The sequence below is a fragment of the Phalacrocorax aristotelis genome, chromosome 23, assembly GCF_949628215.1.
Source record: "Phalacrocorax aristotelis chromosome 23, bGulAri2.1, whole genome shotgun sequence".
NCBI lineage: Eukaryota > Metazoa > Chordata > Aves > Suliformes > Phalacrocoracidae > Phalacrocorax > Phalacrocorax aristotelis.
Window position 1 is genome coordinate 1,513,109 of NC_134298.1, and position 54,946 is coordinate 1,568,054.

Sequence of the window (54,946 nt, forward strand, 5' to 3'; positions counted from 1 at the left end):
AAGCCAGATTGGAGGAAAGAGAGGTCTTTGGCAGTCTTGACAGAGAAGTAGTCAGTGGCACAGCATGCTTCATGATATGTGCCAGCTAGAAAAGACAGTGGGACTGCCTATTAATGTTAATAGGATGAGAGCGGCTGTACCTTCAAAATATTTGCTGAATTTTTGTTGGCAGGTCAGAAATTTTGACAGCAGTAAAGGAGATAACTCCCTCAGGGACATGGCTAAGAAACATTGGCCAAGTGGATCAGAAGAGAGAGGCAGAAAAAAAACTTAATGGAGGGAGAGAGGGAGCAAGGAAGTGAAGGATGGGGAAAGAAAAGCAGAAGTTAGTCTACAATGGTCAGAGCCCCATGGCCATATCCCAGGCAATGCTTGCTGCTTCCCTTATGTCTCCATCAGAAAGGCCCAGATACAGCTAGGCCCTGTGTGTATGCCACCGGGGCATTGACAGGAATCAGGATGCCAGTCCTGTGAAACAAAGCAATGGGAGCAGGTAGAAACCTCTCAGGAATTGGCAACCACATGCCCCAAGAGAGAAGCCCTACATCCATTGGGCCTCAGGGATAGTCTGTGATGAATCCCATGATGTGTCTTTTTGTTTTACCAGGGCCCAGGTGAGGGAATCCATCTGACTGAGCAACACTGCAGGTGAAGCAACAGCTGTCCTCACACATGGAAATATTGGATTTCTCATCAAGCATTGCATGGCTGGAAGGAGTTTGTCCACCCCTAAAATTGTGCTGAAAACAATCCCACAGGAGTGGCCCACGTATATGTCCCAAGCCTGAATGCAACCCTCCAGAATATTCGACACATCTTATGATAGAAATGATGTCATCCTGACACAGAATTTATTAGAATTCTCATTACAGCACTCAAAATAAATACCAAGCAAGAAAGAACGTGGCATGAACACAGGAATAAAAGAATAGCATAGAAGAAATCATAAAGAGAGTCTACATCATTAACTGAATGTTTTGGAAATGAGCCTCTCAGAAAATCATTCCTTCCAAAAAGAATTTGTCTCATACTAGAGCAGTTCAGGACCAGGCCAGTTCTGAATTTCTCATACTGAGATCACTTATTCTCTTTCTTATCCTTGGCTGACACAGAATAGACTGTAGCTGTAGGACTCTTCTGGCTGGAGTTTGAGTGAGTGAGGAAGCTCCCAGCACCGGAAAACCTGGTCCTGGCACCGGGGAGCCTGGGGCCCAGCACAGGTGGCACCTTGATTCCCTTCTTTGGCCAAGCAAGTGCTTCAGCCTCGAGGCGATGCGAGTAGGAAAGCTCCCTGGGGCAGAGGTGTGAGAGCCCAGGCAGCCCCCTGGAGCGTTTTGCTCCGCCCTTTGGGCGGAGGTTTGGAGGCGGCTTTGAGCTGGCAGAGGGAGGAGAACACAGGAGCTGGCCCCCTTCCTGGGAGCTCCCTGGGCAGCCAGAGGAGCGTGGAGCCTGACGCGGTGCAGGTTTACCCGGCAGCCTTGGTGGGACTGGCAGAGGCTGTTGAGACGCGGCTGTCAGGCTAGGGAGGAGCAGGGCAGTGGGTCAGCGGGACTGTCAACGCTGGAGGGGGAAGAGGGGAGTCCTGACCCTCTGGCGAGGACGGGAGCTGTCCTTCTGGGAGAGGGGAGGCTGCAGATGGCACGTGGCAAAGGATGGGAGACGTGATGTGAGCAAGGGGCGTGAAAGGGGGCGCAAGAGTCTACACGCCCCTTTTGCAGGTGACGCAGACCCTCCTACGTACTGTTTCTGCATGCCTGCCTAGAGAGACAGAGCGTGAGCTGTCTGGAAGCAGGACCACATCTGCACTTTGAAACGCCGCCTCTTCTAGCTGTGCTGGAGAAGATGCTGGCTGGGGCTGACTGGGGATGGACGAGATCCCTGCCAGACCTACAAGGAAGGCTAAGTCAATGCAAGGAGAGCTGAAATGCTGCAGAAGCACCGGCTTGTAGTTGGAAGCCACAAAGGGAGGTGGGCGAGGAATAGCCCACCTCGCTTCCTCAGCTGAGGGGGAGAGAGGCTGTAGGTGGAGGTGTCTTGTGGTCGGAGGTGCACTGGGGAGAGATGGCAGGGAGGAGCACGTGAGGAGCAACCTGTCACACAGCCGCCGCCACCGCTACCGCAACTGCCGCAGGGAGAGGGGCCCTCCTGAAGCAAGAGCCGCCAGCCAGGGAGGCCTCACAGGTGCTGCTGGATGCAGAACCAGCTCCCAGGGCCACCAGCAGCAGCAGGCAGTGCGGCTGGGGAGATGGACACCTCACTCGGGCAGTGGTTGGGCTCCCCGTCATCTGCAGGGCGTGCTCGAAGGCTGAGGAGGCCATCCGTGGGCAGGGATGCAGCAAGGCAGCCCTGACGGCTGCTGGCCCTACAGGAGCCAGGGACTTCTTGCCCAGCTGCAAGGGACAGTGTCCTGAAAGGAGCCCACTGCCTATGGCTCACCCTCCCCTTCCTCCAGGAATGCCGATGGCTCTCCTTCGTGCCCGCAAGATCTCCCCAGAGCGACACCTCTGTCTCTGGACGGCGGGGAGAAGGACCACGCAGAGTCCCACGCTGGGATGCAGCAGAACTTTAATGAGGTCAAAGAGGGAAAGGGGGTCCTCTGAGTGGGGGCCACAGTGCAGAGAGCAACAGGGGTAGCTAGGAGTCTTTGCCCCTTGCCCAGGGCGGCGTTTGCACCGGGCATCTGCCTGCCTGCTCCTGAGGGGGAGAGGGGCAGCGGGTCCATCCTCGCGTGGGGCTTAGCAGGTGCTCACAGCCCAGGGGCTTAGCAGAAGACAACAGAGAGAAGAGAGAGGGAAACGAGAGTGAGAAACAGGCAGGTTGGACAAGGGCCATGTTTTCAGAGAGCCCTGGCGCGCCTCTTCCTGCCTTCCTTTGCAGGCGGAGCCGCGGATGCTCAGCCCGCCCTGAAAGCGAAGGCCAGGATCTCCGTGCTCAGTCCATTACCGTCTTCTGGGTGCCTGGGGGTCCTTCTGCGGGGCCGCCTGCAGCAGCTTTAGCAGGGGAGGCATGTTCTGCCACAGTAGCGGCTGCAAATGCCAGAGAGGTCAAAGCCCCCGGAGGAGATGGGCACTCCCTGAGAGCTGAGGATGCTGCCAACGGCAGCGGAGGTGGAGGATCCCACAACGGTGCTCTGTGGGAAGGAGCTGAGGATGGGGCCGGGCAGGGTCACCACCACGGGGGAGGGCTCGATGACGACGGTGGAGTTCTGGCACTGCCTGACGCAGGGCTCGTTGCAGCTGTTGGCCAGCGGGGTCGGGCCGCAGGGCTGGCAGGGTACACAGGGGTTGTAGCAGGACATGTCTCGGGGCGGGAGGTGCACCTGGGAGAGAGAGCAAGAAGGAGCACGGGGGCGCGTGAGCAGCAGCCTGCCCGCCCACCTCGAGGGAGACAGGGCACGTGCTGGGCGGGGAGCCGGAGGCTTTGCAGGGATGTCCACGCGCCTCTTTGCCTGTCCTCCCGGGCACCATGCAAAGGGAGCCAGGCCCACAAAAGCTCTTCCCTCAACAAGAGCCCAGGTGGCCCCTCAGCCCAAACTCAGCCCCTCTCCACGCCAGACCTTCTCCCCGCTTCCCCTCCCAGGGGTGGCAGCCCCAAGCCCCGGTGTCGGACAGAGCTTCCAACTCACTTGCTTCCGAAGGAGAAGAAGGGGAGTGAAGCGGATGAGAGAGTGAACGGCTGCGATGGCTTTTATACTGGTCCTGCACTGGCCCAGGTCCAGAGGAAGCTTCTGCGGAAGTAGTAATTCTCCAGGAAGCTCATCTGAAATGCAAAACATCCCAGCTAATGATACGGGCTGTTTTGGTTTTCTGCATGGCTGCCCTTTCATTTCCTTGTTTGGCCGCACCCACTCCCCCTTGAAGGTGATGGCTCCTTTTCAAGCGCGGGACTGGGAGCCCCAGGGATTCCTGGGACAGGCGCACACCAGTGCCCGCAGAAGAGGAGTCCCAAGTGCCGGAGGGGTCGCGTGCAGGCTGGCGTCATTGGCCTGGGGCACTCGTGTGGGCTTCTTTGCAGCCCCATTGGCAGGAAGGGTCCTGCCACTCCCAGCCCTGCAATCCTCGCCCAGAAGGCCAAAGGGCTCCCGAGCCGGGCGATGTGCCACGTCCCCTTTCTCCCACCCTCCAAGCTCTCTCTGATGGCTGCTGGACGTTGTCTCGGCAGGCGGGTGGTCAGCACTGCTGCTTTTGACTCTCTTCCTCCTAATGCTGCTCTGGGGAGGCCTTTGTGCACCTGTTGGGCCTCCTCCTTCGCTCTCTGGGCTCCCTCTGGGCGCCCCCTGCCAACGCCAACGCCAACGCCATCAGTGTGCCTGGAGCCTTGTCCTGCCCCAGGGTGCTCCAGCCCAGCCCTGCCAAGGGGCTTCCCCGTGTGTCCTCGGCCGAGTCCACAGTTGCCCATGTGTAGGCAGGGCTGCTTGCCTGCCTTGCCCTCGTGTACGCACTGGAGCAGCGTGCGAGGCAATTCCACAAAAGCATGAGGAAAAACTCTTTTACTGTGAGGGTGGCCAAGCCCAGGAGATACTGCCCAGGCAGCTTGTGGAGTCTCCATTCTTGGAGATATTCAGGACCACACGGGGCAGTGTCCTCATCAAACGGCTCTCGTTGAGCCAGCTCCGAGCAGGAAGGTTGGACCTGACCACCTCCAGAGGCGCCTTGCAACCTCAACGGTTCTGGGACTGAGGGCCTCGGTGATCTGCCGCTCATGAGTCACGAGGCTCAAGATGCCGCTGCACTCCCTAACTGTGGAAAGCACAAGCTGCTTGCGCAGCTGCGTGGCCCAGCTCTTCCCACTCACAGTCACGGCCTACGACCGATCTGTTGCTATGTGGCAGCCCCAGGGGTCCCCGGTGACACGCGAGGGAAGGTCTGTGCCACTGCGGTGGCAGGCCTGAGGGCTGGGGCCACTCTCCCCTTGTTGGCAGCCGTGGCACTCACCCTCTGTTTGCCCAAGCGCAGCCCCAACGGCATCGGCTGCTGCTTCTGTGAGGTACCGCCCACGCTGGCCTGTGCTGAGAGCTGCTGGACTGGTGTGCTCCTTGTCTCCAAAGGCAGCACTAATTCCCTGGTGTGCAGCCTGGCCTCGCTGGGGCCCTGTGGGGTGACTCTTGCGTTAATAGTTGGAGTCTGAGGAGTGGCTAGGGGGAGACCCTGCTGTTGAGTCACGAGGTTCAGACAGGACCCCCTTGCTTTCTGGAGTCCTTCTCAGAGAGGATCCTAGCTGCAGCTAAGTCCAGTCTTCGTCTCAGGCTTGGTCAACGGTTTATTTTCCAAGGATGGTAGATGTAACACCCATCAGAGTATTTGTTGTTAGTAACTAACTTGGCAGCTGCCCAAGCCGGTCGCGTTCAGTGAGAACGATCACGGCTAGATGAATGAGTAGTGCAATTTCTTAAAGCAACAGATACACAGGTTCTTTGGAGTACCGGTGATAAGATTGCTGGTTACAAGACACGCATAAATACCAAAGATACGAGTACGCTGCTGGGCTACAAGTATGCTAAACGAATATGAGGCGACTCTGTGCAATGGCTATTTACAGGGCGACTCCGATGCCTTAGAGATTGACGCAGAACAAATACGAAGCGACTCTAATGCATTAGAGATTGAAAGTGACTGTGTGGAGGTTTCCAGTCTTACCCAAAGGCGTCCCAATGGCGGGGAAGAGAGGCTCAGCCCGTCGGCCGATCCCAGAAGTCAGAGTGGCACGCAATGGTATCTTCCCTGACAGCCTTTTTCTCTTAACCTATTCTATACTGTTTTTCAACCTTTCAGGTGGATCTTGACAAGCTCAGTCATACATACCTTTGTTATGATTGGTGTAGAATTTCCTCTCTTTGCTTTTAAAGGTGTAGGCTAGAAAAATTCAAAGCGCATGCCCAGTGAGGGGTGGTTGCACCTTAGAGGCGGGTAGCTTTTGGGGTGGAGGTGTGTTTTGGTATTGTAATGCTATTATATTGAGCAAAGTTCATGAAAAAGACAGCATTTTGTCAAAAGCAAGGCAGACTGTCGGCTCAGGGTAGCAGATGTGCGGTGTACTAGTTCCGTGGTACCTCGTGTTCCAATTTATCACAGAGCCTGGCCAAAGGTGCAGTGTACCAGCTCCATGGTCACAGAGCCCAGCCAGATTTGCAGTGTACCAGCTCCATGGCCACAGAGCCTGTCCACGGTGTCTCCGCACCACTTCACCCTCCGGACAAATCCTCTTAGATTCGGTACACCAAGTTCTCCTGGCATTGCCGACATCTAAGGTTACAAACCTAGGGAAATTCCATGGAATGGATTCCTGACCCGGCAACTGCACCCTACCCTGAAAGCGTCTTCCATGCTGCAACTTTTCTAAAAACATAAGTTTAATTTCTAAGTCACCTATAGCGACTATTCCACAGTGATTCAGCTCTCCACCAGGGCACCAGGTATGAGAAGGAGGATGCAAGGCAGCTGCCACTTGGCTGTGGCTGTGCCGCTCTTTAGCTGTGGTTGTGCCGCTCTTTGGGCCATGGCCCCTGATCCTCACCCGCCCTCCCTAGCAGCCTGTCCCGGGACAGAGGAGTGTCTGTCTTCAACAGTGCTGGTGCTGCCTCTCCTCCAGCCACTGGTCTAGAGACCAAAGAAACACAAGGTGAGGGAAGTGCTTAGAAAGTCGGGAACAGAGTGGTACTGGCCAGCATGTGCAAGGATGGTGGAAGGGCTGGGAGCATCCGATTGGGGAAAGTTTCTCTCTGGAGCAGGGGAGGTGGGGTGGAGAAGGAGGGCTTGCAACAACAGTGGAGAAGGATCCACATGCTGGATGGGAAACATGTGGAGGAGACAAAGCGAGGGAAGGCAAGGCAAGGCAAAGCGAGGGAATGTGAAGCAAGGCAAAGCGAGGGAAGGCGAGGCGAGGTGACGAAACGCAGGGCAATGCGAGGCGAGGCAATGCAGGGTGTAGATCTGTCTTGACTGGAGTCTTACACGCGTTGTCTCCATCCGCAGGGATCCCTTGGCTTTTCTTGACACAATGCCCCTGTGGAAGAGCCACACGCAGAATTACTCCGGCAAAACAAACCATTTGCAGGCAGTACGTGCGACTGCCTTGATCACAGTGTACATGGCTTCTGTGTGGAACGACTGGAGGTGCGCTCTGGGGGTGCGAGGCGGTGCAACCCAGCTCATGCTCGCTTGGGACTTGGTTGTCAGTGGTAGGGCTCTGTGCGCACCTCATGCTACAGTCAGTGGGACCAACTGGTGAGCAAAGTCCATCCCAGTGCAAACGACTGCTCAGAGGGGGAGAGCTCTGTGAAGAGGTTTGCCAGCTGCTCTAAGGAGACAGGGCTCTCTGGGTGAAATCGCTGGCGTTTGCTCTAAGTTCTGCCTGGCAGCCCCTCCACTTTGTGGGGACGGCACCTAGGTAGTTACGATGGAAAAAGACATGGAGAAGTCAAGAAGAGGAGGAGCTGTCCTGTTGGTGGATCGCCGCTACAGTCCACGGCTGATCGATTATGCAGTACGGACAGCTGTTCCCTTGGGATCCCGTTGACAATCTTTCCACCATTCCCAGTGTGCTGCCTTCCCCTCCTCCATACAAAATACAACCGGCATCATGGGTGGCAGCTTCAGCCCAGTGGCCTTCTCTCAGGTAAGAAAGACAGACTCGCCGTGTGTGCAGAAAGCCCTGGGAAGACGCACGCAGAGATGAATGTCCCGAGAAGTGCTGGATGGAGTGGGCGAGGTAGAGATTGGCATTGGTGTCATCAAGCAGGAGAAAAGCAGCACTGCTCGGCATGGTGCTCTGGCAGAGCCGCTGCCCTGCCTCTGGCTGTGCCCTGGGCAGCCAGAGAAGCCGACCAGGGAGCCTTTTGCCCTGCTGGAGATGGCTGTGAGGGTTGTGTCCGTGGCCGCCTCCTTTGTCTCCTTCTGCCTGAGCACTGCAGTTCCGGTTCTGGGAACTGTCAGCAGGCTCCTGCCTGCCTGTCTTAAAGCTGCGCAGCTCCCCTTGGGCAGCCTGGCCCGGAGTTTTACAAGAGGCAGCAGTTTTGCAAGCGGGTATGAGCGCCTGCGAGGATGTTCAGGGCCCTTGTGGCCGAGAGGATTTGGAAAGGTCGAGCTGTGGCCTGGCTGCACCAGGAGGAAGCTCCCAGCACCGGAAACCTGGTCCTGGCACCGGGGAGCCTGGGGCCCAGCACAGGTGGCACCTTGATTCCCTTCTTTGGCCAAGCAAGTGCTTCAGCCTCGAGGCGATGCGAGTAGGAAAGCTCCCTGGGGCAGAGGTGTGAGAGCCCAGGCAGCCCCCTGGAGCGTTCTGCTCCGCCCTTTGGGCGGAGGTTTGGAGGCGGCTTTGAGCTGGCAGAGGGAGGAGAACACAGGAGCTGGCCCCCTTCCTGGGAGCTCCCTGGGCAGCCAGAGGAGCGTGGAGCCTGACGCGGTGCAGGTTTACCCGGCAGCCTTGGTGGGACTGGCAGAGGCTGTTGAGACGCGGCTGTCAGGCTAGGGAGGAGCAGGGCAGTGGGTCAGCGGGACTGTCAACGCTGGAGGGGGAAGAGGGGAGTCCTGACCCTCTGGCGAGGACGGGAGCTGTCCTTCTGGGAGAGGGGAGGCTGCAGATGGCACGTGGCAAAGGATGGGAGACGTGATGTGAGCAAGGGGCGTGAAAGGGGGCGCAAGAGTCTACACGCCCCTTTTGCAGGTGACGCAGACCCTCCTACGTACTGTTTCTGCATGCCTGCCTAGAGAGACAGAGCGTGAGCTGTCTGGAAGCAGGACCACATCTGCACTTTGAAACGCCGCCTCTTCTAGCTGTGCTGGAGAAGATGCTGGCTGGGGCTGACTGGGGATGGACGAGATCCCTGCCAGACCTACAAGGAAGGCTAAGTCAATGCAAGGAGAGCTGAAATGCTGCAGAAGCACCGGCTTGTAGTTGGAAGCCACAAAGGGAGGTGGGCGAGGAATAGCCCACCTCGCTTCCTCAGCTGAGGGGGAGAGAGGCTGTAGGTGGAGGTGTCTTGTGGTCGGAGGTGCACTGGGGAGAGATGGCAGGGAGGAGCACGTGAGGAGCAACCTGTCACACAGCCGCCGCCACCGCTACCGCAACTGCCGCAGGGAGAGGGGCCCTCCTGAAGCAAGAGCCGCCAGCCAGGGAGGCCTCACAGGTGCTGCTGGATGCAGAACCAGCTCCCAGGGCCACCAGCAGCAGCAGGCAGTGCGGCTGGGGAGATGGACACCTCACTCGGGCAGTGGTTGGGCTCCCCGTCATCTGCAGGGCGTGCTCGAAGGCTGAGGAGGCCATCCGTGGGCAGGGATGCAGCAAGGCAGCCCTGACGGCTGCTGGCCCTACAGGAGCCAGGGACTTCTTGCCCAGCTGCAAGGGACAGTGTCCTGAAAGGAGCCCACTGCCTATGGCTCACCCTCCCCTTCCTCCAGGAATGCCGATGGCTCTCCTTCGTGCCCGCAAGATCTCCCCAGAGCGACACCTCTGTCTCTGGACGGCGGGGAGAAGGACCACGCAGAGTCCCACGCTGGGATGCAGCAGAACTTTAATGAGGTCAAAGAGGGAAAGGGGGTCCTCTGAGTGGGGGCCACAGTGCAGAGAGCAACAGGGGTAGCTAGGAGTCTTTGCCCCTTGCCCAGGGCGGCGTTTGCACCGGGCATCTGCCTGCCTGCTCCTGAGGGGGAGAGGGGCAGCGGGTCCATCCTCGCGTGGGGCTTAGCAGGTGCTCACAGCCCAGGGGCTTAGCAGAAGACAACAGAGAGAAGAGAGAGGGAAACGAGAGTGAGAAACAGGCAGGTTGGACAAGGGCCATGTTTTCAGAGAGCCCTGGCGCGCCTCTTCCTGCCTTCCTTTGCAGGCGGAGCCGCGGATGCTCAGCCCGCCCTGAAAGCGAAGGCCAGGATCTCTGTGCTCAGTCCATTACCGTCTTCTGGGTGCCTGGGGGTCCTTCTGCGGGGCCGCCTGCAGCAGCTTTAGCAGGGGAGGCATGTTCTGCCACAGTAGCGGCTGCAAATGCCAGAGAGGTCAAAGCCCCCGGAGGAGATGGGCACTCCCTGAGAGCTGAGGATGCTGCCAACAGCAGCGGAGGTGGAGGATCCCACAACGGTGCTCTGTGGGAAGGAGCTGAGGATGGGGCCGGGCAGGGTCACCACCACGGGGGAGGGCTCGATGACGACGGTGGAGTTCTGGCACTGCCTGACGCAGGGCTCGTTGCAGCTGTTGGCCAGCGGGGTCGGGCCGCAGGGCTGGCAGGGTACACAGGGGTTGTAGCAGGACATGTCTCGGGGCGGGAGGTGCACCTGGGAGAGAGAGCAAGAAGGAGCACGGGGGCGCGTGAGCAGCAGCCTGCCCGCCCACCTCGAGGGAGACAGGGCACGTGCTGGGCGGGGAGCCGGAGGCTTTGCAGGGATGTCCACGCGCCTCTTTGCCTGTCCTCCCGGGCACCATGCAAAGGGAGCCAGGCCCACAAAAGCTCTTCCCTCAACAAGAGCCCAGGTGGCCCCTCAGCCCAAACTCAGCCCCTCTCCACGCCAGACCTTCTCCCCGCTTCCCCTCCCAGGGGTGGCAGCCCCAAGCCCCGGTGTCGGACAGAGCTTCCAACTCACTTGCTTCCGAAGGAGAAGAAGGGGAGTGAAGCGGATGAGAGAGTGAACGGCTGCGATGGCTTTTATACTGGTCCTGCACTGGCCCAGGTCCAGAGGAAGCTTCTGCGGAAGTAGTAATTCTCCAGGAAGCTCATCTGAAATGCAAAACATCCCAGCTAATGATACGGGCTGTTTTGGTTTTCTGCATGGCTGCCCTTTCATTTCCTTGTTTGGCCGCACCCACTCCCCCTTGAAGGTGATGGCTCCTTTTCAAGCGCGGGACTGGGAGCCCCAGGGATTCCTGGGACAGGCGCACACCAGTGCCCGCAGAAGAGGAGTCCCAAGTGCCGGAGGGGTCGCGTGCAGGCTGGCGTCATTGGCCTGGGGCACTCGTGTGGGCTTCTTTGCAGCCCCATTGGCAGGAAGGGTCCTGCCACTCCCAGCCCTGCAATCCTCGCCCAGAAGGCCAAAGGGCTCCCGAGCCGGGCGATGTGCCACGTCCCCTTTCTCCCACCCTCCAAGCTCTCTCTGATGGCTGCTGGACGTTGTCTCGGCAGGCGGGTGGTCAGCACTGCTGCTTTTGACTCTCTTCCTCCTAATGCTGCTCTGGGGAGGCCTTTGTGCACCTGTTGGGCCTCCTCCTTCGCTCTCTGGGCTCCCTCTGGGCGCCCCCTGCCAACGCCAACGCCAACGCCATCAGTGTGCCTGGAGCCTTGTCCTGCCCCAGGGTGCTCCAGCCCAGCCCTGCCAAGGGGCTTCCCCGTGTGTCCTCGGCCGAGTCCACAGTTGCCCATGTGTAGGCAGGGCTGCTTGCCTGCCTTGCCCTCGTGTACGCACTGGAGCAGCGTGCGAGGCAATTCCACAAAAGCATGAGGAAAAACTCTTTTACTGTGAGGGTGGCCAAGCCCAGGAGATACTGCCCAGGCAGCTTGTGGAGTCTCCATTCTTGGAGATATTCAGGACCACACGGGGCAGTGTCCTCATCAAACGGCTCTCGTTGAGCCAGCTCCGAGCAGGAAGGTTGGACCTGACCACCTCCAGAGGCGCCTTGCAACCTCAACGGTTCTGGGACTGAGGGCCTCGGTGATCTGCCGCTCATGAGTCACGAGGCTCAAGATGCCGCTGCACTCCCTAACTGTGGAAAGCACAAGCTGCTTGCGCAGCTGCGTGGCCCAGCTCTTCCCACTCACAGTCACGGCCTACGACCGATCTGTTGCTATGTGGCAGCCCCAGGGGTCCCCGGTGACACGCGAGGGAAGGTCTGTGCCACTGTGGTGGCAGGCCTGAGGGCTGGGGCCACTCTCCCCTTGTTGGCAGCCGTGGCACTCACCCTCTGTTTGCCCAAGCGCAGCCCCAACGGCATCGGCTGCTGCTTCTGTGAGGTACCGCCCACGCTGGCCTGTGCTGAGAGCTGCTGGACTGGTGTGCTCCTTGTCTCCAAAGGCAGCACTAATTCCCTGGTGTGCAGCCTGGCCTCGCTGGGGCCCTGTGGGGTGACTCTTGCGTTAATAGTTGGAGTCTGAGGAGTGGCTAGGGGGAGACCCTGCTGTTGAGTCACGAGGTTCAGACAGGACCCCCTTGCTTTCTGGAGTCCTTCTCAGAGAGGATCCTAGCTGCGGCTAAGTCCAGTCTTCGTCTCAGGCTTGGTCAACGGTTTATTTTCCAAGGATGGTAGATGTAACCACCCATCAGAGTATTTGTTGTTAGTAACTAACTTGGCAGCTGCCCAAGCCGGTCGCGTTCAGTGAGAACGATCACGGCTAGATGAATGAGTAGTGCAATTTCTTAAAGCAACAGATACACAGGTTCTTTGGGGTACCGGTGATAAGATTGCTGGTTACAAGACACGCATAAATACCAAAGATACGAGTACGCTGCTGGGCTACAAGTATGCTAAACGAATATGAGGCGACTCTGTGCAATGGCTATTTACAGGGCGACTCCGATGCCTTAGAGATTGACGCAGAACAAATACGAAGCGACTCTAATGCGTTAGAGATTGAAAGTGACTGTGTGGAGGTTTCCAGTCTTACCCAAAGGCGTCCCAATGGCGGGGAAGAGAGGCTCAGCCCGTCGGCCGATCCCAGAAGTCAGAGTGGCACGCAATGGTATCTTCCCTAACAGCCTTTTTCTCTTAACCTATTCTATACTGTTTTTCAACCTTTCAGGTGGATCTTGACAAGCTCAGTCATACATACCTTTGTTATGATTGGTGTAGAATTTCCTCTCTTTGCTTTTAAAGGTGTAGGCTAGAAAAATTCAAAGCGCATGCCCAGTGAGGGGTGGTTGCACCTTAGAGGCGGGTAGCTTTTGGGGTGGAGGTGTGTTTTGGTATTGTAATGCTATTATATTGAGCAAAGTTCATGAAAAAGACAGCATTTTGTCAAAAGCAAGGCAGACTGTCGGCTCAGGGTAGCAGATGTGCGGTGTACTAGTTCCGTGGTACCTCGTGTTCCAATTTATCACAGAGCCTGGCCAAAGGTGCAGTGTACCAGCTCCATGGTCACAGAGCCCAGCCAGATTTGCAGTGTACCAGCTCCATGGCCACAGAGCCTGTCCACGGTGTCTCCGCACCACTTCACCCTCCGGACAAATCCTCTTAGATTCGGTACACCAAGTTCTCCTGGCATTGCCGACATCTAAGGTTACAAACCTAGGGAAATTCCATGGAATGGATTCCTGACCCGGCAACTGCACCCTACCCTGAAAGCGTCTTCCATGCTGCAACTTTTCTAAAAACATAAGTTTAATTTCTAAGTCACCTATAGCGACTATTCCACAGTGATTCAGCTCTCCACCAGGGCACCAGGTATGAGAAGGAGGATGCAAGGCAGCTGCCACTTGGCTGTGGCTGTGCCGCTCTTTAGCTGTGGTTGTGCCGCTCTTTGGGCCATGGCCCCTGATCCTCACCCGCCCTCCCTAGCAGCCTGTCCCGGGACAGAGGAGTGTCTGTCTTCAACAGTGCTCGTGCTGCCTCTCCTCCAGCCACTGGTCTAGAGACCAAAGAAACACAAGGTGAGGGAAGTGCTTAGAAAGTCGGGAACAGAGTGGTACTGGCCAGCATGTGCAAGGATGGTGGAAGGGCTGGGAGCATCCGATTGGGGAAAGTTTCTCTCTGGAGCAGGGGAGGTGGGGTGGAGAAGGAGGGCTTGCAACAACAGTGGAGAAGGATCCACATGCTGGATGGGAAACATGTGGAGGAGACAAAGCGAGGGAAGGCAAGGCAAGGCAAAGCGAGGGAATGTGAAGCAAGGCAAAGCGAGGGAAGGCGAGGCGAGGTGACGAAACGCAGGGCAATGCGAGGCGAGGCAATGCAGGGTGTAGATCTGTCTTGACTGGAGTCTTACACGCGTTGTCTCCATCCGCAGGGATCCCTTGGCTTTTCTTGACACAATGCCCCTGTGGAAGAGCCACACGCAGAATTACTCCGGCAAAACAAACCATTTGCAGGCAGTACGTGCGACTGCCTTGATCACAGTGTACATGGCTTCTGTGTGGAACGACTGGAGGTGCGCTCTGGGGGTGCGAGGCGGTGCAACCCAGCTCATGCTCGCTTGGGACTTGGTTGTCAGTGGTAGGGCTCTGTGCGCACCTCATGCTACAGTCAGTGGGACCAACTGGTGAGCAAAGTCCATCCCAGTGCAAACGACTGCTCAGAGGGGGAGAGCTCTGTGAAGAGGTTTGCCAGCTGCTCTAAGGAGACAGGGCTCTCTGGGTGAAATCGCTGGCGTTTGCTCTAAGTTCTGCCTGGCAGCCCCTCCACTTTGTGGGGACGGCACCTAGGTAGTTACGATGGAAAAAGACATGGAGAAGTCAAGAAGAGGAGAAGCTGTCCTGTTGGTGGATCGCCGCTACAGTCCACGGCTGATCGATTATGCAGTACGGACAGCTGTTCCCTTGGGATCCCGTTGACAATCTTTCCACCATTCCCAGTGTGCTGCCTTCCCCTCCTCCATACAAAATACAACCGGCGTCACGGGTGGCAGCTTCAGCCCAGTGGCCTTCTCTCAGGTAAGAAAGACAGACTCGCCGTGTGTGCAGAAAGCCCTGGGAAGACGCACGCAGAGATGAATGTCCCGAGAAGTGCTGGATGGAGTGGGCGAGGTAGAGATTGGCATTGGTGTCATCAAGCAGGAGAAAAGCAGCACTGCTCGGCATGGTGCTCTGGCAGAGCCGCTGCCCTGCCTCTGGCTGTGCCCTGGGCAGCCAGAGAAGCCGACCAGGGAGCCTTTTGCCCTGCTGGAGATGGCTGTGAGGGTTGTGTCCGTGGCCGCCTCCTTTGTCTCCTTCTGCCTGAGCACTGCAGTTCCGGTTCTGGGAACTGTCAGCAGGCTCCTGCCTGCCTGTCTTAAAGCTGCGCAGCTCCCCTTGGGCAGCCTGGCCCGGAGTTTTACAAGAGGCAGCAGTTTTGCAAGCGGGTATGAGCGCCTGCGAGGATGTTCAGGGCCCTTGTGGCCGAGAGGATTTGGAAAGGTCGAGCTGTGGCCTGGCTGCACCAGGAGGAAGCTCCCAGCACCGGAAACCTGGTCCTGGCACCGGGGAGCCTGGGGCCCAGCACAGGTGGCACCTTGATTCCCTTCTTTGGCCAAGCAAGTGCTTCAGCCTCGAGGCGATGCGAGTAGGAAAGCTCCCTGGGGCAGAGGTGTGAGAGCCCAGGCAGCCCCCTGGAGCGTTCTGCTCCGCCCTTTGGGCGGAGGTTTGGAGGCGGCTTTGAGCTGGCAGAGGGAGGAGAACACAGGAGCTGGCCCCCTTCCTGGGAGCTCCCTGGGCAGCCAGAGGAGCGTGGAGCCTGACGCGGTGCAGGTTTACCCGGCAGCCTTGGTGGGACTGGCAGAGGCTGTTGAGACGCGGCTGTCAGGCTAGGGAGGAGCAGGGCAGTGGGTCAGCGGGACTGTCAACGCTGGAGGGGGAAGAGGGGAGTCCTGACCCTCTGGCGAGGACGGGAGCTGTCCTTTTGGGAGAGGGGAGGCTGCAGATGGCACGTGGCAAAGGATGGGAGACGTGATGTGAGCAAGGGGCGTGAAAGGGGGCGCAAGAGTCTACACGCCCCTTTTGCAGGTGACGCAGACCCTCCTATGTACTGTTTCTGCATGCCTGCCTAGAGAGACAGAGCGTGAGCTGTCTGGAAGCAGGACCACATCTGCACTTTGAAACGCCGCCTCTTCTAGCTGTGCTGGAGAAGATGCTGGCTGGGGCTGACTGGGGATGGACGAGATCCCTGCCAGACCTACAAGGAAGGCTAAGTCAATGCAAGGAGAGCTGAAATGCTGCAGAAGCACCGGCTTGTAGTTGGAAGCCACAAAGGGAGGTGGGCGAGGAATAGCCCACCTCGCTTCCTCAGCTGAGGGGGAGAGAGGCTGTAGGTGGAGGTGTCTTGTGGTCGGAGGTGCACTGGGGAGAGATGGCAGGGAGGAGCACGTGAGGAGCAACCTGTCACACAGCCGCCGCCACCGCTACCGCAACTGCCGCAGGGAGAGGGGCCCTCCTGAAGCAAGAGCCGCCAGCCAGGGAGGCCTCACAGGTGCTGCTGGATGCAGAACCAGCTCCCAGGGCCACCAGCAGCAGCAGGCAGTGCGGCTGGGGAGATGGACACCTCACTCGGGCAGTGGTTGGGCTCCCCGTCATCTGCAGGGCGTGCTCGAAGGCTGAGGAGGCCATCCGTGGGCAGGGATGCAGCAAGGCAGCCCTGACGGCTGCTGGCCCTACAGGAGCCAGGGACTTCTTGCCCAGCTGCAAGGGACAGTGTCCTGAAAGGAGCCCACTGCCTATGGCTCACCCTCCCCTTCCTCCGGGAATGCCGATGGCTCTCCTTCGTGCCCGCAAGATCTCCCCAGAGCGACACCTCTGTCTCTGGACGGCGGGGAGAAGGACCACGCAGAGTCCCACGCTGGGATGCAGCAGAACTTTAATGAGGTCAAAGAGGGAAAGGGGGTCCTCTGAGTGGGGGCCACAGTGCAGAGAGCAACAGGGGTAGCTAGGAGTCTTTGCCCCTTGCCCAGGGCGGCGTTTGCACCGGGCATCTGCCTGCCTGCTCCTGAGGGGGAGAGGGGCAGCGGGTCCATCCTCGCGTGGGGCTTAGCAGGTGCTCACAGCCCAGGGGCTTAGCAGAAGACAACAGAGAGAAGAGAGAGGGAAACGAGAGTGAGAAACAGGCAGGTTGGACAAGGGCCATGTTTTCAGAGAGCCCTGGCGCGCCTCTTCCTGCCTTCCTTTGCAGGCGGAGCCACGGATGCTCGGCCCCCCCTGAAAGCGAAGGCCAGGATCTCCGTGCTCCGTCCATTACCGTCTTCTGGGTGCCTGGGGGTCCTTCTGCGGGGCCGCCTGCAGCAGCTTTAGCAGGGGAGGCATGTTCTGCCACAGTAGCGGCTGCAAATGCCAGAGAGGTCAAAGCCCCCGGAGGAGATGGGCACTCCCTGAGAGCTGAGGATGCTGCCAACGGCAGCGGAGGTGGAGGATCCCACAACGGTGCTCTGTGGGAAGGAGCTGAGGATGGGGCCGGGCAGGGTCACCACCACGGGGGAGGGCTCGATGACGACGGTGGAGTTCTGGCACTGCCTGACGCAGGGCTCGTTGCAGCTGTTGGCCAGCGGGGTCGGGCCGCAGGGCTGGCAGGGTACACAGGGGTTGTAGCAGGACATGTCTCGGGGCGGGAGGTGCACCTGGGAGAGAGAGCAAGAAGGAGCACGGGGGCGCGTGAGCAGCAGCCTGCCCGCCCACCTCGAGGGAGACAGGGCACGTGCTGGGCGGGGAGCCGGAGGCTTTGCAGGGATGTCCACGCGCCTCTTTGCCTGTCCTCCCGGGCACCATGCAAAGGGAGCCAGGCCCACAAAAGCTCTTCCCTCAACAAGAGCCCAGGTGGCCCCTCAGCCCAAACTCAGCCCCTCTCCACGCCAGACCTTCTCCCCGCTTCCCCTCCCAGGGGTGGCAGCCCCAAGCCCCGGTGTCGGACAGAGCTTCCAACTCACTTGCTTCCGAAGGAGAAGAAGGGGAGTGAAGCGGATGAGAGAGTGAACGGCTGCGATGGCTTTTATACTGGTCCTGCACTGGCCCAGGTCCAGAGGAAGCTTCTGCGGAAGTAGTAATTCTCCAGGAAGCTCATCTGAAATGCAAAACATCCCAGCTAATGATACGGGCTGTTTTGGTTTTCTGCATGGCTGCCCTTTCATTTCCTTGTTTGGCCGCACCCACTCCCCCTTGAAGGTGATGGCTCCTTTTCAAGCGCGGGACTGGGAGCCCCAGGGATTCCTGGGACAGGCGCACACCAGTGCCCGCAGAAGAGGAGTCCCAAGTGCCGGAGGGGTCGCGTGCAGGCTGGCGTCATTGGCCTGGGGCACTCGTGTGGGCTTCTTTGCAGCCCCATTGGCAGGAAGGGTCCTGCCACTCCCAGCCCTGCAATCCTCGCCCAGAAGGCCAAAGGGCTCCCGAGCCGGGCGATGTGCCACGTCCCCTTTCTCCCACCCTCCAAGCTCTCTCTGATGGCTGCTGGACGTTGTCTCGGCAGGCGGGTGGTCAGCACTGCTGCTTTTGACTCTCTTCCTCCTAATGCTGCTCTGGGGAGGCCTTTGTGCACCTGTTGGGCCTCCTCCTTCGCTCTCTGGGCTCCCTCTGGGCGCCCCCTGCCAACGCCAACGCCAACGCCATCAGTGTGCCTGGAGCCTTGTCCTGCCCCAGGGTGCTCCAGCCCAGCCCTGCCAAGGGGCTTCCCCGTGTGTCCTCGGCCGAGTCCACAGTTGCCCATGTGTAGGCAGGGCTGCTTGCCTGCCTTGCCCTCGTGTACGCACTGGAGCAGCGTGCGAGGCAATTCCACAAAAGCATGAGGAAAAACTCTTTTACTGTGAGGGTGGCCAAGCCCAGGAGATACTGCCCAGGCAGCTTGTGGAGTCTCCATTCTTGGAGATATTCAGGACCACACGGGGCAGTGTCCTCATCAAACGGCTCTCGTTGAGCCAGCTCCGAGCAGGAAGGTTGGACCTGACCACCTCCAGAGGCGCCTTGCAACCTCAACGGTTCTGGGACTGAGGGCCTCGGTGATCTGCCGCTCATGAGTCACGAGGCTCAAGATGCCGCTGCACTCCCTAACTGTGGAAAGCACAAGCTGCTTGCGCAGCTGCGTGGCCCAGCTCTTCCCACTCACAGTCACGGCCTACGACCGATCTGTTGCTATGTGGCAGCCCCAGGGGTCCCCGGTGACACGCGAGGGAAGGTCTGTGCCACTGCGGTGGCAGGCCTGAGGGCTGGGGCCACTCTCCCCTTGTTGGCAGCCGTGGCACTCACCCTCTGTTTGCCCAAGCGCAGCCCCAACGGCATCGGCTGCTGCTTCTGTGAGGTACCGCCCACGCTGGCCTGTGCTGAGAGCTGCTGGACTGGTGTGCTCCTTGTCTCCAAAGGCAGCACTAATTCCCTGGTGTGCAGCCTGGCCTCGCTGGGGCCCTGTGGGGTGACTCTTGCGTTAATAGTTGGAGTCTGAGGAGTGGCTAGGGGGAGACCCTGCTGTTGAGTCACGAGGTTCAGACAGGACCCCCTTGCTTTCTGGAGTCCTTCTCAGAGAGGATCCTAGCTGCGGCTAAGTCCAGTCTTCGTCTCAGGCTTGGTCAACGGTTTATTTTCCAAGAATGGTAGATGTAACCACCCATCAGAGTATTTGTTGTTAGTAACTAACTTGGCAGCTGCCCAAGCCGGTCGCGTTCAGTGAGAACGATCACGGCTAGATGAATGAGTAGTGCAATTTCTTAAAGCAACAGATACACAGGTTCTTTGGAGTACCGGTGATAAGATTGCTGGTTACAAGACACGCATAAATACCAAAGATACGAGTACGCTGCTGGGCTACAAGTATGCTAAACGAATATGAGGCGACTCTGTGCAATGGCTATTTACAGGGCGACTCCGATGCCTTAGAGATTGACGCAGAACAAATACGAAGCGACTCTAATGCGTTAGAGATTGAAAGTGACTGTGTGGAGGTTTCCAGTCTTACCCAAAGGCGTCCCAATGGCGGGGAAGAGAGGCTCAGCCCGTCGGCCGATCCCAGAAGTCAGAGTGGCACGCAATGGTATCTTCCCTAACAGCCTTTTTCTCTTAACCTATTCTATACTGTTTTTCAACCTTTCAGGTGGATCTTGACAAGCTCAGTCATACATACCTTTGTTATGATTGGTGTAGAATTTCCTCTCTTTGCTTTTAAAGGTGTAGGCTAGAAAAATTCAAAGCGCATGCCCAGTGAGGGGTGGTTGCACCTTAGAGGCGGGTAGCTTTTGGGATGGAGGTGTGTTTTGGTATTGTAATGCTATTATATTGAGCAAAGTTCATGAAAAAGACAGCATTTTGTCAAAAGCAAGGCAGACTGTCGGCTCAGGGTAGCAGATGTGCGGTGTACTAGTTCCGTGGTACCTCGTGTTCCAATTTATCACAGAGCCTGGCCAAAGGTGCAGTGTACCAGCTCCATGGTCACAGAGCCCAGCCAGATTTGCAGTGTACCAGCTCCATGGCCACAGAGCCTGTCCACGGTGTCTCCGCACCACTTCACCCTCCGGACAAATCCTCTTAGATTCGGTACACCAAGTTCTCCTGGCATTGCCGACATCTAAGGTTACAAACCTAGGGAAATTCCATGGAATGGATTCCTGACCCGGCAACTGCACCCTACCCTGAAAGCGTCTTCCATGCTGCAACTTTTCTAAAAACATAAGTTTAATTTCTAAGTCACCTATAGCGACTATTCCACAGTGATTCAGCTCTCCACCAGGGCACCAGGTATGAGAAGGAGGATGCAAGGCAGCTGCCACTTGGCTGTGGCTGTGCCGCTCTTTAGCTGTGGTTGTGCCGCTCTTTGGGCCATGGCCCCTGATCCTCACCCGCCCTCCCTAGCAGCCTGTCCCGGGACAGAGGAGTGTCTGTCTTCAACAGTGCTGGTGCTGCCTCTCCTCCAGCCACTGGTCTAGAGACCAAAGAAACACAAGGTGAGGGAAGTGCTTAGAAAGTCGGGAACAGAGTGGTACTGGCCAGCATGTGCAAGGATGGTGGAAGGGCTGGGAGCATCCGATTGGGGAAAGTTTCTCTCTGGAGCAGGGGAGGTGGGGTGGAGAAGGAGGGCTTGCAACAACAGTGGAGAAGGATCCACATGCTGGATGGGAAACATGTGGAGGAGACAAAGCGAGGGAAGGCAAGGCAAGGCAAAGCGAGGGAATGTGAAGCAAGGCAAAGCGAGGGAAGGCGAGGCGAGGTGACGAAACGCAGGGCAATGCGAGGCGAGGCAATGCAGGGTGTAGATCTGTCTTGACTGGAGTCTTACACGCGTTGTCTCCATCCGCAGGGATCCCTTGGCTTTTCTTGACACAATGCCCCTGTGGAAGAGCCACACGCAGAATTACTCCGGCAAAACAAACCATTTGCAGGCAGTACGTGCGACTGCCTTGATCACAGTGTACATGGCTTCTGTGTGGAACGACTGGAGGTGCGCTCTGGGGGTGCGAGGCGGTGCAACCCAGCTCATGCTCGCTTGGGACTTGGTTGTCAGTGGTAGGGCTCTGTGCGCACCTCATGCTACAGTCAGTGGGACCAACTGGTGAGCAAAGTCCATCCCAGTGCAAACGACTGCTCAGAGGGGGAGAGCTCTGTGAAGAGGTTTGCCAGCTGCTCTAAGGAGACAGGGCTCTCTGGGTGAAATCGCTGGCGTTTGCTCTAAGTTCTGCCTGGCAGCCCCTCCACTTTGTGGGGACGGCACCTAGGTAGTTACGATGGAAAAAGACATGGAGAAGTCAAGAAGAGGAGGAGCTGTCCTGTTGGTGGATCGCCGCTACAGTCCACGGCTGATCGATTATGCAGTACGGACAGCTGTTCCCTTGGGATCCCGTTGACAATCTTTCCACCATTCCCAGTGTGCTGCCTTCCCCTCCTCCATACAAAATACAACCGGCATCATGGGTGGCAGCTTCAGCCCAGTGGCCTTCTCTCAGGTAAGAAAGACAGACTCGCCGTGTGTGCAGAAAGCCCTGGGAAGACGCACGCAGAGATGAATGTCCCGAGAAGTGCTGGATGGAGTGGGCGAGGTAGAGATTGGCATTGGTGTCATCAAGCAGGAGAAAAGCAGCACTGCTCGGCATGGTGCTCTGGCAGAGCCGCTGCCCTGCCTCTGGCTGTGCCCTGGGCAGCCAGAGAAGCCGACCAGGGAGCCTTTTGCCCTGCTGGAGATGGCTGTGAGGGTTGTGTCCGTGGCCGCCTCCTTTGTCTCCTTCTGCCTGAGCACTGCAGTTCCGGTTCTGGGAACTGTCAGCAGGCTCCTGCCTGCCTGTCTTAAAGCTGCGCAGCTCCCCTTGGGCAGCCTGGCCCGGAGTTTTACAAGAGGCAGCAGTTTTGCAAGCGGGTATGAGCGCCTGCGAGGATGTTCAGGGCCCTTGTGGCCGAGAGGATTTGGAAAGGTCGAGCTGTGGCCTGGCTGCACCAGGAGGAAGCTCCCAGCACCGGAAACCTGGTCCTGGCACCGGGGAGCCTGGGGCCCAGCACAGGTGGCACCTTGATTCCCTTCTTTGGCCAAGCAAGTGCTTCAGCCTCGAGGCGATGCGAGTAGGAAAGCTCCCTGGGGCAGAGGTGTGAGAGCCCAGGCAGCCCCCTGGAGCGTTCTGCTCCGCCCTTTGGGCAGAGGTTTGGAGGCGGCTTTGAGCTGGCAGAGGGAGGAGAACACAGGAGCTGGCCCCCTTCCTGGGAGCTCCCTGGGCAGCCAGAGGAGCGTGGAGCCTGACGCGGTGCAGGTTTACCCGGCAGCCTTGGTGGGACTGGCAGAGGCTGTTGAGACGCGGCTGTCAGGCTAGGGAGGAGCAGGGCAGTGGGTCAGCGGGACTGTCAACGCTGGAGGGGGAAGAGGGGAGTCCTGACCCTCTGGCGAGGACGGGAGCTGTCCTTCTGGGAGAGGGGAGGCTGCAGATGGCACGTGGCAAAGGATGGGAGACGTGATGTGAGCAAGGGGCGTGAAAGGGGGCGCAAGAGTCTACACGCCCCTTTTGCAGGTGACGCAGACCCTCCTACGTACTGTTTCTGCATGCCTGCCTAGAGAGACAGAGCGTGAGCTGTCTGGAAGCAGGACCACATCTGCACTTTGAAACGCCGCCTCTTCTAGCTGTGCTGGAGAAGATGCTGGCTGGGGCTGACTGGGGATGGACGAGATCCCTGCCAGACCTACAAGGAAGGCTAAGTCAATGCAAGGAGAGCTGAAATGCTGCAGAAGCACCGGCTTGTAGTTGGAAGCCACAAAGGGAGGTGGGCGAGGAATAGCCCACCTCGCTTCCTCAGCTGAGGGGGAGAGAGGCTGTAGGTGGAGGTGTCTTGTGGTCGGAGGTGCACTGGGGAGAGATGGCAGGGAGGAGCACGTGAGGAGCAACCTGTCACACAGCCGCCGCCACCGCTACCGCAACTGCCGCAGGGAGAGGGGCCCTCCTGAAGCAAGAGCTGCCAGCCAGGGAGGCCTCACAGGTGCTGCTGGATGCAGAACCAGCTCCCAGGGCCACCAGCAGCAGCAGGCAGTGCGGCTGGGGAGATGGACACCTCACTCGGGCAGTGGTTGGGCTCCCCGTCATCTGCAGGGCGTGCTCGAAGGCTGAGGAGGCCATCCGTGGGCAGGGATGCAGCAAGGCAGCCCTGACGGCTGCTGGCCCTACAGGAGCCAGGGACTTCTTGCCCAGCTGCAAGGGACAGTGTCCTGAAAGGAGCCCACTGCCTATGGCTCACCCTCCCCTTCCTCCGGGAATGCCGATGGCTCTCCTTCGTGCCCGCAAGATCTCCCCAGAGCGACACCTCTGTCTCTGGACGGCGGGGAGAAGGACCACGCAGAGTCCCACGCTGGGATGCAGCAGAACTTTAATGAGGTCAAAGAGGGAAAGGGGGTCCTCTGAGTGGGGGCCACAGTGCAGAGAGCAACAGGGGTAGCTAGGAGTCTTTGCCCCTTGCCCAGGGCGGCGTTTGCACCGGGCATCTGCCTGCCTGCTCCTGAGGGGGAGAGGGGCAGCGGGTCCATCCTCGCGTGGGGCTTAGCAGGTGCTCACAGCCCAGGGGCTTAGCAGAAGACAACAGAGAGAAGAGAGAGGGAAACGAGAGTGAGAAACAGGCAGGTTGGACAAGGGCCATGTTTTCAGAGAGCCCTGGCGCGCCTCTTCCTGCCTTCCTTTGCAGGCGGAGCCGCGGATGCTCGGCCCCCCCTGAAAGCGAAGGCCAGGATCTCCGTGCTCCGTCCATTACCGTCTTCTGGGTGCCTGGGGGTCCTTCTGCGGGGCCGCCTGCAGCAGCTTTAGCAGGGGAGGCATGTTCTGCCACAGTAGTGGCTGCAAATGCCAGAGAGGTCAAAGCCCCCGGAGGAGATGGGCACTCCCTGAGAGCTGAGGATGCTGCCAACGGCAGCGGAGGTGGAGGATCCCACAACGGTGCTCTGTGGGAAGGAGCTGAGGATGGGGCCGGGCAGGGTCACCACCACGGGGGAGGGCTCGATGACGACGGTGGAGTTCTGGCACTGCCTGACGCAGGGCTCGTTGCAGCTGTTGGCCAGCGGGGTCGGGCCGCAGGGCTGGCAGGGTACACAGGGGTTGTAGCAGGACATGTCTCGGGGCGGGAGGTGCACCTGGGAGAGAGAGCAAGAAGGAGCACGGGGGCGCGTGAGCAGCAGCCTGCCCGCCCACCTCGAGGGAGACAGGGCACGTGCTGGGCGGGGAGCCGGAGGCTTTGCAGGGATGTCCACGCGCCTCTTTGCCTGTCCTCCCGGGCACCATGCAAAGGGAGCCAGGCCCACAAAAGCTCTTCCCTCAACAAGAGCCCAGGTGGCCCCTCAGCCCAAACTCAGCCCCTCTCCACGCCAGACCTTCTCCCCGCTTCCCCTCCCAGGGGTGGCAGCCCCAAGCCCCGGTGTCGGACAGAGCTTCCAACTCACTTGCTTCCGAAGGAGAAGAAGGGGAGTGAAGCGGATGAGAGAGTGAACGGCTGCGATGGCTTTTATACTGGTCCTGCACTGGCCCAGGTCCAGAGGAAGCTTCTGCGGAAGTAGTAATTCTCCAGGAAGCTCATCTGAAATGCAAAACATCCCAGCTAATGATACGGGCTGTTTTGGTTTTCTGCATGGCTGCCCTTTCATTTCCTTGTTTGGCCGCACCCACTCCCCCTTGAAGGTGATGGCTCCTTTTCAAGCGCGGGACTGGGAGCCCCAGGGATTCCTGGGACAGGCGCACACCAGTGCCCGCAGAAGAGGAGTCCCAAGTGCCGGAGGGGTCGCGTGCAGGCTGGCGTCATTGGCCTGGGGCACTCGTGTGGGCTTCTTTGCAGCCCCATTGGCAGGAAGGGTCCTGCCACTCCCAGCCCTGCAATCCTCGCCCAGAAGGCCAAAGGGCTCCCGAGCCGGGCGATGTGCCACGTCCCCTTTCTCCCACCCTCCAAGCTCTCTCTGATGGCTGCTGGACGTTGTCTCGGCAGGCGGGTGGTCAGCACTGCTGCTTTTGACTCTCTTCCTCCTAATGCTGCTCTGGGGAGGCCTTTGTGCACCTGTTGGGCCTCCTCCTTCGCTCTCTGGGCTCCCTCTGGGCGCCCCCTGCCAACGCCAACGCCAACGCCATCAGTGTGCCTGGAGCCTTGTCCTGCCCCAGGGTGCTCCAGCCCAGCCCTGCCAAGGGGCTTCCCCGTGTGTCCTCGGCCGAGTCCACAGTTGCCCATGTGTAGGCAGGGCTGCTTGCCTGCCTTGCCCTCGTGTACGCACTGGAGCAGCGTGCGAGGCAATTCCACAAAAGCATGAGGAAAAACTCTTTTACTGTGAGGGTGGCCAAGCCCAGGAGATACTGCCCAGGCAGCTTGTGGAGTCTCCATTCTTGGAGATATTCAGGACCACACGGGGCAGTGTCCTCATCAAACGGCTCTCGTTGAGCCAGCTCCGAGCAGGAAGGTTGGACCTGACCACCTCCAGAGGCGCCTTGCAACCTCAACGGTTCTGGGACTGAGGGCCTCGGTGATCTGCCGCTCATGAGTCACGAGGCTCAAGATGCCGCTGCACTCCCTAACTGTGGAAAGCACAAGCTGCTTGCGCAGCTGCGTGGCCCAGCTCTTCCCACTCACAGTCACGGCCTACGACCGATCTGTTGCTATGTGGCAGCCCCAGGGGTCCCCGGTGACACGCGAGGGAAGGTCTGTGCCACTGCGGTGGCAGGCCTGAGGGCTGGGGCCACTCTCCCCTTGTTGGCAGCCGTGGCACTCACCCTCTGTTTGCCCAAGCGCAGCCCCAACGGCATCGGCTGCTGCTTCTGTGAGGTACCGCCCACGCTGGCCTGTGCTGAGAGCTGCTGGACTGGTGTGCTCCTTGTCTCCAAAGGCAGCACTAATTCCCTGGTGTGCAGCCTGGCCTCGCTGGGGCCCTGTGGGGTGACTCTTGCGTTAATAGTTGGCGTCTGAGGAGTGGCTAGGGGGAGACCCTGCTGTTGAGTCACGAGGTTCAGACAGGACCCCCTTGCTTTCTGGAGTCCTTCTCAGAGAGGATCCTAGCTGCGGCTAAGTCCAGTCTTCGTCTCAGGCTTGGTCAACGGTTTATTTTCCAAGGATGGTAGATGTAACCACCCATCAGAGTATTTGTTGTTAGTAACTAACTTGGCAGCTGCCCAAGCCGGTCGCGTTCAGTGAGAACGATCACGGCTAGATGAATGAGTAGTGCAATTTCTTAAAGCAACAGATACACAGGTTCTTTGGAGTACCGGTGATAAGATTGCTGGTTACAAGACACGCATAAATACCAAAGATACGAGTACGCTGCTGGGCTACAAGTATGCTAAACGAATATGAGGCGACTCTGTGCAATGGCTATTTACAGGGCGACTCCGATGCCTTAGAGATTGACGCAGAACAAATACGAAGCGACTCTAATGCGTTAGAGATTGAAAGTGACTGTGTGGAGGTTTCCAGTCTTACCCAAAGGCGTCCCAATGGCGGGGAAGAGAGGCTCAGCCCGTCGGCCGATCCCAGAAGTCAGAGTGGCACGCAATGGTATCTTCCCTAACAGCCTTTTTCTCTTAACCTATTCTATACTGTTTTTCAACCTTTCAGGTGGATCTTGACAAGCTCAGTCATACATACCTTTGTTATGATTGGTGTAGAATTTCCTCTCTTTGCTTTTAAAGGTGTAGGCTAGAAAAATTCAAAGCGCATGCCCAGTGAGGGGTGGTTGCACCTTAGAGGCGGGTAGCTTTTGGGGTGGAGGTGTGTTTTGGTATTGTAATGCTATTATATTGAGCAAAGTTCATGAAAAAGACAGCATTTTGTCAAAAGCAAGGCAGACTGTCGGCTCAGGGTAGCAGATGTGCGGTGTACTAGTTCCGTGGTACCTCGTGTTCCAATTTATCACAGAGCCTGGCCAAAGGTGCAGTGTACCAGCTCCATGGTCACAGAGCCCAGCCAGATTTGCAGTGTACCAGCTCCATGGCCACAGAGCCTGTCCACGGTGTCTCCGCACCACTTCACCCTCCGGACAAATCCTCTTAGATTCGGTACACCAAGTTCTCCTGGCATTGCCGACATCTAAGGTTACAAACCTAGGGAAATTCCATGGAATGGATTCCTGACCCGGCAACTGCACCCTACCCTGAAAGCGTCTTCCATGCTGCAACTTTTCTAAAAACATAAGTTTAATTTCTAAGTCACCTATAGCGACTATTCCACAGTGATTCAGCTCTCCACCAGGGCACCAGGTATGAGAAGGAGGATGCAAGGCAGCTGCCACTTGGCTGTGGCTGTGCCGCTCTTTAGCTGTGGTTGTGCCGCTCTTTGGGCCATGGCCCCTGATCCTCACCCGCCCTCCCTAGCAGCCTGTCCCGGGACAGAGGAGTGTCTGTCTTCAACAGTGCTGGTGCTGCCTCTCCTCCAGCCACTGGTCTAGAGACCAAAGAAACACAAGGTGAGGGAAGTGCTTAGAAAGTCGGGAACAGAGTGGTACTGGCCAGCATGTGCAAGGATGGTGGAAGGGCTGGGAGCATCCGATTGGGGAAAGTTTCTCTCTGGAGCAGGGGAGGTGGGGTGGAGAAGGAGGGCTTGCAACAACAGTGGAGAAGGATCCACATGCTGGATGGGAAACATGTGGAGGAGACAAAGCGAGGGAAGGCAAGGCAAGGCAAAGCGAGGGAATGTGAAGCAAGGCAAAGCGAGGGAAGGCGAGGCGAGGTGACGAAACGCAGGGCAATGCGAGGCGAGGCAATGCAGGGTGTAGATCTGTCTTGACTGGAGTCTTACACGCGTTGTCTCCATCCGCAGGGATCCCTTGGCTTTTCTTGACACAATGCCCCTGTGGAAGAGCCACACGCAGAATTACTCCGGCAAAACAAGCCATTTGCAGGCAGTACGTGCGACTGCCCTGATCACAGTGTACATGGCTTCTGTGTGGAACGACTGGAGGTGCGCTCTGGGGGTGCGAGGCGGTGCAACCCAGCTCATGCTCGCTTGGGACTTGGTTGTCAGTGGTAGGGCTCTGTGCGCACCTCATGCTACAGTCAGTGGGACCAACTGGTGAGCAAAGTCCATCCCAGTGCAAACGACTGCTCAGAGGGGGAGAGCTCTGTGAAGAGGTTTGCCAGCTGCTCTAAGGAGACAGGGCTCTCTGGGTGAAATCGCTGGCGTTTGCTCTAAGTTCTGCCTGGCAGCCCCTCCACTTTGTGGGGACGGCACCTAGGTAGTTACGATGGAAAAAGACATGGAGAAGTCAAGAAGAGGAGGAGCTGTCCTGTTGGTGGATCGCCGCTACAGTCCACGGCTGATCGATTATGCAGTACGGACAGCTGTTCCCTTGGGATCCCGTTGACAATCTTTCCACCATTCCCAGTGTGCTGCCTTCCCCTCCTCCATACAAAATACAACCGGCGTCACGGGTGGCAGCTTCAGCCCAGTGGCCTTCTCTCAGGTAAGAAAGACAGACTCGCCGTGTGTGCAGAAAGCCCTGGGAAGACGCACGCAGAGATGAATGTCCCGAGAAGTGCTGGATGGAGTGGGCGAGGTAGAGATTGGCATTGGTGTCATCAAGCAGGAGAAAAGCAGCACTGCTCGGCATGGTGCTCTGGCAGAGCCGCTGCCCTGCCTCTGGCTGTGCCCTGGGCAGCCAGAGAAGCCGACCAGGGAGCCTTTTGCCCTGCTGGAGATGGCTGTGAGGGTTGTGTCCGTGGCCGCCTCCTTTGTCTCCTTCTGCCTGAGCACTGCAGTTCCGGTTCTGGGAACTGTCAGCAGGCTCCTGCCTGCCTGTCTTAAAGCTGCGCAGCTCCCCTTGGGCAGCCTGGCCCGGAGTTTTACAAGAGGCAGCAGTTTTGCAAGCGGGTATGAGCGCCTGCGAGGATGTTCAGGGCCCTTGTGGCCGAGAGGATTTGGAAAGGTCGAGCTGTGGCCTGGCTGCACCAGGAGGAAGCTCCCAGCACCGGAAACCTGGTCCTGGCACCGGGGAGCCTGGGGCCCAGCACAGGTGGCACCTTGATTCCCTTCTTTGGCCAAGCAAGTGCTTCAGCCTCGAGGCGATGCGAGTAGGAAAGCTCCCTGGGGCAGAGGTGTGAGAGCCCAGGCAGCCCCCTGGAGCGTTCTGCTCCGCCCTTTGGGCAGAGGTTTGGAGGCGGCTTTGAGCTGGCAGAGGGAGGAGAACACAGGAGCTGGCCCCCTTCCTGGGAGCTCCCTGGGCAGCCAGAGGAGCGTGGAGCCTGACGCGGTGCAGGTTTACCCGGCAGCCTTGGTGGGACTGGCAGAGGCTGTTGAGACGCGGCTGTCAGGCTAGGGAGGAGCAGGGCAGTGGGTCAGCGGGACTGTCAACGCTGGAGGGGGAAGAGGGGAGTCCTGACCCTCTGGCGAGGACGGGAGCTGTCCTTCTGGGAGAGGGGAGGCTGCAGATGGCACGTGGCAAAGGATGGGAGACGTGATGTGAGCAAGGGGCGTGAAAGGGGGCGCAAGAGTCTACACGCCCCTTTTGCAGGTGACGCAGACCCTCCTACGTACTGTTTCTGCATGCCTGCCTAGAGAGACAGAGCGTGAGCTGTCTGGAAGCAGGACCACATCTGCACTTTGAAACGCCGCCTCTTCTAGCTGTGCTGGAGAAGATGCTGGCTGGGGCTGACTGGGGATGGACGAGATCCCTGCCAGACCTACAAGGAAGGCTAAGTCAATGCAAGGAGAGCTGAAATGCTGCAGAAGCACCGGCTTGTAGTTGGAAGCCACAAAGGGAGGTGGGCGAGGAATAGCCCACCTCGCTTCCTCAGCTGAGGGGGAGAGAGGCTGTAGGTGGAGGTGTCTTGTGGTCGGAGGTGCACTGGGGAGAGATGGCAGGGAGGAGCACGTGAGGAGCAACCTGTCACACAGCCGCCGCCACCGCTACCGCAACTGCCGCAGGGAGAGGGGCCCTCCTGAAGCAAGAGCCGCCAGCCAGGGAGGCCTCACAGGTGCTGCTGGATGCAGAACCAGCTCCCAGGGCCACCAGCAGCAGCAGGCAGTGCGGCTGGGGAGATGGACACCTCACTCGGGCAGTGGTTGGGCTCCCCGTCATCTGCAGGGCGTGCTCGAAGGCTGAGGAGGCCATCCGTGGGCAGGGATGCAGCAAGGCAGCCCTGACGGCTGCTGGCCCTACAGGAGCCAGGGACTTCTTGCCCAGCTGCAAGGGACAGTGTCCTGAAAGGAGCCCACTGCCTATGGCTCACCCTCCCCTTCCTCCGGGAATGCCGATGGCTCTCCTTCGTGCCCGCAAGATCTCCCCAGAGCGACACCTCTGTCTCTGGACGGCGGGGAGAAGGACCACGCAGAGTCCCACGCTGGGATGCAGCAGAACTTTAATGAGGTCAAAGAGGGAAAGGGGGTCCTCTGAGTGGGGGCCAGAGTGCAGAGAGCAACAGGGGTAGCTAGGAGTCTTTGCCCCTTGCCCAGGGCGGCGTTTGCACCGGGCATCTGCCTGCCTGCTCCTGAGGGGGAGAGGGGCAGCGGGTCCATCCTCGCGTGGGGCTTAGCAGGTGCTCACAGCCCAGGGGCTTAGCAGAAGACAACAGAGAGAAGAGAGAGGGAAACGAGAGTGAGAAACAGGCAGGTTGGACAAGGGCCGTGTTTTCAGAGAGCCCTGGCGCGCCTCTTCCTGCCTTCCTTTGCAGGCGGAGCCGCGGATGCTCGGCCCGCCCTGAAAGCGAAGGCCAGGATCTCCGTGCTCCGTCCATTACCGTCTTCTGGGTGCCTGGGGGTCCTTCTGCGGGGCCGCCTGCAGCAGCTTTAGCAGGGGAGGCATGTTCTGCCACAGTAGCGGCTGCAAATGCCAGAGAGGTCAAAGCCCCCGGAGGAGATGGGCACTCCCTGAGAGCTGAGGATGCTGCCAACAGCAGCGGAGGTGGAGGATCCCACAACGGTGCTCTGTGGGAAGGAGCTGAGGATGGGGCCGGGCAGGGTCACCACCACGGGGGAGGGCTCGATGACGACGGTGGAGTTCTGGCACTGCCTGACGCAGGGCTCGTTGCAGCTGTTGGCCAGCGGGGTCGGGCCGCAGGGCTGGCAGGGTACACAGGGGTTGTAGCAGGACATGTCTCGGGGCGGGAGGTGCACCTGGGAGAGAGAGCAAGAAGGAGCACGGGGGCGCGTGAGCAGCAGCCTGCCCGCCCACCTCGAGGGAGACAGGGCACGTGCTGGGCGGGGAGCCGGAGGCTTTGCAGGGATGTCCACGCGCCTCTTTGCCTGTCCTCCCGGGCACCATGCAAAGGGAGCCAGGCCCACAAAAGCTCTTCCCTCAACAAGAGCCCAGGTGGCCCCTCAGCCCAAACTCAGCCCCTCTCCACGCCAGACCTTCTCCCCGCTTCCCCTCCCAGGGGTGGCAGCCCCAAGCCCCAGTGTCGGACAGAGCTTCCAACTCACTTGCTTCCGAAGGAGAAGAAGGGGAGTGAAGCGGATGAGAGAGTGAACGGCTGCGATGGCTTTTATACTGGTCCTGCACTGGCCCAGGTCCAGAGGAAGCTTCTGCGGAAGTAGTAATTCTCCAGGAAGCTCATCTGAAATGCAAAACATCCCAGCTAATGATACGGGCTGTTTTGGTTTTCTGCATGGCTGCCCTTTCATTTCCTTGTTTGGCCGCACCCACTCCCCCTTGAAGGTGATGGCTCCTTTTCAAGCGCGGGACTGGGAGCCCCAGGGATTCCTGGGACAGGCGCACACCAGTGCCCGCAGAAGAGGAGTCCCAAGTGCCGGAGGGGTCGCGTGCAGGCTGGCGTCATTGGCCTGGGGCACTCGTGTGGGCTTCTTTGCAGCCCCATTGGCAGGAAGGGTCCTGCCACTCCCAGCCCTGCAATCCTCGCCCAGAAGGCCAAAGGGCTCCCGAGCCGGGCGATGTGCCACGTCCCCTTTCTCCCACCCTCCAAGCTCTCTCTGATGGCTGCTGGACGTTGTCTCGGCAGGCGGGTGGTCAGCACTGCTGCTTTTGACTCTCTTCCTCCTAATGCTGCTCTGGGGAGGCCTTTGTGCACCTGTTGGGCCTCCTCCTTCGCTCTCTGGGCTCCCTCTGGGCGCCCCCTGCCAACGCCAACGCCAACGCCATCAGTGTGCCTGGAGCCTTGTCCTGCCCCAGGGTGCTCCAGCCCAGCCCTGCCAAGGGGCTTCCCCGTGTGTCCTCGGCCGAGTCCACAGTTGCCCATGTGTAGGCAGGGCTGCTTGCCTGCCTTGCCCTCGTGTACGCACTGGAGCAGCGTGCGAGGCAATTCCACAAAAGCATGAGGAAAAACTCTTTTACTGTGAGGGTGGCCAAGCCCAGGAGATACTGCCCAGGCAGCTTGTGGAGTCTCCATTCTTGGAGATATTCAGGACCACACGGGGCAGTGTCCTCATCAAACGGCTCTCGTTGAGCCAGCTCCGAGCAGGAAGGTTGGACCTGACCACCTCCAGAGGCGCCTTGCAACCTCAACGGTTCTGGGACTGAGGGCCTCGGTGATCTGCCGCTCATGAGTCACGAGGCTCAAGATGCCGCTGCACTCCCTAACTGTGGAAAGCACAAGCTGCTTGCGCAGCTGCGTGGCCCAGCTCTTCCCACTCACAGTCACGGCCTACGACCGATCTGTTGCTATGTGGCAGCCCCAGGGGTCCCCGGTGACACGCGAGGGAAGGTCTGTGCCACTGCGGTGGCAGGCCTGAGGGCTGGGGCCACTCTCCCCTTGTTGGCAGCCGTGGCACTCACCCTCTGTTTGCCCAAGCGCAGCCCCAACGGCATCGGCTGCTGCTTCTGTGAGGTACCGCCCACGCTGGCCTGTGCTGAGAGCTGCTGGACTGGTGTGCTCCTTGTCTCCAAAGGCAGCACTAATTCCCTGGTGTGCAGCCTGGCCTCGCTGGGGCCCTGTGGGGTGACTCTTGCGTTAATAGTTGGAGTCTGAGGAGTGGCTAGGGGGAGACCCTGCTGTTGAGTCACGAGGTTCAGACAGGACCCCCTTGCTTTCTGGAGTCCTTCTCAGAGAGGATCCTAGCTGTGGCTAAGTCCAGTCTTCGTCTCAGGCTTGGTCAACGGTTTATTTTCCAAGGATGGTAGATGTAACCACCCATCAGAGTATTTGTTGTTAGTAACTAACTTGGCAGCTGCCCAAGCCGGTCGCGTTCAGTGAGAACGATCACGGCTAGATGAATGAGTAGTGCAATTTCTTAAAGCAACAGATACACAGGTTCTTTGGAGTACCGGTGATAAGATTGCTGGTTACAAGACACGCATAAATACCAAAGATACGAGTACGCTGCTGGGCTACAAGTATGCTAAACGAATATGAGGCGACTCTGTGCAATGGCTATTTACAGGGCGACTCCGATGCCTTAGAGATTGACGCAGAACAAATACGAAGCGACTCTAATGCATTAGAGATTGAAAGTGACTGTGTGGAGGTTTCCAGTCTTACCCAAAGGCGTCCCAATGGCGGGGAAGAGAGGCTCAGCCCGTCGGCCGATCCCAGAAGTCAGAGTGGCACGCAATGGTATCTTCCCTAACAGCCTTTTTCTCTTAACCTATTCTATACTGTTTTTCAACCTTTCAGGTGGATCTTGACAAGCTCAGTCATACATACCTTTGTTATGATTGGTGTAGAATTTCCTCTCTTTGCTTTTAAAGGTGTAGGCTAGAAAAATTCAAAGCGCATGCCCAGTGAGGGGTGGTTGCACCTTAGAGGCGGGTAGCTTTTGGGGTGGAGGTGTGTTTTGGTATTGTAATGCTATTATATTGAGCAAAGTTCATGAAAAAGACAGCATTTTGTCAAAAGCAAGGCAGACTGTCGGCTCAGGGTAGCAGATGTGCGGTGTACTAGTTCCGTGGTACCTCGTGTTCCAATTTATCACAGAGCCTGGCCAAAGGTGCAGTGTACCAGCTCCATGGTCACAGAGCCCAGCCAGATTTGCAGTGTACCAGCTCCATGGCCACAGAGCCTGTCCACGGTGTCTCCGCACCACTTCACCCTCCGGACAAATCCTCTTAGATTCGGTACACCAAGTTCTCCTGGCATTGCCGACATCTAAGGTTACAAACCTAGGGAAATTCCATGGAATGGATTCCTGACCCGGCAACTGCACCCTACCCTGAAAGCGTCTTCCATGCTGCAACTTTTCTAAAAACATAAGTTTAATTTCTAAGTCACCTATAGCGACTATTCCACAGTGATTCAGCTCTCCACCAGGGCACCAGGTATGAGAAGGAGGATGCAAGGCAGCTGCCACTTGGCTGTGGCTGTGCCGCTCTTTAGCTGTGGTTGTGCCGCTCTTTGGGCCATGGCCCCTGATCCTCACCCGCCCTCCCTAGCAGCCTGTCCCGGGACAGAGGAGTGTCTGTCTTCAACAGTGCTGGTGCTGCCTCTCCTCCAGCCACTGGTCTAGAGACCAAAGAAACACAAGGTGAGGGAAGTGCTTAGAAAGTCGGGAACAGAGTGGTACTGGCCAGCATGTGCAAGGATGGTGGAAGGGCTGGGAGCATCCGATTGGGGAAAGTTTCTCTCTGGAGCAGGGGAGGTGGGGTGGAGAAGGAGGGCTTGCAACAACAGTGGAGAAGGATCCACATGCTGGATGGGAAACATGTGGAGGAGACAAAGCGAGGGAAGGCAAGGCAAGGCAAAGCGAGGGAATGTGAAGCAAGGCAAAGCGAGGGAAGGCGAGGCGAGGTGACGAAACGCAGGGCAATGCGAGGCGAGGCAATGCAGGGTGTAGATCTGTCTTGACTGGAGTCTTACACGCGTTGTCTCCATCCGCAGGGATCCCTTGGCTTTTCTTGACACAATGCCCCTGTGGAAGAGCCACACGCAGAATTACTCCGGCAAAACAAGCCATTTGCAGGCAGTACGTGCGACTGCCCTGATCACAGTGTACATGGCTTCTGTGTGGAACGACTGGAGGTGCGCTCTGGGGGTGCGAGGCGGTGCAACCCAGCTCATGCTCGCTTGGGACTTGGTTGTCAGTGGTAGGGCTCTGTGCGCACCTCATGCTACAGTCAGTGGGACCAACTGGTGAGCAAAGTCCATCCCAGTGCAAACGACTGCTCAGAGGGGGAGAGCTCTGTGAAGAGGTTTGCCAGCTGCTCTAAGGAGACAGGGCTCTCTGGGTGAAATCGCTGGCGTTTGCTCTAAGTTCTGCCTGGCAGCCCCTCCACTTTGTGGGGACGGCACCTAGGTAGTTACGATGGAAAAAGACATGGAGAAGTCAAGAAGAGGAGGAGCTGTCCTGTTGGTGGATCGCCGCTACAGTCCACGGCTGATCGATTATGCAGTACGGACAGCTGTTCCCTTGGGATCCCGTTGACAATCTTTCCACCATTCCCAGTGTGCTGCCTTCCCCTCCTCCATACAAAATACAACCGGCGTCACGGGTGGCAGCTTCAGCCCAGTGGCCTTCTCTCAGGTAAGAAAGACAGACTCGCCGTGTGTGCAGAAAGCCCTGGGAAGACGCACGCAGAGATGAATGTCCCGAGAAGTGCTGGATGGAGTGGGCGAGGTAGAGATTGGCATTGGTGTCATCAAGCAGGAGAAAAGCAGCACTGCTCGGCATGGTGCTCTGGCAGAGCCGCTGCCCTGCCTCTGGCTGTGCCCTGGGCAGCCAGAGAAGCCGACCAGGGAGCCTTTTGCCCTGCTGGAGAGGGCTGTGAGGGTTGTGTCCGTGGCCGCCTCCTTTGTCTCCTTCTGCCTGAGCACTGCAGTTCCGGTTCTGGGAACTGTCAGCAGGCTCCTGCCTGCCTGTCTTAAAGCTGCGCAGCTCCCCTTGGGCAGCCTGGCCCGGAGTTTTACAAGAGGCAGCAGTTTTGCAAGCGGGTATGAGCGCCTGCGAGGATGTTCAGGGCCCTTGTGGCCGAGAGGATTTGGAAAGGTCGAGCTGTGGCCTGGCTGCACCAGGAGGAAGCTCCCAGCACCGGAAACCTGGTCCTGGCACCGGGGAGCCTGGGGCCCAGCACAGGTGGCACCTTGATTCCCTTCTTTGGCCAAGCAAGTGCTTCAGCCTCGAGGCGATGCGAGTAGGAAAGCTCCCTGGGGCAGAGGTGTGAGAGCCCAGGCAGCCCCCTGGAGCGTTCTGCTCCGCCCTTTGGGCAGAGGTTTGGAGGCGGCTTTGAGCTGGCAGAGGGAGGAGAACACAGGAGCTGGCCCCCTTCCTGGGAGCTCCCTGGGCAGCCAGAGGAGCGTGGAGCCTGACGCGGTGCAGGTTTACCCGGCAGCCTTGGTGGGACTGGCAGAGGCTGTTGAGACGCGGCTGTCAGGCTAGGGAGGAGCAGGGCAGTGGGTCAGCGGGACTGTCAACGCTGGAGGGGGAAGAGGGGAGTCCTGACCCTCTGGCGAGGACGGGAGCTGTCCTTCTGGGAGAGGGGAGGCTGCAGATGGCACGTGGCAAAGGATGGGAGACGTGATGTGAGCAAGGGGCGTGAAAGGGGGCGCAAGAGTCTACACGCCCCTTTTGCAGGTGACGCAGACCCTCCTACGTACTGTTTCTGCATGCCTGCCTAGAGAGACAGAGCGTGAGCTGTCTGGAAGCAGGACCACATCTGCACTTTGAAATGCCGCCTCTTCTAGCTGTGCTGGAGAAGATGCTGGCTGGGGCTGACTGGGGATGGACGAGATCCCTGCCAGACCTACAAGGAAGGCTAAGTCAATGCAAGGAGAGCTGAAATGCTGCAGAAGCACCGGCTTGTAGTTGGAAGCCACAAAGGGAGGTGGGCGAGGAATAGCCCACCTCGCTTCCTCAGCTGAGGGGGAGAGAGGCTGTAGGTGGAGGTGTCTTGTGGTCGGAGGTGCACTGGGGAGAGATGGCAGGGAGGAGCACGTGAGGAGCAACCTGTCACACAGCCGCCGCCACCGCTACCGCAACTGCCGCAGGGAGAGGGGCCCTCCTGAAGCAAGAGCCGCCAGCCAGGGAGGCCTCACAGGTGCTGCTGGATGCAGAACCAGCTCCCAGGGCCACCAGCAGCAGCAGGCAGTGCGGCTGGGGAGATGGACACCTCACTCGGGCAGTGGTTGGGCTCCCCGTCATCTGCAGGGCGTGCTCGAAGGCTGAGGAGGCCATCCGTGGGCAGGGATGCAGCAAGGCAGCCCTGACGGCTGCTGGCCCTACAGGAGCCAGGGACTTCTTGCCCAGCTGCAAGGGACAGTGTCCTGAAAGGAGCCCACTGCCTATGGCTCACCCTCCCCTTCCTCCGGGAATGCCGATGGCTCTCCTTCGTGCCCGCAAGATCTCCCCAGAGCGACACCTCTGTCTCTGGACGGCGGGGAGAAGGACCACGCAGAGTCCCACGCTGGGATGCAGCAGAACTTTAATGAGGTCAAAGAGGGAAAGGGGGTCCTCTGAGTGGGGGCCACAGTGCAGAGAGCAACAGGGGTAGCTAGGAGTCTTTGCCCCTTGCCCAGGGCGGCGTTTGCACCGGGCATCTGCCTGCCTGCTCCTGAGGGGGAGAGGGGCAGCGGGTCCATCCTCGCGTGGGGCTTAGCAGGTGCTCACAGCCCAGGGGCTTAGCAGAAGACAACAGAGAGAAGAGAGAGGGAAACGAGAGTGAGAAACAGGCAGGTTGGACAAGGGCCATGTTTTCAGAGAGCCCTGGCGCGCCTCTTCCTGCCTTCCTTTGCAGGCGGAGCCGCGGATGCTCAGCCCGCCCTGAAAGCGAAGGCCAGGATCTCTGTGCTCCGTCCATTACCGTCTTCTGGGTGCCTGGGGGTCCTTCTGCGGGGCCGCCTGCAGCAGCTTTAGCAGGGGAGGCATGTTCTGCCACAGTAGCGGCTGCAAATGCCAGAGAGGTCAAAGCCCCCGGAGGAGATGGGCACTCCCTGAGAGCTGAGGATGCTGCCAACGGCAGCGGAGGTGGAGGATCCCACAACGGTGCTCTGTGGGAAGGAGCTGAGGATGGGGCCGGGCAGGGTCACCACCACGGGGGAGGGCTCGATGACGACGGTGGAGTTCTGGCACTGCCTGACGCAGGGCTCGTTGCAGCTGTTGGCCAGCGGGGTCGGGCCGCAGGGCTGGCAGGGTACACAGGGGTTGTAGCAGGACATGTCTCGGGGCGGGAGGTGCACCTGGGAGAGAGAGCAAGAAGGAGCATGGGGGCGCGTGAGCAGCAGCCTGCCCGCCCACCTCGAGGGAGACAGGGCACGTGCTGGGCGGGGAGCCGGAGGCTTTGCAGGGATGTCCACGCGCCTCTTTGCCTGTCCTCCCGGGCACCATGCAAAGAGAGCCAGGCCCACAAAAGCTCTTCCCTCAACAAGAGCCCAGGTGGCCCCTCAGCCCAAACTCAGCCCCTCTCCACGCCAGACCTTCTCCCCGCTTCCCCTCCCAGGGGTGGCAGCCCCAAGCCCCGGTGTCGGACAGAGCTTCCAACTCACTTGCTTCCGAAGGAGAAGAAGGGGAGTGAAGCGGATGAGAGAGTGAACGGCTGCGATGGCTTTTATACTGGTCCTGCACTGGCCCAGGTCCAGAGGAAGCTTCTGCGGAAGTAGTAATTCTCCAGGAAGCTCATCTGAAATGCAAAACATCCCAGCTAATGATACGGGCTGTTTTGGTTTTCTGCGTGGCTGCCCTTTCATTTCCTTGTTTGGCCGCACCCACTCCCCCTTGAAGGTGATGGCTCCTTTTCAAGCGCGGGACTGGGAGCCCCAGGGATTCCTGGGGCAGGCGCACACCAGTGCCCGCAGAAGAGGAGTCCCAAGTGCCGGAGGGGTCGCGTGCAGGCTGGCGTCATTGGCCTGGGGCACTCGTGTGGGCTTCTTTGCAGCCCCATTGGCAGGAAGGGTCCTGCTACTCCCAGCCCTGCAATCCTCGCCCAGAAGGCCAAAGGGCTCCCGAGCCGGGCGATGTGCCACGTCCCCTTTCTCCCACCCTCCAAGCTCTCTCTGATGGCTGCTGGACGTTAGCTCAGCAGGCAGGTGGTCAGCACTGCTGCTTTTGACTCTCTTCCTCCTAATGCTGCTCTGGGGAGGCCTTTGTGCACCTGTTGGGCCTCCTCCTTCGCTCTCTGGGCTCCCTCTGGGCGCCCCCTGCCAACGCCAACGCCAACGCCATCAGTGTGCCTGGAGCCTTGTCCTGCCCCAGGGTGCTCCAGCCCAGCCCTGCCAAGGGGCTTCCCCGTGTGTCCTCGGCCGAGTCCACAGTTGCCCATGTGTAGGCAGGGCTGCTTGCCTGCCTTGCCCTCGTGTACGCACTGGAGCAGCGTGCGAGGCAATTCCACAAAAGCACAAAAACAAATACAAAGCGACTATTGTGAAGCAAAGCAACTCTAATACATTAGAGCTTTAAGTTAACCGTCTAGAATTTTCAAGTCTCTTGCCCTTTCGCCTTGGGAAAGGCTTTCCAGCATGATTTGCTCCATCACCTCTCTGAGGATAGAGACGTTAAGGGCCAGCCTGTAACCCCATCAAAAGATGTGCAACTCCCAGCACTGTTCCTGAACATCAAGGACTGCCATCAACATCCTGGGCTCTCAGAGCAGGCGTGTAGTCAGGAGATCAAGGGGATTGATGATTATACTGATTGCATCTAGAACACTGTGTTGAGTTTTGGTCTGTAATGCACAAAATACCTTGACCAAGTTGAGGAAGTTCAGCAGAGGGTGGCTAGGATGGTGACGAGAGTCAAGCAGTGAAAGAGGTTGCCTGGGGGCCTTGTCCAGTCACCCTCATTGGACTCTCATGGCTGACTGAGCTACGAGCAAGGGTTGGGCTGATGACGTCTGGAAATCCTTCCCAATTTGATTATGCTATGGTCCTATGGTCCCAGGACCACCTTTTTCTGCCTCTGCCCACAGGGGATAGGGCCAGCAATGAAGATGAGGGGCTCGGCTTCCCAGCCGAGGAGACAGGCAGCATGTAGGAACCCTCTTGAATGCTCTGTGGAAGGAAACAAATGATTGTAAAAAGCACTGCTGCACCAGCTGGAAGACCACGAGACATGTGGAGCCCAGTCTTGGGACAACGTTTTCCCAACGATGCTGTAGCAGTATTTTCCCTTATTGTTCTCATGCTTCTGTTTTCCACCTGGTCTTCTCACCCTGCAACTCTAAACCTCAATGCTGTGCTTACGACAGGTTCTCCTGGGCTCTCTGGGAAGCTATTGCCTAACACATTCATTCACCCCTCCTCCTCCTGACTCCTTGCTTCACAGTGTTCGGCTTATTGTGGGAAGAGAAAAGGGGTGCACAACTGCACTGGGTTGGTGTAGGAAGGTTTTGGTAGCAGGGTGGTGCTGCAGAGGTGGATTCTGTGAGAAAACACTGAAGCTGCCCCTGTGTTAGACATACGTAGTTTCAGCCGGCTCCAAGAAGGACCTTCTGCTGGCCAAAGTTGAGCTAATCAGTGAAATTGGTAGCAACTCTGTGATACATATTCAAGGAATGGTAAAAAGACTGTACAACAACTGTGAGAGAGTAGTAACAAAATGTTAGTGAAACAGCTCTGCAATAAATGCAGGTCACAGAAAAAGGAGGGGAAGAAATTGCTCCAGGCGCAAGAGAACCAGTTCCCCTGCATCCCATGGAGAATACAACAGTGAGACAGGTTGCAGAACTGGCAGGGCAGGCAGGGCACAAAAAGGCTGTAGCAGGACATGTCTTGGGGCTGGAGGTGCACCTGTGAGAGTGGGCAGGGGGAAGCAGAGCATGAGGGGTGGGTGGGTGAGGTGCAGCCTGTCACCCCAGGATGACAGATAATAATTCCATCAGCCCAAAAGAGCTCCAACAAGAAAAACTAAATCCAAAGAGGTCCCCACACAGCATCTAGCTCACCAGACACCTCAGCACAACCTCAGCCTCTCTCAAAGCCACACCATCCCTCTACCGTGGCATGGGGACTGAAGACACAGCAGGGGAAAAAGAGACAATTATGGGCTGAGAAATCCCACAGTAGGAAAAGGAGGAGGCAGCTGAGAAAGACAAGAAAGGGTTTCAGCCCTCCTTATTCACAAGGAGATTGAGGCAAGAGGAGTGGATGAGAGAATGATGGGAAGGGCCTGCTTTTATACTGCTCCTGCACTGCCCCAGGCCCTCAGTCACTGCACGCGGGCAGTAATTTTCCAACAGATTCACCTCCAAAATAAAATATTCTACCTCATTTTCCCTCTTTCACTCTCCCGTTCTGTTTCTGGGTCATTGTTCTCCTGTACTCCCCGTGGCTCTGAGCCCCACAAAGCCAGCCTAGGGAATTCCTGCTGGCTCTGCTCCCTCCGTGGGGCAGGCAGATGGACTCCTGGCAGGATCTCTGCTGCAGCTGTGGGGCGCAGGCTGTCATCTGCCCCTGGTGCTCCCTGCACCATGACCAGCACTCAGAATGACCTCAATTCCCTCTCCTGCCTCATTAAAGTTCTGCTGCATCCCCGCCTTTGTCTCTGTGTCATTCTTCCCCCTGCAGATGCTCTCCCAAGATGCCCAAGGGCAGATATGTTGCTCGGGGCTGGTTCTGGGAGAGGCTTGTTGGGGATGGTAATGCAGTGATTGTTAACACAGGCTTGCTTTGAGTATTGTTTGGCACACGTAGGGTGACCCCCTGCTTTCTGAACTTCTCTGCCTATCTGGGGCGGGAAGAGTTACCTGACACACTTTAATGACCGTAGCTGCTTCAGAGACGATCTTAGGTCTCTCACCAAAGCATTCTCTTCTCCACGCTCAGCAAACCCCACACCCTCTGCCTCTCATCCCCAAGCAAGGGCTCCAAGCCTCTCACTCTCCTGGCCACCCTCCGCTGAACCCATTCCGTTTGGTCACGTCCTTCTTATATTGCAGCCCAAAACTTGAACTAATGTTCTAGAGACTGTCGGGCTGGTGCTGAGCCGAGTGGGGTCATCACTCCTAACGATCTCCTGGCTACACGCCTACTCACGCAGTCCAGGATGTTGATGTCAGCCGCCCTTCATGTCTGGGAAGAGTCCTGAGAGTTGAGTTTCACCTGTTTTAATGGGGTTACCAAAAAAGCACCTCTTCCTGGCCCTGCTCTTGGGCTGTTGCTTGTCAGAGGGCGAAGGAGATGTGAGGTGACGTGGCTGGTTACTACCAAGACAGATGCTGATCACGGCTCTACCCACAGTGCTATTGTTGGCCATGATGTCATACAGCATGCCACAGCTCTTTTGTCAATTCTGGTCAGCCGTTTGGGGGTCATTTCCTGCTTGAGCCTCCTCCCCCAGCACAGCAGCAGCCAGGGCACGAGCGATTGCTACCCCTTCCCACCTGACTCCTCTCCTCCCCACCTGGCCACTTCCCAGCAGCTTGTGGGGCTGCTGCCCTCCCAGGGCTTCGCGCAGCCCAGGCTCCTCAAGCGACATCAGCAGTGGCCACGCGTCCCTTCCTCAGCAAGTGCGCTGAGGCCCGGAAGGCACGGCTGCACAGAGGTCCAACAAAGCAGGGCCTGATTGCCTGGGGCTCTGGAGGACTCATGGATGACTTCCTCTCCATGAAAGTGATGGTGGCCCGAAGGGGCCCACCGCCCTGGGTCCCACCCTGCCCGCCTTTTGCAAAGAGCAAAGGCTCCCCATCTGCCCTACGCACCTCCAGCGCAACGCTCTCCTCACCCTTGGTGCTGCGGTGTCCGTAGACGGAAGGACCACGCTGCGGCAGTTAGCAACCGTTCTTGTGGCGGGTTGACCTTGTCTGGCTGCCAGGTGACGGGGATACAGGTGTTACCTTATTAATCACATCCATAAAGATGTGGTGACAGCCACCCTGCCATCGTACTCCCAACAAACACCTCTCCTGGGCAGGTCCGTTGCCCTTGCTTTGTTTCATGGCCAATCCACCTCTAAGAAGAATCAGCATTTTTCTTTTTGCCCTTCCCTAACCCTTCTTCTGCTTTCTTGCCCCCAGATAATGGGGTAACTGAGCTGCAGCTCAACTGACAGCCTTCTTGCACGGCCCCTTATTAGCAGCGGCCTTCCCCGCTGTGTGCGCACGCAGGTTTCCGGCTCAAAGGTGGGCTCAGCATCCCACTTCCCCTGGTCATGCAGGAAGATCCGGAGAGGGCCACGTGACACGGTCCGGGGTCTTCCTTTCCCCCCTGACCACAGCAGGAGCAGACTGGCTCTGTGGGGCACCCCTCACAGCTGAGGTGCTGGCCTGCGGGGACAAGGAGGGAGAGAGATTTTCTTCAACATTTCAGAGGCAGCAAGCTGCTCTCTCCACAGTTGGTGTATCCAAATCTGGGCAGTGCAGTGTTGCCAAGCTGTTAGAATATGCCACTGGTGCATTGCGGACCACCTTTTTCACATGGCCCGTATACACGGGGCATTCTCCAGACCTTTGGAGACCTCCTTGTCACCCAGGTCACCGTAGACGATGACCAGCACCGCTAATTCTCTTGGGTATTGGATGCCATCCAAAGTGATAGTCCACCTTCCTCACCAAATCACAAGATCTTCCCTCAGCGGAAATCCTGTCCTCGTACTTGACAGGAGATGCCCTCGGGCACTGCAATTCACCGCCTCTTTTCCAATGCCGCTGTCAACCCCCCACTCCCTAGCGAGGCGCTCAGCCTGTTGGGCTTCCTTACCTTCCAGTTCCTGACTGTTGGCCCTGCTCTTCCAGCATCGGAGTTGCCAGGCAGTGATCTGCTTTCCCGGCTGCTGCCTGTAATCTTTCCACATCTCCCAAAGTTCCCTTGAGGTCAGGGACCGGGTACTTCCCGTCTCTTGAGTGATTTCTCTCACTTCTCCCTCCCACTTCTTTGCTGAAGGACCAGCTTACCCATCAGACTCTTCGTCCCCCTCATTCCCTTACTAATGGACGATATGGTCCGGTTCACCTCCCTGCCCACTATTTCTTTTCCACTACTGGAGCAATTACTCGAGGTGGTGTTTGGGTCCCGATCTCAACCATGGCTGTCTCAGATGTGCTTTGGGTCTCTGCCTCAACTACCATGTTCTTAGATGTAGTTTGGATGCCCGGCTGAACCGTGACATTCTCAGAGAGGTTTGGGTCCCTCTCTTAAACACTGTCCTCTGATAGTACTGAATCGTGGCTCGATAGGCACAGGTCAAGCTCCAACACAGTGCTAAAAGCAGCTGGTTTTCAGGCAGCTGCCGCCCACGGACCGGCCACCTCAGGGCATGTTTCACTGTCACCGCACCCAGAAATTGTCTCCTCGTACGCCAGCATGACACCACATTCCACAAACCCCACGTTAAGGCAACAGTGTTGGTTAGTAGTTTTAAACACCTCGCGTAAAGGAGAGGGAGGACCTCGGGAGCCTGTGTAACCATACAACCCACATCAGTCCCGCATGGGAAGAGGGAGGTGTGTTCCCGCACCCTCTCCACAAGGCAGCTCTGCCCAGCACAGGAAGGGCATCCATGCCAGGGCAAAGCGCATAGCCTTTGGTTCTAGGAACATGTGCCCAAGCTCAGGCAAGGAAAGAGATAAGCGGTGCACCAAGCGAACACCCTCCCTCACCTGCGCAAACGCCTGCTAATTAGGAACTACTACAGCTAGAGCACGCTCAGATCAAAACTGCCAATGTCTTGAGACCCGTGCTGAACGCCAGAAAGGCTGCGGGGAGTTGGCCTCGTCTGGCTGCCAGCTGCCCACCAAGACACTCTATCCTTCCGTGTCCTCAGCGAGACAGGGGGCAGAAAATAAGGAGAAAACTTTGTGGATTGGCATAAAGGCAGTGTAATGAATAAACGCAAGTCCCACGTGCATAAGCAAAGAAAAGCACTGCTCAGCAGAAGGCAAAACATTTCTGTGTTACCAGGACCCTTCTAGCTACACCTACAAAGCACAGCACTATGAAGGCTCTTATGGGGAAAGTTAATTCCATCCCCGTCAGACGCAACACAATTGTGATAACAACCATTGCACAACCATCCCAAAGACCACCCTGCCAGAATGACCAGGGAGCAACATCTCTCTCCCTGGGCATCATGGGAGAGATTCTACAGAGGAAAGGATGACACAGAGGCATGGACTGGGATGCAGCAGAACTTTACTGAGGCAGAAGAGGGAACTGTGGCCGTTCTGAGTGCTGGTCCCAGTGCAGGGAGCACCAGGCTCAGATAGGAGTCTTCGCCCCATGGCTGTGGCCGAGACCCTGCCAGGTGTCCGTCTGCCTGACGGGCTGCCGGTGTGGCTCAGCCCTTCTGAAAGCAACCAGCCGACCCTCCATCCGCACTCCAGTGCCATCTTGTGGGTCCCTGGGGGCCTTCCCCAGGGCCATCGCCAGCAGCTTTAGCAGGGGAGGCAGCTCCTGCCGCAGTAGCCGCTGCCAAAGCCGGAGAGGCCAAAGCCCCCGGAGGAGATGGGCACTCCCTGAGAGCTGAGGATGCTGCCAACGGCAGCGGAGGTGGAGGATCCCACGGCGGTGCTCTGTGGGAAGGAGCTGAGGATGGGGCCGGGCAGGGTCACCACCACGGGGGAGGGCTGGATGACGACGGTGGAGTCCTGGCACTGCCTGACACAGGGCTCGTTGCAGCTGTTGGCCAGCGGGGTCGGGCCGCAGGGCTGGCAGGGCAGGCACGGGTTGTAGCAGGACATGTCTCGGGGCGGGAGGTGCACCTGTGAGAGTGGGCAGGGGGAAGCAGAGCATGAGGGGTGTTTGGTGAGCAGTCTCTCACCCCACCATCAGCTGGAGACAGGAGCTAGAGCTGTTGTACGGGGTCTACTGGGTTCTTTTTTCCAGCAGTTCAGGAGAGCCCTGCTAAGAGGAACTAAGCCCAGAGAGGTCCCTTCTACCCATAGCTCGCTTCAGCAAGGCCCCGTCCTCTCACTATGTCACAACTCTGGCACCTTCCCTCTCCCATGATAAGTAGCCCAATGAGCCAGTGTAGGACAAAGCAGCAGGTATGCTCTGAGATATCCCAAAGGAAGAGAAGGATTAGGAGAAAGGGCTTCAAACTCACCTCGTTCCCAGGGAGATGGAGGCGAGAGGAGTGGATGAGAGAGTGACGGGAAGGGCCTGCTTTTATACTGCTCCTGCACTGCCCCAGGCCCTCAGTCACTGCACGCGGGCAGTAATTTTCCAACAGACTCACCTCCAAAGAAAAATATCCTACCTGATGGCACAGGCTGTGTTTTGGTTTCTCTCAACACTGTCATTTCATTTCCTCATTTCTGACATGCCTGCTCTACCATGCTGGCTCCTTTCATGTGCTGGGATAAGAGGCCCATGGATATCCCGAGTAAAGTCATGCCTGTACAGGCAGTAGATACCTCCAAAGTTCAGGGGGTGTTGGTTTGAGGCAGTGAATTGTGATCAGTTGCAACTCCCGTTGCTGGAAAAGGGCCAGCTCTGCTTTGCACGACGGATGTCAGCAGAGCACTCAAAGGCTCCTCCTTTTAGGGAGGTGCCACATGCTTCTCCCTCTTTCCTCTCTCAGCTCTCTCCAATGGTCACTAGCAATGGCATCTCCAGGCAGCCAGGCTGTACCAACAGTTTCACCTGTCTTCCTCTCAATGCCCTTTGCTCTGGGGAGAACCTTTGCCAGGCTAAGTATGCAGCGTTGTGGTTAGGAAAGCCAGAGCCCACCTGGTGTTCAGTCAGGCAAAGCATGTGGAGGGTAACAAGAAAGTTTTCTCCCAGGTAGGTCAGCAGCAAAAGAAAGGCCTGGGCAAAGGCTGAATGGGACAGTTTCTCTGGGCACAGGTGGTACAGGAAAGGTGGAGGTACTCCAAGGACTGTTGGCCTTGGTCTTTACTGGCAGGATTTGCTATCGATACATCAGGCACCTGACATTCACCAACCACCTCAAGGGCGTGCATGGCTATAGTGGATCCTCATGCACCCCCCCAGGGAAACCTGCATGCTCAGGCACCTTTCTGAAATGCCTGTACACCAATGCACGCAGCATGGGGAATAAACAGGAGGAACTAGAGATCTGTGTGCGGTCGCAGGGCCACAATCTGATTGAAATTACAGAGACATGGTGGGATAGCTCGCATTACTGGAATGCGGTTGTGGACGCCTACAGGCTTTTTAGGAAAGACAGGCCAGCAAGGTGAGGTGGAGGAGTTGCTCTTTATGTGAGAGAGCAACTGGAATGCATTGAGCTCTGCCTTGGAGTGGAAGGAGAACATGTTGCGAGCTTGCAGGTAAAAATTAAGGGACAGGCCAATATGGGTGACACTGTTGTGGGCATTTGCTACAGGCCACCATTGATCAGGAAGAGGAAGTCAATGAAGCATTCTACAGACAGCGGGAATTCCAGCCTCACAATCGCAGGCCCTGGGCCTCGTGGGGGACGTCAGCCACCCTGATATTTGCTAGAAAAGCAACATGGCGAGGCACGCGCAAGCCAAGAGGTTCCTGCAGAGCAACGAGGATAACTTTTTGGTGCAGGTAGTAGAGGAGCCAATGAGGCAAGATGTGCTGCTGGACCTTATACTAACGAACAAGGAAGGGCTGGCTGAGGATGTGAGAATTGCGGGTAGCCTTGGCTGCAGTGACCATGAGATGGTTGAGTTTAGGATACTGCGAGACAGAAGCAGGGCTATAAGTCGGGTTACAGCCTTGGACTTCAAGAGAGCCAACTTTGGCCTCTTCAAAGACCTGCTAGGAGGAATCCCACGGGCTAGGGCTCTGGAAGGCAGGGGGATCCAAGAGAGCTGGACAGTATTCAAGGACCACTTCCTCCAAGCTCAAGATCAGTGCTTCCCCAGGAGGAAGAAGTCAGGCAGAGGAGCCAGGAGACCTGCATGGATGACCAAAGAGCTTCTAGAGAAACTCAAAAGGAAGAAGGAGGTTCACAGCATGTGGAAAAAAGGACTGGCCACTTGGGAGGAATATAGGAATGTTTTCAGGGTGTGCAGAGGTGCGACGAGGAAGGCCAAGGCCCACTTGGAATTCAGTCTGGCAGTGCATGTCAAAGATAACAAGAAGGGCTTCTTTAAATACATCAGCAGTAAAAGGAAGACTGGGGATACAGTGAGCCCGCTGCTGAACAAGGAAGGGACCATGGTGACACAGGATGCAGAGAAGGCGGAGCTACTGAATGCCTCCTTTGCCTCGGTCTTTACTTGCTAAGGCTGGCCCTCGGGCATCCCAGCCCCCAGAGAAGAGAGGACAAACTGGGACAAAGGCAGACTTACCATCGGTTGAGAAAGACTGGGTCAGAGATCACCTATGCCAACTGGATCCTCGCAAATCCATGGGCCCCGATGGGATGCACTCACGAGTGCTGAGGGAGCTGGCGGATGTTCTTGCTGAGCCACTCTCCATCATCTCTGAAGTGTCGTAGAGGACAGGAGAGGTGCCCGAGGACTGGAGGACAGCAAATGTCACTCCAGTCTTCAAAAAGGGCGAGAAGGAGGACCTGGGGATCTATAGGCCAGTCAGCCTCACCTCCATCCCTGGAAAGGTGATGGAGCAGTTCATCCTGGAGGTCATCTCCAGGCACGCAGAGGACAAGAAGGTTATCAGAAGTAGTCAACATGGATTCACAAGGGGAGATCACGCCTGACCAACCAGGTAGCCTTCTACGATGGCGTGACTGGCTGGGTCAACGAAGGGAGGGCAGTGGATGCTGCCTATCACAACTTCAGTAAGGCATTTGACACTGTCTCCCATAGCCTCCTCACAGGCAAGCTAAGGAAGCGTGGGTTGGATGAGTGGACAGTGAGGTGGATTGAGAACTGTCTCAACAACAGAACTCAGAGGGTCGTGATCAATGGGGCAGAGTCTGGTTGGAGGCCTGTCACTAGTGGTGTTCCCCAGGGGTCTGTGCTGGGTGCAGTCCTGTTCAACATATTCATCAGTGACCTGGATGAAGGGACAGAGCATAACCGCAGCAAGTTTGCTGAAGATACCAAGATGGGAGGAGTGGCTGATACACCAGAAGGCTGTGCTGCCATCCAACGAGACCTGGACAGCTGGAGAGCTGGGCTGAGTGGAACCTCATGAAATTCAACAAAAGGAAGTGTAGGGTCCCGCCCCTAGGGAGGAACAACCCCATCCACTGGTACAGGTTGGGGGAGGGTTGACCCGCAGGAAAGCAGCTCTGCTGAGAAGGCCCTGGGAGTGCTGGTGGACAGCAAGGTGACACTGAGCCAGCGCTGTGCCCTTGGGGCCAAGAAGGCCAACGGTATCCTGGGCTGCATTAAAAGGAGTGTGGCCAGCAGGTCAAGGGAGGTTGTCCTCCCCCTCTACTGCGCCCTAGTGAGACCGAATTTGGAGTACTGTGTCCAATTCTGGGCCCTCCAGTTTAAGGACAGGGAACAGCTTGAACAAGTCCAGTGGAGAGCTACCAAGGTGATTAGGGGACTGGAACATTTCTCTTATGAGGAAAGGCTGAGAGACCAGGGTTTGTTCAGCCTGCAGAAGAGAAGACTGAGGGGGGATCTTATCAATACTTATATATATCTGAAGGGTGGGCGTCAAGAGGATGGGCCCAGACTCTTTTCAGTGGTGCCCAATGACGGGACAAGGGGCAATGGGCACGAGTTGGAACACAGGATGTTCCACCTGAATATGAGGAAAAACTTCTTTACTGTGAGGGTGACAGAGCAGTGGAACAGGCTGCCCAGAGCGGTTGCAGAGCCTCCTTCCCTGGAGACATTCAAAACCTGCCATCACGTGGTCCTGTGCACCCTGCTCTAGGGTATACTTGCTCGAGCAGGGGGGCTGAAGACAAGAAGACAGGAATCTCTCCAGAGGTCCCTTCCAACCCCTAGCATTCTGCGATTCTGTGATTCTGTGATTCCTTGGAAAGTCTGGAGCAGGGAAGACTTACCTGCAGTAGAAGAGGATCAGGTGTGGAAAACATTTAAAGAGGTTGGACTGACCTGAGTGCAAGCGACCTGATGCCATGCACCCAAGGGAGTTGCTTGGTGTCGCTACAAGGCTGTGCTCAACTCCCATGGAAAGTGACCCCAGTCAGGGAATGCAGCTGAGGACTGGAAGAAAGCCAATGGGCCTCCTGTCTTCAGGACGGGCAGAAAGGAGGAGCTGGGGGGAACAGCAGGCCGGCCATCCTCATCTTGATCCCTGCAAAAGTGATGGAGCAAATCGTGCTGGAAGCCCTTTCCCAAGGTGAAAGGGCGAGAAGGTGATTGTGAGTGGTCAGCATGGCTTCCTGGAGGGGAAAGCAGGTCTGACCACCTGACCACCCTCATGGCCTTCTTTGATGATGTGCCTGGCTCCAGTGGGTGAGGGAAGTGCAGCAAATGCTGTTAATCTCATCTAACCAAGGCTTTTGATGCTGTCTGCTGTAATAATCCTTACAGACTGACTAACAAAATACAGTCTGGGGAAGAGGGCAGTGGAGGAGATTGAAATCTGGCATGGCTGCTTGTGCTGGTTTTGGCTGAGAAGGGGTTAATTCTCCTCACTGTGGGGGTCAGCTACCTTTCCAGCTTCCCGCGCTCTGCCGCGTGGCGTGGCAGGGGGGGCTGGGAGGGGCAGGGCCATGGTGGGGGCGGCTGACCCCGACTGGCCAATGGCAGGTTCATTCCATACCATGTGACACCATGACCAGTATATTGAGGGGGGGCAGTGGCAGCGCGCAGGCGGCGCGGCGTCGGGTCGGGGGGCGGCGAGCGGCTGCGGCGCGTGCGGTTTGTTCCGGCGGTTCGTTCCCCCTCTCCCCTCCCTTCCCCCCTCCCCCGGGGCTTTGCGCCTCTCGTTGTTCTCCTTTACATTGCATTTCTACTGTTGTTTCTTTTAATTTTCATTATTAAACTGTTCTTATCCCAACCCACGAGCGTTACCCTTCTGATTCTCTCCCCCATCTACCGGTGGGGGAGTGAGCGAGCGACTGTGTGGGGCTGAGCTGCCGCTAAACCACGACAGTCTTTTTGGCGCCCAACGTGGGGCTCGAGGGTTGGAGATAACAACAGCTGCTGGTCCCAGCACCATGTTGTCCTTTTTGCAGTGGGTGTTAAAAATCGGTGTTGGTCGTTTGAGTCTGCTGTGTTCTGCTGTGATTAGTAATGTTTTGCCTACGAGATTTGTTATACAAACACTCGTTTTCAGCTTTATCTGGTATTTGGGGTTTTTGCTGAAACCGTTACTGTACTTCGGATACCACCTTGTTGAGGCAATTAGCAATTATACCTCCTCCTCTGAGAGATTTTTTATGGAGGAAATACAGAATAATACCTTTGCAACTTTGTTCTATGATGTCTGTGCCTTTGTTACAACAACGTTTTTGTATCTTGAACATCCTTGGGTGGTTAAGGTGCAGTCATTGTTAGTTTTTGGGCATGTTGTTTTGGTTTTGACTAAGCAACTTAAGAATATCACCCAGAAATCTGCCCCGAGGCTTGATAGTTACGAGTGGCAGGGCATGTGGGATAGCATGGGCAAATACCTAGGGCAGTGGGCACCCCCAGTGTTTTGGAGTTTCACCCCCGAGCAAGTGCAGAATCCTAAAAAACTAGTAGAATATTTGGAGAAAGTATGTTGTTACGCTGGGAACTCCAGAGAGACACAGATAACTGCAACGTGCTGGGGTCTGGCCCATGCATACCGAGCCCTGCTCAACAGTATTCAGTGCCCCCAGGGGGAAGAGAATGTCTCTGGATTGAAATGCAAAGTGACTGGCACTGTAGACAATCCAGCCCTGACAACAGGCACTGCAGCCACTCAAACCCCCACAACAAGTACCGGAGCTAGCTCAGAAAATAAACCCGTACCAGTATCAGTTGCCCCCATACATAAGACGAAATATTGGAAGCGGACATCAACTCGTTTAGAACGGGATGATGAAGAACCAGGGCCATCGCGGGGAGAGGAGGGAGAAGTAATAAATGAAATAGAGACCACCCGATCCCTGTCCTTAAGCGAGTTGCGAGATATGCGAAAAGATTATAGCCGTCGTTCAGGTGAGCACATTGCCACCTGGCTGCTCCGATGCTGGGATAATGGGGCCAGTAGCCTGGAACTAGAGGGAAAAGAAGCCAAACAATTGGGATCCCTTTCTGGGGAAGGGGGCGTTGACAAAGCAATTGGAAAAAAACCACAAGCCCTCAGCCTCTGGAGGCGACTCCTGTCTGGAGTGAAGGAAAGGTATCCCTTTAAAGAAGATGTTACATATCGCCCAGGAAAATGGACAACTATGGAGAAAGGCATCCAGTATCTCAGGGAATTAGCTGTGTTTGAGGTGATTTATGGTGACCTGGATGATCAACGGTCATCCAAAGATCCAGATGAAGCCGAGTGCACACGACCCATGTGGCGGAAGTTTGTACGGAGCGCACCATCTTCGCATGCAAACTCATTGGCAGTGATGTCCTGGAAAGATGACGAGACACCAACGGTGGCAGAGGTGATAGATAGACTCCGGGATTATGACACAAATATCTCTTCCTCGCTTGTCTCTGCTGTGGAGAAACTATCCCAAGAGGTCCAGCAACTCAAAGAAGATCTGTCCTACTCCCCACCTCGACAGAGCAGTGTCTCAGCTGTTAGGAATAAGCGTCCTTTGGCTCAAAGAAGGGGATACACACCACGGGCCACCCTATGGTTCTACCTGCGTGACCACGGAGAGGACATGATGAGGTGGGATGGCAAGCCTACTTCGACCCTACAGGCACGAGTACATGAACTGCAAGGAAGTACAGTCACTCAGGGAGGCTCTTCCAGGAAAGCTGCTGCTCCAGTTTCCAGCGAGCAAGTCCCCAGACAGAGGAGTAGAAGCGCAGATTTTATTTCTAAGTGTAATAGAGGGACTCCTGATTCACATTTACAGGAAGTGAGTTGTGACTGCCATGATCAGGACTAGAGGGGCCCTGCCTCCAGCCGGGTGGAGGAAAGGGATAACCGGGCTTACTGGACTGTGTGGATCCGATGGCCTGGCACGTCCGACCCACAGGAGTATAAAGCTTTAGTGGACACCGGCGCACAGTGCACCTTAGTGCCATCAAACTATATAGGGGCAGAACCCATCAGCATTGCTGGAGTGACAGGGGGATCTCAAGAGCTAACTGTATTGGAGGCCGAAGTGAGCCTAACTGGCAATGAGTGGCAGAAGCACCCCATTGTGACTGGCCCAGAGGCTCCGTGCATCCTTGGTATAGACTACCTCAGGAGAGGGTATTTCAAGGACCCAAAAGGTTACAAGTGGGCTTTTGGTGTAGCTGCCTTGGAGACGGAGGAAACTGAACAGCTGTCTACCTTGCCCGGTCTCTCAAAGGACCCTTCTGTGGTGGGGTTGCTGAAGGTCAAAGAACAACAGGTGCCAATCGCCACCACAACAGTGCACCGGCGGCAATATCGCACCAACAGAGACTCTCTGATCCCCATCCATAAACTCATTCACCAACTGAGGAGCCAAGGAGTCATCAGTAAGACCCACTCACCCTTTAACAGTCCCATATGGCCAGTCCGGAAGTCTAATGGAGAGTGGAGACTAACAGTAGACTATCGTGGCCTGAATGAAGTCACTCCACCGTTGAGTGCTGCTGTGCCAGACATGCTAGAACTTCAATACGAACTGGAGTCAAAGGTGGCCAAGTGGTATGCCACAATTGATATTGCTAATGCATTCTTCTCAATCCCTCTGGCAGCAGAGTGCAGGCCACAGTTTGCTTTCACATGGAGGGGCGTCCAGTACACCTGGAATCGACTGCCCCAGGGGTGGAAACACAGTCCTACCATTTGCCATGGACTGATTCAGACTGTACTGGAACAGGGAGAAGCTCCAGAACACCTTCAATACATTGATGACATCATTGTGTGGGGCAGCACAGCAGAAGAAATTTTTGAGAAAGGTGAGAAAATAGTCCAAATCCTTCTGAAAGCTGGTTTTGCCATAAAACAAAGTAAGGTGAAGGGACCTGCACGAGAAATCCAGTTCTTAGGAATTAAATGGCAAGACGGTCGTCGTCAGATTCCAATGGATGTGATCAACAAAATAGCAGCCATGTCTCCACCAACTAGCAAAAAGGAAACACAAGCTTTCTTGGGCGTTGTGGGTTTTTGGAGAATGCATATTCCAAATTACAGTCTGATCGTGAGCCCTCTCTATCAAGTGACCCGGAAAAAGAATGATTTCAAATGGGGCCCTGAGCAACGACAAGCCTTTGAACAGATTAAACGAGAAATAGTCCATGCAGTAGCTCTTGGGCCAGTCCGGGCAGGACAAGATGTAAAAAATGTGCTCTACACTGCAGCCGGGGAGAATGGCCCTACGTGGAGCCTCTGGCAGAAAGCACCTGGGGAGACCCGGGGTCGACCCCTAGGGTTTTGGAGTCGGGGATACAGAGGGTCTGAAGCCCGCTATACTCCAACTGAAAAAGAGATATTGGCAGCATATGAAGGGGTTCGAGCTGCTTCAGAAGTGGTTGGTACTGAAGCACAGTTGCTCCTGGCACCCCGACTGCCAGTGCTGGGCTGGATGTTCAAAGGAAACATCCCCTCTACACACCATGCAACTGATGCTACGTGGAGTAAATGGGTTGCACTGATCACCCAGCGGGCTCGAGTAGGAAACCCCAGTCGCCCAGGAATCTTGGAAGTGATTATGGACTGGCCAGAAGGCAAAGATTTTGGATTATCACCAGAGGAGGAGGTGACACGTGCTGAAGAAGCCCCACTGTATAACAAACTGCCAGAAGATGAGAAGCAATATGCCCTGTTCACTGATGGGTCCTGTCGCCTTGTGGGAAAGCACCGGAGATGGAAGGCTGCTGTATGGAGTCCTACACGACAAGTAGCAGAAACTGCTGAAGGAGAAGGTGAATCGAGCCAGTTTGCAGAGGTAAAGGCCATCCAGCTGGCCTTAGACATCGCTGAACGGGAAAAGTGGCCAGTGCTCTATCTCTATACTGACTCCTGGATGGTGGCAAATGCCTTGTGGGGCTGGCTGCAGCAATGGAAGCAAAGCAACTGGCAGCGCAGAGGCAAACCCATCTGGGCTGCCACATTGTGGCAAGATATTGCTGCCCGGGTAGAGAAACTGGTTGTAAAGGTACGGCATGTGGATGCTCACGTCCCCAAGAGTCGGGCCACTGAAGAACATCGAAACAACCAGCAGGTAGATCGGGCTGCCAAGATTGAAGTGGCTGAGGTGGATCTGGA

The 54,946-nt window shown here is 57.2% G+C and overlaps 6 protein-coding genes and 1 pseudogene across 6 annotated transcripts; all 7 read right to left on the reverse strand.

Moving 5' to 3' along the window:
- Positions 1–2,992: 2,992 nt before the first annotated feature.
- On the reverse strand, positions 2,993–3,298 carry LOC142067877 (feather keratin Cos1-1/Cos1-3/Cos2-1-like). The gene has a single exon (XM_075116874.1). It carries the CDS (start codon positions 3,296–3,298, stop codon positions 2,993–2,995), a length of 306 nt encoding a protein of 101 aa, XP_074972975.1.
- A 6,637-nt stretch (positions 3,299–9,935) lies between these two features.
- LOC142067951 (feather keratin Cos1-1/Cos1-3/Cos2-1-like) lies at positions 9,936–10,241 on the reverse strand. Its single transcript, XM_075116991.1, has one exon. It carries the CDS (start codon positions 10,239–10,241, stop codon positions 9,936–9,938), a length of 306 nt encoding a protein of 101 aa, XP_074973092.1.
- Positions 10,242–16,879: 6,638 nt separating this feature from the next.
- Positions 16,880–17,185, reverse strand: LOC142067876 (feather keratin Cos1-1/Cos1-3/Cos2-1-like). Its single transcript, XM_075116873.1, has one exon. It carries the CDS (start codon positions 17,183–17,185, stop codon positions 16,880–16,882), a length of 306 nt encoding a protein of 101 aa, XP_074972974.1.
- Positions 17,186–23,823: 6,638 nt separating this feature from the next.
- LOC142068048 (feather keratin Cos1-1/Cos1-3/Cos2-1-like) lies at positions 23,824–24,129 on the reverse strand. The gene has a single exon (XM_075117240.1). The coding sequence runs from the start codon at positions 24,127–24,129 to the stop codon at positions 23,824–23,826; it is 306 nt and encodes a 101-aa protein (XP_074973341.1).
- A 6,638-nt stretch (positions 24,130–30,767) lies between these two features.
- On the reverse strand, positions 30,768–31,073 carry LOC142067890 (feather keratin Cos1-1/Cos1-3/Cos2-1-like). The gene has a single exon (XM_075116900.1). The coding sequence runs from the start codon at positions 31,071–31,073 to the stop codon at positions 30,768–30,770; it is 306 nt and encodes a 101-aa protein (XP_074973001.1).
- Positions 31,074–37,711: 6,638 nt separating this feature from the next.
- LOC142067949 (feather keratin Cos1-1/Cos1-3/Cos2-1-like) lies at positions 37,712–38,478 on the reverse strand (annotated as a pseudogene).
- Positions 38,479–45,153: 6,675 nt separating this feature from the next.
- LOC142067920 (feather keratin 1-like) lies at positions 45,154–45,468 on the reverse strand. The gene has a single exon (XM_075116929.1). It carries the CDS (start codon positions 45,466–45,468, stop codon positions 45,163–45,165), a length of 306 nt encoding a protein of 101 aa, XP_074973030.1. The 3' UTR covers positions 45,154–45,162.
- Positions 45,469–54,946: the final 9,478 nt, after the last annotated feature.

Bases quoted from the DNA above. Each gene is read 5' to 3' on its own strand.
- LOC142067877 (XM_075116874.1), bottom strand. From the start codon at position 3,298: ATGTCCTGCTACAACCCCTGTGTACCCTGCCAGCCCTGCGGCCCGACC.
- LOC142067876 (XM_075116873.1), bottom strand. From the start codon at position 17,185: ATGTCCTGCTACAACCCCTGTGTACCCTGCCAGCCCTGCGGCCCGACC.
- LOC142067890 (XM_075116900.1), bottom strand. From the start codon at position 31,073: ATGTCCTGCTACAACCCCTGTGTACCCTGCCAGCCCTGCGGCCCGACC.
- LOC142068048 (XM_075117240.1), bottom strand. From the start codon at position 24,129: ATGTCCTGCTACAACCCCTGTGTACCCTGCCAGCCCTGCGGCCCGACC.
- LOC142067920 (XM_075116929.1), bottom strand. From the start codon at position 45,468: ATGTCCTGCTACAACCCGTGCCTGCCCTGCCAGCCCTGCGGCCCGACC.
- LOC142067951 (XM_075116991.1), bottom strand. From the start codon at position 10,241: ATGTCCTGCTACAACCCCTGTGTACCCTGCCAGCCCTGCGGCCCGACC.